The sequence below is a fragment of the Pseudochaenichthys georgianus genome, unplaced genomic scaffold (genome assembly GCF_902827115.2).
Source record: "Pseudochaenichthys georgianus unplaced genomic scaffold, fPseGeo1.2 scaffold_407_arrow_ctg1, whole genome shotgun sequence".
Classification (NCBI taxonomy): Eukaryota; Metazoa; Chordata; class Actinopteri; order Perciformes; family Channichthyidae; genus Pseudochaenichthys; species Pseudochaenichthys georgianus.
The window spans coordinates 17,568-89,656 of NW_027262972.1; positions in this window are offsets into that span (position 1 = coordinate 17,568).

Sequence of the window (72,089 nt, forward strand, 5' to 3'; positions counted from 1 at the left end):
AGAGAATCATTGAATGTAATTGTTCAAGGTTTATGGCTGAAGAGCATTCTAGTTTACTATCTAGTGTAATATTAGAACTTACGTTTCCGGGAGCTGTTGATAACACTATACTGGTCAAAGGCAAGAGGTCATTAATTTTGTTTCTAAGAGTAACAATTTTATCGTTAAAAAAGCACATCAAATCATTACTACTGAGTGCTATGGGAATAGAAGGCTCAATGGAGCTGTGGCTCTCTGTCAGCCTAGTGCTGAAAAGAAATCTTGCATTATTCTTATTCTCATCTATTAATGAAGAGTAGTAGGCTGCTCTCGCTTTACGCAGTGCTTTCTTATATTCATTGAGAGTAATATGCCAAATTAAACGAGATTCTTCAAGTTTAGTGGAACGCCATATCCTTTCAAGCTGTCTAGACTTTTGCTTTATTTTGCGGGTTTCGGCATTATGCCATGGAGCTAATCTATGTTGTTTTATTTTCTTCTTTTTCAAAGGAGCAACAGAGTCTAATTTTATTCGCAGCGCATCTATAGCACTATCAACAACATGATCAATTTGGGGTGGTGTACATTTTGTATAAGTTTCCTCCCCTACATGCAGACATGCTATCGAGTTAAGTATTGGTGGAATCTCTTCCTTAAATGTGGCTATAGCACTAACAGATAGGTTTCTGCTGCAAGAGCTTTTGACTAATGCTTTGTAGTCTCGTAACAGCACTTCAAAAGTTACTAAGAAATGGTCGGATAAAGCAGGATTATGCGGTTCGACTAATAGTTGCTCAATTTCAATACCATAAGTCAGAACAAGGTCGAGAGTGTGATTATAGCAGTGGGTTGGTTTATTTACACTCTGACAGAAACCAAAATAATCTAATATAGAGTTAAATGCAACAGTAAGGCTAGTTTTATCATTGTCAACATGAATATTAAAGTCACCTACGATAATTACTTTGTCTGTTTTAAGAACCAAAGTTGATAAAAACTCAGAGAATTCTGATAAGAATTCTGAATAAGGACCTGGTGCACGATACACTGTAACAAATAAGATTGGCTGCAAAGTTTTCCAGGTCGGATGCGTAAGACTAAAAATGAGGCTTTCAAAGGAGGTATAATTTAATTTTGGTTTAGTATTGATAAGTAAACTTGAGTCAAAGATTGCTGTATGACACCTCTATTAGGTTTTACCTTAAATTGTCCTTGGGCAGACACACACACCGCTAATATTGGGTATTTTATTGGGTTCGGGATTCCTATGGATGACTGCCTAGGAGAGAGCGCAGAGAAGCGTGTAAGACTGCGACTCCGCCTCCTGGTCTCAACTCGTTTGTCATGGATTAAGTCCACAAAGCCCTGAAATGTTTGCCGAAATGAGATCTGCACCTTCCAAAGTAGGATGAATGCCGTCTCTCTTAATCAGACCAGGTTTTCCCCAGAAGGCTGTCCAATTATTTACGAAACCCACATTGTTTGCTGGGCACCACCAAGACAACCAGCGCTGAAATGATGACATGCGGCTATACATGTCATCATTGATCAGATTGGGGAGGGGACCAGAGAAGATTACGGTGTCCGACATTGTTTTAGCATAACTACACACCGACTTGTAGTGGAAATTTGTATTATATCCGTATATACTTAAACCAAATGCTTCTCATTTCCTGAGATGTGTTTTCTTTCTTCCTTCCTACTCTCCTTTGGGTTTATTCCCAGGCGCTTCAAGGCCACAGAGCTGCTTTGGCTACTGGGAGACTCACACACAGTCACACAAGAACTTCCCTACTCTGAGAACCATTATGCTATCTACCGCTCAAGGACAGGTGTCTAATAACAATGTGACTGTGTGAAGACAGATTTCTCACGTTCCCACTCATTTCCTATATAACCTTCGCTTTTACATTGTACTGCGCACACTCTCGCAGACTATTCTATGCTCTGTGAGACTTGTGTCTATTTTATATTGTATGTATTTGAAGCTTCAAATAAATAACCACAAAGACAGCTCTGTTTGATTCACCATTTATTTGTTTTGATCACTCTGACTTGTACTCTCCACAGTGTTGGGTCCTAGATTTCCATAACAAGTGGCGTTGTCGGCAGGATCTCTGCAAGTTCGATTGGGGACACCTCCGGACGCTGGTGGTCGCTCCAGGATTCTCGGATCCTCCTCTACCTCGACAGAAACCGTACGGGACGAGAGGACCAGCGCGGGGTGGAACCGATTGACTTCACGAGATCCAACGAACTCAAAGGGCTTTCAATACTCGGTGAGATGTACAGAGTCTAAATTGTTTAAAGTTAAACGTAATTAAACTCGACATGACATTTATGAGAGGGACTGCTCGAAAGTAGGATATTTGGGATATCTGTATCATCGACGGATGAAAAAATAGTGTTTTGGTAACACGGGGTGTTTTGGTAACACTTAAAGACTTTGTTATGGAAGCAAAGCAGAGTAGGGGGTTTGTACACCCTCCTGAGGGTCCGATTGTGGATGTCATGCGAGCAAAATATGGTGAGGACAGTCTGTCTAAATTAAATATATGGATGGAAATGTTCGGATTTCCTAAGGGAGGTTTTTTTGAGTAAATTAAAAATCAAGAACCTAAAGACTAAATTACAAGAACATGAAGATGGAATGAAGGGTAACAAATAAAGTTAAATTAAAAGACTTATAGAAAACTGGACACTCACAGAAAGTGTTTATAATACTGGGGAGTACAAAAAAAGGCAGTTGGCCTTGGGCATTAAAGAAAATATTAAGGTTGAAGATGAATGTGAAGAAAAGAAGGAAAATACATTATTTCCAAAAGACATTTAAACCCCAGACATCTCTGTGTCCTTCCATTGCAGGCCTGAATGACCTCTCCTCGACACTGGGTATCCTTCCCTCCTCCGGCGTACAACCGTGGCAATTCGGTTGGAACACCTCAACCACCTCCACAGCCACTACAAGCCCCAGCCATGCAGTCAGCGTCAACTCCAAGCTCGTCCACCCCCATCAGGCCCAAGTAGATGGGGACAACAGCGGGATAAACAAACCCGATGCCCTAGGAGACCAAGCAGGTGTTTGGGAGACAAACCTCAGTAATGCCTTTCTCAACGGACTCACAGACACAGCGCAAGCTAAGCAAAATGCTGGCCGCTCACAATACCGAGGGAGAGGCAGAGGAGGTTTTCCGAGGCAGAGGACGAGAAGCAAGACCTTCATTTGACGAAAGATATTTCAAGTGTGGCAGTGTTGAACATTGGATTATGGGACTGCTCACAGAACACTGGCAGTGGAGGCAGAGGGGGACAGCAAAGACGGGGCCACCATTCACAAAGACTGACCTACACCAGATGGGGAGGAAGGGGCCCAATCGAGCGAGACGGAAATTCAGCCAGCAGCATCTAACCAGGGAAGTGACACACACACACACACACACACACACACACACACACACACACACACACACACACACACACACACACACACACACACACACACACACACACACACACACACACACACACACACACACACACACACACACACACACACACACACACACACACACACACACACACACACACACACACGCATCATACATGCTATTGAGAAATTAGAAGAATTAGAGAACATGTCTGTGGCTAAAGAGGGTACATATTTGAAATATGACAGTGAATGTTTGCATTAAGAAATGTCCCACACTGACTTTGGCAGTCATGGGTGTTGATGTTACATTTTTGGTTGATTCTGGGGCTACACATTCTGTGGTAAAAAAAAAAGGCAGATTTGCCTTAATGCAAATTTTGTGATAGATTTATTCACTCAATAGGGTTTTCTGGGTAACTGTAAAGGAGAAGTTTCTGTACCACTTCAGAGTAAAGATAACGGTGATGACAGTCATCCATTCCCACATCAGTAAAAAACAGTTATTTTATCATCTGTTTGCCCAATACATTTACTGGGCAGAGATCTGATTCTCCGGTTCGGCTTGGACCTCATTTTCCCACAAATGAGGGTCTTAAAGTCCGACAGCCATCTCCTACGATGGTTCAAAAAAGTGTCATTTGATGATAAATAACTGGTGAATGTGTATCAATGGGCTGCTGACATATCCTGATTCTCAGGCGTTGTTGCGTTTGACTGATCAACGTGTTTTTCCACCTGCTGTGTGGAGGCTTCTCATTTGCATTGTACTGCTAACGTGGTTGAAGGATCCGTGTAAATGCTATGATGAGAGTTTTTCTGTTAGAATGTGTGAATGATGAGCTCATGTTTAAAACTATGTATTGGAGTTTGCTGGTTCTGTTACACTATCACCCACACAACTCCAAACTGTGTCAAATCCCAGGGGCGGTCCACACATTTCACTAGCCAGGGGGCCCACTTATAGATGGAGGGATTTGGGTCCAATCGTTAAAGATTGGGAGTCAGTCACTGATTGGGCACCTACACACACAGAATATGTCATGTACTCTATGTCACGTGACGTGTATCAAATGAAAATGTGCACGAACGTAGCCGTTCTGCGCACATTGCTGTTGGTTGAGGATGATGAGGTAATTCTCATATCTCTGAGCTTCCTGCCGCGCTTTCAGATGTGCCATACTCACTCTGGGCAGCTCACAGATATGACGTAGGTTTAATGTCCACGTTCCGTCCCGTACCCATTTAAACGTGAAGTTGTTGATGGCATTCGGCCAGTGTTTACCTCTCTGCTTAAACAAGGGGTCATTATTCCGTGTAACGATTCCAGTGTTTCCTGTCAAAAAGACAGAGACAAAACCTCCTGACGAGTGGAGATTTGTCCAGGATTTACGATGTAAATGCAGCTGTGCATGCACGCTCGTCCGGAATCCTTATCTGATTATTTCCAAAGTTGCAGCCTCTGCAACATATTTACTGCCATAGATGTCTCAAATGCATTTTTTTTCAGTGTTCCGGTACACAAAGACAGTCCATTTTTGTTCACATTTGAATATAATGGTAAACCTTACACATTCACACGTTTGTGTTAAGGCTAAATGGTAAAAAAGTCCAATATGTACAAAGAACAGTTACATTTTTGGGTCATGTCATTTCAGGAGAGGGGAAAGCGCTTTCAGATAAGCGTATTGCATCATTGGCTGCTCTGCCAAAACCTGTCACTAAGCGACAGATGATGTCATTCTTGCGTATGTGTTCATAACACACAGCTGTTGTTATGCTTGCTGTGATGTTACATTAGTTCGTTCTCTGCTTGTAATTATGCCGTTACAAGCTTCAAAGTTGTATTTATCATCTGAATTTGCCGAAACAAGTTTAATATTCTGAAAGCCAATACTTTGAAGATGTATAAGTCAGGTGTCTTGAGTAGTCAAAATTACCTACAAATCATTGTACACATTAGTACATATTATTTTCCACTTGTTACCATTGTGAGTCTATTTTTATGCAGCTCTGTGTGATTTTGTAGCTAAAATTCAGACTAATACACTACCAGAAGTGGAATAAGTACTCAGATATTGTACTTGAGTAAAGGAATAAGTACCAGAGTGTTACAGTAACAGTCCTGCATTCAAAAGGTTCCTCAAGTAAAAGTAGAAAAGTATTATCAGAATATAGTGAAAGTAAAGACAGTAAAAGTAGTGATTGTGCAGATTGGTCCATTTCAGAATAATATATATGATATATTTTATAATGATTGATCATGAAAGTGTTCTCAAAGCTGGTGAAGGTGCAGCTAGTTTGAATGGCTTTGTATTCTGCAGGGTAGCTTGTGGATTTACTCCAGGTGGAACTAAAGTCTGATTCAACACTTGATTATATTTCACATCATTCATCCAGATCTGTGAAGTAACTAAAGGTATTACATACATGTAGTAAAGGAAAAGTACACCATTTACCTCTGACTTATGTTCACTTCCAACCTAAAAGTACCTCAAAAATAGTAATCAATAATGTATTGAAAAGTTATTTGCTGATTGGTTTTTATATCGGCTCAGCCAGGTTATATGGGAGGCCCAGTCTACGTACACTCTAAAAACAAATGCCTTGGCTTAACAAAGAAAATCAAGGCAATAGGTTGCATCGATGGTTATTTAGTTAAGACAACTTCTATTGAAATGTTGTTAAAGCAACAAAGTTATTTGAGAAAGGGGAGAAGGCTTTTCCTCTACAATCAGAGGTGTTTTCAATTACCACTTACTTAATAATTGGTAGCATAAACACAAGTTTTTAAGTTAATTACTCCGAAGAAAGTTCCAACTTGTTTTACCGTATAATTTAAATGTAATCTTAAATGGTATGTACTTAATTACCACATGTTGAACATGAACACATGTTTTTTAAGTTGACAACCATTTATAAATTAAGTTGCTCCAAATAATATTGTATTCAATAGGGTTTTTCTCTTAGCTTTTTCATGTTTTTGCCTTTAAAGAAAGAAATTAATTGATTCCACAACCAAAATATTAGGAAATTCACTTTTTATTTTTGAACTGCAGGTGTTTATTTCAACACATGATGTTTCAAAAGGAGAGACTTCATTTAGTTTGAACATTGCCTGAAGACGGTTGACGTACTTTCCATTGTGTGCACACCTAGACCGGACTTAAAAGACGTTCCTCTGACCAACGCTGACCTCATTTTGTATGTTGATGGGTCTGCCTCTCGCGACCAAGGGGGCACTAATCGGGTGGGTTTTTCTGTTGTTTCAGATTCTGCTGTACTCCATTCTGGACCACTTCCATGTCACCTCTCAGCACAAGCAGCAGAGCTCATCGCACTAACTGAAGCCTGCACGTTTGCAGAAGGCAAAACCGTGACTATTTACACTGACTCACGATATGTTTTCGGGGTAGTACACGATTTTGGGGCTATTTGGAAGTGTAGACAATTTCTGAAATCTGATGGGAAACCAGTACTTAACCATGTACTGGTTGTAGGCTTACTAGACGCCATTCTGCTCCCATCTGAGGTTGCAGTCTGTAAATGTGCCGCACACGCAAGCAGTACAGACCCAGTTTCCTAGGAAATGCGCCTGCTGACTCAGCCGCAAAGGCAGCTGCTCTGATTCCTCTCGCACCTCACACACACTCATTTGTTAAAATCCATGTCTCCTCCTTCACTGAAAAAATGTCATCACTGACTTCCATGCAGCAGCTAGCTACGCCAGTTGAGAAGGCTCAATGGAAGGCTGCTGGGGCTGTTTTTGACCCAACCTCCAGCATCTGGGTTGGTCCAAATTCCAATCCATGTCTTCCCAGAAATGTTTTCCCTCATTTCGCTAAGTTGACACATGGGTTGGATCATGTGTCAAAAGGAGGGATGTTAGAGTCTATCAATCAGGAGTGGTTCACAAGGGGGTTCACAGTAACAGCTCAAAAGCACTGTGAAGCATGCCTAATCTGCATTATGCAAAATTCTGGTAGACCAGTAAAGGTTACAGGACCCGGAGCACATCCACCTCCCACCAGGCCATTTGAGCACCTAATGCTGGATTTCATTGAGCTTTGCCCATCAGAGGGTAAGAAGCACTGTCTGGTGGTGGTCGACATGTGGTCCAAATGGGTTGAAGCTTTCCCAGTAAAAGCACAGACAGCAAATGCTGTGGCAAAGGCACTACTGAGGGAAATAATTCCTAGATGGGGACTACCAGACAAGATTTCTAGTGACAACGGTTCACATTTTGCTAATGAGGCCATTACGCAGATAGGAGAATACATGGGCATGGACATCAGAAAGCATTGTGCTTATCATCCACAGAGTGGGGGTGGGGTGGAAAGAGAGAACGGCACAATAAAAAACAAACTAGCAAAATGCTGTGCAGACACAGGTATGTCATGGACACAAGCTCTGCCCATTGTGCTGATGTACATGTGGATGCGGAAAAGAACACGGAGTCAACTCAGCCCATTTGAAATCCTTTTTGGGGCTCCTCCACAGATTGGACTCAAGGCTCCAGGATGTCCTCTTCCCTCCACAACTTTGTGTGAGGATGCTATGTTGTCATATTGTGTTAACCTATCATCCACTTTTGCAGACATCCGACGTCAGGTAGCCGCAGCCTTGCCTACCCCTGCCACTGGTCCGCTTCACCGCCTTCAACCCGGCGATTTCGTGCTGATCAAGGATTTCCGGAGAAAGAGCTGGAAATCCAATCGTTGGCAAGGTCCCTACCAGGTGCTTCTCGTCACCCAGACAGCGGTCAAGGTCGCCGAGAGAGCTACGTGGGTCCACGCCAGCCACTGCAAGGTCGTAGTTACAGGGTAAGTAACCGTTGACGCAACTGTTGACATCCATAGGTACATCTACATTTAATCTATACATAGGCGATAACGACCATAGCAACATTGATGTGGTTCAGACCAGTAATGGGATCACCGGTAACGTCTGGTGGCACACTCTGAGATCATTCTTGCAGGCCGCAGGACAAAATGGGTCATGTTATGCATGCACCCTTTTCCCCCAGGACTCATCAATGTCCGTGCCAGTTCGTCCACGCTCTCTGACCCAGGTTGAACACCTCTGCGCATTTATGGCTCTGACAAGGCCCATCAAGGGTGAAGACAGCGTAACCGAGTGGCGTTATGCTAGGCAGCTTCCCCCACCATGCAGTAATCGGTCTAACTCCCCTTTGCGTGCATCCACGTTTGATACCACATACGCAAAGTACCAACCCGTCAGCCATGTGCACCCCAGTCATTTGAGAGGGATGAAACACAGCCTCTGCATCCAGAGAGTGTACCACAAAACGTCTCTTACACCACCTTATTTTTCCTTCGGAACTACTACTGGTTGTACTCGTATCCTACGGAACACGTGCAGTTACGGTGCTTACAAAATCTCGTATTGTCGCATATCCGTTGCCCCTGAAAGCCCAGTGATGCTGGGTTTAGCACACCACAAGATTACGTTTTGGTTGTGCGACGACAAGCTCTATCAAGTTCTGGCTCCCCTCTGGATAGGTACATGCACTCTAGTGGATTTGAATCCAGCAGTCACTGTACTCACGTCCTTAATGTACACGACACATCATTACCAAGAGTTCCAACCCCCCCGACCACCACAAGGTAAAAAGAGATCTGACGTCCGCTGGAGCTAAATTCATGGGTGGCCTGTTCCCATGGTGGGGTACAGTAAACAATGCCCATACAATAGATACCTTACACGTCCGGCTAGAGAACCTCACTTACGAGACGACGCAAGGCTTCCAGGCATTGCCCCCATTCATAATAGCCTCTAGGAACATGCTCATGCAGCACCAATTTGCTCTTGACCTTTTGTTCGCCTCAAAGGGTGGCCTGTGTCATGTGATCGGTGACTCCTGTTGCACTTACATTCCCGACGCCACCAAGAACATCACTGATACCGTGCTGCATCTCAACGACCTGTTAGCCGACATGAAAGCGATCATTTTTGGCCTATTAATCAGTTGTACCTGTTTGATTATCCCAATACTGAATAAATGCGTTTCCAGCATGGTATCCTCAGCTTTCGTTCAGTATACTGCTATTCCATTACACGACAATCCTTTGTGCCACAGTGAGATAGACCAGCTAGAATCAGAAGAGTCTGATTCCGACACTACAATATAATCATGTGTACCCTCCTCTCTTATGCTTACATTATATTGGAGTCTGTCCTCCACAAAAACAGCCAGTTTTCTATGATATATTTGTGATGTGTTTACTTAAACCAGCGATGGAGTGTATTCATTGATGTGTTATATCAGTCTATCCTGTCATTTGTTTTTGTATTGATCAAGTATGATCAAAAGGGGAGAATGTAGTGGAAATTTGTATTATATCCTTATATACTTAAACCAAATGCTTCTCATTTCCTGAGATGTGTTTTCTTTCTTCCTTCCTACTCTCCTTTGGGTTTATTCCCAGGCGCTTCAAGGCCACAGAGCTGCTTTGGCTACTGGGAGACTCACACACAGTCACACAAGAACTTCCCTACTCTGAGAACCGTTATGCTATCTACCGCTCAAGGACAGGTGTCTAATAACAATGTGACTGTGTGAAGACAGATTTCTCACGTTCCCACTCATTTCCTATATAACCTTCGCTTTTACATTGTACTGCGCACACTCTCGCAGACTATTCTATGCTCTGTGAGACTTGTGTCTATTTTATATTGTATCCTATGTATTTGAAGCTTCAAATAAATAACCACAAAGACAGCTCTGTTCGATTCACCATTTATTTGTTTTGATCACTCTGACTTGTACTCTCCACAGTGTTGGGTCGTAGATTTCCATAACAGACTCCACATTAAGTTTGGTGCATTCTGATTGGCGTAAACGAACATCATTACCACCGACGTGAATAACAATCCTACCGTATTTATGTTTATTTTTAGCCAGCAGTTTAAGATGCGCCTCAACGTCGCCCGCTCTGGCCCCCGGAATGCATGTGACTGTGGAGGCTTCGGTCTCTAAATTCACGTGTCTCATAATAGAGCTACCAATAACCAGAGTTGGCTTCTCAGCGGGTGTCTCGCTGAGTGGGGAATATCTGTTAGATACGTGAACGGGTTGGTGGGGACCTGCGGGTTTCGTGTTATGCCCCTTCAGAACAGTCATCCAGTCTCCCTGCTGCTCGGGAGTTGCCGGGGGACGGCTAAGAGGAGCTACCTTTTGCCGGTCCGCACATGCTAACATGGGCTTTACTTTAGCTGAGTTATTTTCTAAGATGCGGAGCCGGGCTTCTATGGCTATGATTCCCGCCTCCAACCTAATAACTATACTACATTTAACACATGTATCCTTACCAGTAAAGGAGGCCGGGAAGTAACCAAACATGAGACAGGAAGAGCAGGAAATAGCACCAGAGGGTGGGGAAAGAGCCATGGCTAGCTATCAAGCTAAAGTAGCTACCGTTAGCAAACCCGAAAAGAGTGTAGGCAACTGTGGAGTTACAGTTACAGTCGCTAAGTTGCCTTGCCTTGCCTACATATTTATATACACCTAGGCTAGGCTAGCCTAGCCTATGTGTATATAAATATGTAATTTACAACATCTGTAAGATGCTTGAAAAGCTGGAAAATGCACCTTGAAAATGCTTGAAAAGTGCTTGAATTTGACTTTGGAAAAGGTGTAAGAACCCTGAGTTTGTTTGATTGTTTAAATCATAGTTAACATTTGAAGAGCCTATTTTTTATGTTCTTTTAACTAATTAAATAAAATGCATATGTAACTCTCAAAATGTCAAACTATTCTTTTAAGGTCATTGTAGCCACTCTTGAGGTTTGCTGTTACAAAGTGAAGTTGCTTAAACAATCTTCATTTGGCTTATGTGGATGTAAAAGCTCAGGACATTACTGTTGGTTGCAAAACACATGTGAGTGTGTGTCTAAGTGAGATAGGTGAAGAGGTAGGGTCAGCAGAGACCCTTCACTTCAGAAGCAAAAACCCAAGTGGAAAACAAAACACGTCAACATTTTTACACTGTAGCTTCATCACGTACACACTTCCTTTAGCAATGAACATGTATTCAACTAAGACAATCCCTTATTTTGGCTAAGTTACAGCTCAGTCTGTGGCTGTGACAGTCGAGTATTATAGTATACAGGTGCCCACTATAAGAGATGAGACATATAAAGTACTAACATATTTGAAAACATTATTTCCCATAAATCATTTGATGTGATGTAAGTAACCTCTCAACTTTGTTCAGCTTGAATTTCCTGGACAATGTGAGCTGTTTGTTTATTGTGCAGCCTTAGTTTGTATGTTTTACCAAAATGTATGTTGAGAAATGACAGATGCTTTTGATCACTGCTATTATATATATATATATATAATAAATTCTTGGAAAGGCAAGTTCAAACCGGAGAGACGTGATGTAAGAATTACATATTTATTGTTTACACGTCATATGAATAAAATGATTGCCATGATAATACAACAGGAGAATGTAATGGTGTTTGGCGATTAGGCCCCGGTTTGCAGGATAATCATTCAGGAGGGAAAGCACCGCTCCGATGAAATCCCCAAAACCAGTGAAGTATGAAATACTGAGATGAACTGAGTTGCTTACCTTGTGGGGTGACTGGTGATCTGGGAAGGAAAGATAATAGATTAACACATATATGAGCGACATAGTGCCAGAATCACTGCCGGAGCTTACGGGTCATGCTGAGACTCTGACTGCCAAAATCAGTGCCGGTCTTACCTGAAAACGACCTGCTGGCATGCCTGGCCAGCAGGGCTTGACTACGCCGAGGAGCGAGCGGTTTCGTTTTGTAACGGTGGCCCAACGTCCACGACACCAAGGTGTACGGTGGCCTTCCGCCACGCCTGACTTCGCAGGCTATATATATATATATATATATATCTTTTCTTTACTCTTTTCTCTTTCTTTCTTTCCTTTGTTTTGTAACTGACACCGGAGTGTACGGTGGCCTGAGTCCACGCCTGACTTCACAGGATATCTCTTTCTTTTTCTTCTTTACTCTTTCTTTATTTTCTTTGTTTTGTAACTGCCACGGGGGTGTACGGTGGCCCGAGTCCACGCCTGACTGCAGGAAATACATTTTCAGGGTTCTTACACCTTTTCCAAAGTCAAATTCAAGCACTTTTCAAGCATTTTCAAGGTGCATTTTCCAGCTTTTCAAGCATCTTACAGCTGTTGTAAATTACATATTTATATACACATACTCAAATGATTATTTCCCTACCTCACATTCAATCAGATGTTCTTTATGCTACAAACAACCAAATGTGTGTTTCGTGATAGCATTCTACACGAGGATGAACATTTAAAGAAAAGAAAACTAAGTTTAATATTTCAAAATTAGTGACCTGTACGTAGACTGGGCCTCCCATATAACCTGACTGAGCCGATATAAAACAATCAGCCAAATAACTTTTCAATACATTATTGATTAATTGTTGAGGTACTTTTAGGTTGGTAGTGAACGCAAGTCAGAGGTACATGGTGTACTTCTACTCCACTACAGTTCAGAGGTACATGGTGTACTTCTACTCCACTACAGTTCAGAGGTACATGGTGTACTTCTACTCCACTACATGTATTAATACCTTTAGTTACTTCACAGATGTGGATGAATGATGTGAAATCTAATCAAGTGTTAAATCAACTTTAGTTCCACCTGGAGTAAATCCACCAGCTACCCTGCAGTCTACAAAGTACTTCAGACTAGCTGCACCTTCACCAGCTACCCTGCAGTCTACAAAGTACTTCAGACTAGCTGCACCTTCACCAGCTACCCTGCAGTCTACAAAGTACTTCAGACTAGCTGCACCTTCACCAGCTACCCTGCAGTCTACAAAGTACTTCAGACTAGCTGCACCTCCACCAGCTACCCTGCAGTCTACAAAGTACTTCAGACTAGCTGCACCTTCACCAGCTACCCTGCAGTCTACAAAGTACTTCAGACTAGCTGCACCTTCACCAGCTTTGAGAACACTTTCATGATCAATCATTATAAAACATATCATAGATATTATTCTGAAATGGACCAATCTGCACAACGACTACTTTCACTGTCTTTCACTATATGTTGATGAGAATACTTTTCTACTTTCACTTAAGGAACATTTTGAATGCAGGACTTTCACTGTGACAGAGTATTCCTACACTCTGGTACTTCTACTTTTACTCAAGAACAAGATCTGAGTACTTCTACTTTTACTCAAGTACAATATCTGAGTACTTCTACTTTTACTCAAGTACAAGATCTGAGTACTTCTACTTTTACTCAAGTACAAGATCTGAGTACTTCTACTTTTACTAAGTACAAGATCTGAGTACTTATAATTTCACTACAAGATCTGAGTACTTCTACTTTTACTCAAGTACAATATCTGAGTACTTCTACTTTTACTAAGTACAAGATCTGAGTACTTATAATTTCACTACAAGATCTGAGTACTTCTACTTTTACTCAAGTACAATATCTGAGTACTTCTCCACCTCTGGTAGTGTATTAGCCTGAATTGTAGCCACAAAATCACGCAGAGCTGCATAAAAATAGACTCACAATGGTAACAAGTGGAAAATAATATTTACAAATGTGTACAATGATTGTAGGTAATGTTGACTACTCAAGACACCTGACTTATACATCTTCAAAGGAAGACTATGTTCATTCTACAATTACATGGGATTAAAACAAAATGTAGTTTTACTTGTATAATACTTCAATTTTATATAAAATACAGTTTGTTTTCATCTGTTTTCAAATAAACAAAGTCTTGGCTTTCAGAATATTAAACTTGTTTCGGCAAATTCAGATGATAAATACAACTTTGAAGCTTCGGTATAATTACAAGCGGAGAACGGAGTAATGTAACGTCACAGCAGGCATAGCAACAGCCGGTGTTTCTTGTGTGTTTCCCCGGTACACAAACACAAAAATACACAAACACACTGGCGAGCTTCCCCCAGACCAGTAATACAAACGAAAACGTGTCTTCGGGTCAATGTGACTGATTTCGATAGAGCAAGTCACATTTGGTTTAGGCACGAAACATACAGTAGAAATACATTGCTCTCAAAATCGCTCTGTGTCGAATCAATAGATTATATTTCATGACTATAACATGAAATGCCGTGAGTGCTTCATCCTCTGAACACCACACGATGGCGACTAACGCACATAACATAGGTACGCTCCTCTGAAATGATTGCAATTATTATTATCCCTCATGGAGTTCGCTATTCAGCTAGCTAACGTTAGCTTAAACAAACGTAACATGCAACGTTAGCCTAAAATGCTAAAATGCTAAATGCTAAAATGCTCTACTGCGGCGTACCTTTCATGGCTCGTCAGCGCAGACTCTCCCATCGTTATGTTGCAAACTTTGCAGGAGGCTACTCGTGGGCTTGACCCTCGTTTTAGCCATGGCTTGTATTTGTCTTCTGCTAGCCAACGCTCATTGAAACGGCAACCTCCTGGCACACAGTCATCTATCTCTCATCAGAATGCCCAGGTCACACGTAACACAAACACCTGCAGGTCGCGCGCATAGCGCGGGAAGGCCGCAGCGGAGATGTTTTATGTAGAAGCGAAGCAATTCTTTTCTTTTAATCTAAAAAGCGAACTATTCCAAGATGGCGGCGCGCTAGACAGACGTGTTTCTTTCTCCTCCGCACAATCTCACTAATCCTGATATAAAACCAACAAACTGAACAATATAGTAGCTAAAGAAGACCCTGATGCCCCCAAAAAAATCCGTTAGAGGTCGCGGAAAAGGAAAAGCCCAATCTAAAATAGATTTTGGCCCGCCCATACAGGGTGAAGAACCTACAGTTAATGCTATCACAATGGCAGATGGGAATGCTGGGAACGCCGAAGATGAAATAACTAGAAACTTGCCAATTCTCGAGGCTATCAAAGACCTAAAAACAGACTTCTCCATCAGACAGGATGGAGTATTGGCTGCAATTGCTGGAATGAGGAAGGAGGTTGGAGAATGCATGGAACGTATTGACAATGCGGAGCTGCGCATTTCTGGCACAGAGGACACCATCATCCACCTACAGGCTAAGGTACAGAGTCTCGAGAGTAAAAACAAAGTCATGGAGGACAAAGTTATCGACTTGGAAGCAAGGTCCAGAAGTTCTAACCTAAGGCTGGTAAATATGCCGGAAAAAGCGGAAGGCGACGACGCCTGCTTATTCCTGGAAAAGTGGATCCCGGAGGCCCTTGATATCCCCTCGCTAAACTCGAAGCTAACCCTGGTACGCGCACACAGAATTGGTCAGAGAAGCGATCCAAATGCCCCTCCGAGGACATTGATCGTGAAATTCCTGAATGACAGAGACAAGATGACGGTGATGAAAGCGGTTAGAGCTAAAAAAACAACTATTCCACAAAGACAGGCCGGTCCGGTTCTACCCAGACCTGGCGGCTGGGATACATAAGAAACAGAAGGAATTCGACGCCGTGAGGCAGAAACTTCGCACCATGGGGATTCGATACGGCATGCTTCTTCCTGCCAAATTGCTGGTGACATATAAAGACAAAACTCAAACTTTCGAGACTCCAGCGGACGTAGAGGCCTTTATCAGGCGAACCGAGGAGGAGATACCGGGTCGAACAGGGCTATGAGGCCAAAGAAATGGCTAGCTTGCCAGCATAGCTCCTGTTAGCACGAGCTACAAGGAACGGGGCATTTAAAAATGGCCACCCTCTCTTAGCTGCTACGTTCTGATTTAAGTTGAGCAAGGTAATCGCTAAAATACTGAATATTTCTATATTATTTTTTTACAAACTTGTGCCTTGATATACATGTAATACGGATGTATTGATATGCTATAGTTCATGTGGGAAAGGACACCAGCGGAGCTCCCAGACTGGGGGCTAACGCTACAGATAGCTAAAGGCTAAGCTACTCTGTGATATCTCTTTGTTTTTGCCTCACCTCAATGCAGGTAGCCGTTAGCATATACTTGTGACAACTTGGTGTCCTGTGATTCAGAGTGGCGTTTACATCCCTCGTTACTCTTTGTTCTAAGGCATAAACATGAACACTTATAATTTAGTTTTTTGGACAATCTTAGATGTGCATTGACATCTCTGCTCAATTGTGCAATGTTTTGAATAAAGAAAAAAAAGAAAAGGAAAAGAGTTTGGTTATACCTGAAATACAGGAGGGAAAGATTACACGTTAGGGTGGATGGCGTTGTTAGACTACTCCTCACCAAGTGTGGAGTGGTATCAAGCTATACTGGAGTGTACAGTAAGGAGGGGGGAAGAAGCCTGGGTTATGGGCTTTGGGGTATGTGTTTTGGGGCTGATGCACTTAGAAGCATCCATGTTGTATATGTTGTTATTATTTGTGTTACTGTTGTTTAGGGGTACTCTAATATGTTGCTACATGAAAAGTCCATTTGGAGTGGATAGTTATGACCAGCGGACTACAAATTAAATGTACATCCTGGAATTGTAGAGGGATGCAAAAGATTAAAAAGGTGAAGCAGGTCATGGGAAGGTTAACGGATTTACAATCCAAAATAATTTTTCTCCAAGAAACGCACCTGGTCTTGAATGAAGACATCAGAATAAGGAGGAGATGGCGGGGCGAGGTATTTTCAGCTCCTTTTACTACCCAGGCGAGAGGGGTCATGACTCTTATACATAGGTCCATTCCATTAAATGTCACAAAGGTAATCGCAGATAAAATGGGAAGGTATTTGATAATTCAGGGTACTCTGTACACAGAACGTCTTAATCTGGTTAATATTTATGCACCAAATAAGGACGACACAAATTTTTTCAATGACTTGTTCTTTATCTTGGCATCTCTCGAAGGTCAATACATTATAGCTGGAGACTTTAACTGTACTCTAGACCCTGTTAAGGATAGAGCTTCACATATAGACAAGACTCATAACAAAAGTAGGAAAATTATTCACCAGTCCATTAAAGAGCTACATTTGAGGGACATATGGAGGGACAGATACCCTGGATTGTCAATGTATTCCTGTTTTTCTAATACGCATAAAACATATTCCCGAATTGATTACTTTTTAGTTTCTGCAAGTTTGGTATGCAAAGTTAAAGATTGTATGTATGACAGCATTCTGATTTCGGATCATGCCCCGAATAGTATTGTGTATGTAGACCCAGGGCTGTTGAGGGATCCCCCCAAATGGAAATTCCAGCACAAATGGTTACAGGACTCAGACCTAATAGCATTTCTGGGAAAACAAATTGATCTATACTTTATGCTTAACACCTCTGAAACTTCTGCAAGTACTAGGTGGGAAGCGTTTAAGGCTTATATTAGGGGTCAGATTATTAACTTTACGAGCTCCAAATCTAAAAAAGCCAAACAAAAAATACTATTATTAGAGTCCAAAATTAAAGCCATGGAAAACACCTATTTTAGAAATCCCTGTCCTAAATTACACCAAGAACTGTTACTATTAAGAGCACAATATAATGAAATGTCAGCCTCTAAAGCAGCAGCTAACTTACTGAAGCTTAAACAATCCATCTTCGATCAAGGGGAAAAGTCAGGTAAAATCCTGGCATGGCGTATAAAACAACTTCAAATTGAAAGGACTATCACTGTGCTGAATAATGACAAGGGGGAGACCGTTGCAGACCCTGTGGCAATAAATGGGGCTTTCAGGGATTATTATGAAAGATTATACAGCTCTGAAATAGACGAGGGGACAATGCTCCAGATTCCATTCTTAGATAGCCTCACGATTCCCAAATTATCGGATGAGGAAAGTTTGAAATTAGAGAATGTAGTGTCTTTGGAGGAGATTTCCGAGGCAGTGAAGAGCATGAAATCGGGGAAAGCAGCAGGACCGGATGGCCTGCCCATCGATATCTATAAAAAATGTGAAGCGAAATTAAAGGCACCCCTTTTGGGAATGTTTATTGAATCTATTCAAAATGGAATACTTCCTCCCACCTTGAGAGGGGCGCTGATCACACTTCTGCCAAAACCTGGGAAATCAAATGACAAGTGCGAAAATATGCTCCCTATAAGCCTCCTAAACTCAGACTTGAAGATACTTTGTAAGATCTTGGCAAGGAGACTGGAAGGCCTGCTGCCTGAAATTATAAAAGAGGATCAAAATGGGTTCATGGTTGGCCGTCAGGGATTTCACAATGTGAGACGGGTTTTGAACATTCTACATGACCAAAGGGGGGCGCCGGATACAGCTCTCTTGGCATTAGACACTGAGAAAGCTTTTGACAGGGTGGAATGGTCCTATTTGTTTGAACTTCTTGTCCGCTTTGGCTTTGGGGAGAAGTTTTGTAATTGGGTAAAACTTTTATACAACGACCCGTATGCAGAAATAATTACAAATAATATCATATCAAAGCCGATAAGGATCGGTAGGGGCTGTAGACAAGGTTGTCCTCTATCCCCCCTTCTTTTCTTAATCGCAATTGAACCATTTGCTATTGCTGTGAGAGAGCACACAATGATTTCAGGCATACATGTGAGAGGGTTTGACCATCGAATAGCTCTTTACGCTGATGACGTGATTCTCTTCCTTAGAAATCTGGAGAACTCTATACCGGCTCTTATGGATCTGATTAAAGGGTTCAGCCAAATATCGGGTTACAAAGTAAATAATTCAAAATCCTCCATCATGCTCCTTAACTCGGAGGAAAGGTCTAACCCACCCAAACATGCTGGTCATTTTAGAACAGTAAATACTTTCACTTACTTGGGTATTCAGATTGTCCCCAAATTGGAAGATATTGTGAACTCTAACTATAATCCGATTATAGAGTCTATTTCCAAATCAGTTGATAGATGGTCAAACCTTCCGATCTCTCTAATGGGTAGAATTAATATACTCAAGATGAATGTTCTCCCCAAGCTTTTATATTTATTTCAAAACATCCCCCTGCCACCCCCACCAGATTTTTTTCCGAGAATGAAGAAAATGTTTAGTAATTTTATATGGAATAACAGACGCCCCAGGCTCCGTTTATCTCTTTTGTACTTGCCTTATGATAGAGGAGGATTACAGTTCCCTAACATGTTGTGGTACTACTGGGCAGCTCAGCTGAGGACATTGATGTTTTACTACACAGAGGAGAGGCCTCCGGCATGGAGGGATGTTGAGTCTTGCTCCTTAAAGCTCCCACTTCCTACTTTTTTATACTCTGACAACCCTAAAAACCTTAAAAAAACTACAACTAACCCTATAGTTAAAAATATGATTGATGTTTGGCAGGAGGTTAAAAAATATATGAACGAACCCTCTTCTCTCTCCGGGTTCAGCCCAATATGGGGAAATACTCTTTTTGTGCCAGGGAATGCCGATGGAGGTTTTAGACTATGGGCGGAAAAGGGGGTGGGACAGTTAAAAGACATGTTTGGAAGTGATAATGAGAAGTTTTTATCATTTGAGGAACTTGTCAGTAAACACGAAATTCCTCGTAAACATTTTTTTAAATACTTGCAACTCAGGAGCTTTGTAGGAGCGAACCAGGACCGACTCATGCTGGCCCCTCCTCTGTCCATATTGGAGAAAGTTTTAATTAAAAACCCCTTTGGGAAGGGCATCATATCTGAATTATTTTATCTCCTGCTGGCGTTCTCCTCAGAATCCTCGAACTCTAGACTCAATGCTTGGAAAAATGACTTACAGGAAAATCTAACATTGGAACAGTGGAGCACAGCTTGTAAGGTGACCCAAACACAGACGGGTAATACGCGTCTAAAGCTTCTGCAATACAAGTGGCTAATGAGAGTGTACATTACACCAGAAAAATTGAATAAATGTAACGCTAATATCCCAGACACGTGCACCAGATGTGGGGAAGGAAAAGGCACACTGTTTCATTGTATATGGTTATGTCCAAGAATAAAGGAATTCTGGGAAGAGGTTAGGGTAACAGTACAGAATATGTTGGCGATCAGCTTAAAGCTGGAACCAAAAATGTTCCTACTTGGCCTATATCCGGATGGACATAACATACAACGTTATAAACAAGTTTTTTTAGATATATGTTTACTCCAAGCAAAAAGAGTGATTGCCTTAACATGGAAAAAGCTGGGCAAACCTAGTATTGCACAGTGGTTTAGGGAACTTTCTTTATGTCTGCCTTTAGAAAAAATCACTTACATTCTTAAAGACAAACAAGAACTGTTCCAGAAGGTCTGGGGATGTTTTATAGAGTACACCAAGAACAACGACCTATCTCAATTTCTGAACGAAACTGGGGCAGGATAATGCGATAATTCTATAATGTGCTACAATATGGTAAAATGTAAATGACTGTGATATCCTCTGTAGAAATACGGTCCTATTGCTGGAAAACTCGATGATTGCAGATGTATTAGAGTGCCCTTGTGGTATGTACCAATTTAATTTAGTGTTGCTACTTTTCTTTAATGTAAAGTAGTTGTCCTGTGTATATATGTATTGCTTTTGGCTCTATGTCTTCGTCCTATGTGATTTTTTGTAAACTGAAAATCAATAAACATATTTATAAAAAAAAAAAAGCGAACTATTCAATCAGACAGCAATTTATTGTAAAAGTAAAGCATTTACATTTTCAAGCACTTTATCTCAATTTCAAGCACCATTCCCAAAATTCAAGCACTTTCCCAACCTTGAAAACACCATGTCAAATTTCAAGCATTTTCAAGGATTTCAAGCACCCGTACGAACCCTGCATTTTACACTGATACGTTTGAGCAAGGCCTGGGAATGAAATACCTGTGTGCCGGAGATGAAGCCCGTTACATGTAGTTGCAGCGTGAGACAAGACATTATTCCCTGTGGGCAGGGCCCGCGGAATTAGGACAGGAATGCAGTTTGAATATCAGGTACCTTAGTGAGACATGTATACTTGTGAATGTGTTTATGAGCCACCACCAGTTATATGCATAGATACCATAGTTAGGGTCTGAGAGATCTTTGGGAAGCCAGTACGGCGCTGATGTCCGGGCGAATGTAGGTTGTGAAGGCGGAGGAGGACCACCGTCCTAGTTGTTGTAGGGATGAGGTGGAGAGACCTTGATTAGCAGCAGAGGTGGCTGCACCTATCCTGAAGGAATGTCCCGGGTATGATATAGGTGATAGGCCGGATTTAATGAGAACTTGCTTGAGGTGGAAATTGACAGGGGCCATGACCCTGCGAACCACTCTCCCTGGAAGAAACCCCCAAAACCCACGGATTGGGCGGCATCCGTGAAGAACCTCATTGAGTCAGAGGAACGCACGAGGTCATCGTAAAAGAAAGTAACTCCGTTCCAGTGGGCGAGCAGGAGGGACCAGAAACGTAGGTCTGAGCGGCAGCCATCGTCTAAGAAAACGCAGTCATGGAGTTTGTCGACCGCTGATGCTGCGTCCAGGAGGCGGGAGATGAACGAGCGCCCCTGGGGGATGACGTGCATGGCGAAGTTGAGGTGTCCGAGAAGGGAGAGCAACTGTTGTTTTGTGATAACTTGTTGCTCGCAGTATGACTTGGTGATGTCCCGGATGCGTTGCAATTTGTCGGAGGGGAGAGACGCCTTCATGTCTATGGAGTCGAGGATGATGCCTAAGGACTCTAAGCGTGTGTCGGGACCTAACGTTTTCTCTTTGGAGAGAGGGACACCTAACTCCTGAAGCAGTGTTTAAGCTTGGCCAGTGAGATCCCTGAGCTGTCCTGTGGCGGGTCTATGGGGAGGAGTCGTCCAGTAGGTGAAGGACGGAGGGGATTCTGACGATGTTCAGCAGGATCCAGCAGAGCGCTTCCGAGAAGGAATTGAAGATGCAGGGGCTGCTTCTGCGAACGGCAAAAATAGAGTTTGGACTCCCACTTAATACCGAACGAATTCCACTGAGACGGATGAATGAGGATGATTTTGAAGGCATCGGTAATGTCCGCTTTGGAGAGCCGAGCTCCGTGCCCTGTGAACTTGATCATCTTTATTGCATTATCCACTGAGGCATGGTGAAGGGAGAACTGATCTGGAGGGATGATGCTATTGACGCTGCAGAATGGCCGGAGCGGGGAGCGGACAGATCGAAAATCAGCCTTTTATTTACGTGTGGCTTATTCCGATGGAATTTGAACGGATCACTGAGAAGGGGGAGGAGCTAAAAGGGCCGATTATATATCCTTTGAGAAGTTCTTTGTCGATGAGCTGGGAAACTATGTTGGGTTCTTTAGCGGCTGACTGTAAGTTTCTTGCTACGAAAGTCACTGTGGCAGATGGGAGGACCCCTATCCTGAAGCCTTGGGAGAGCCCTGACAGGAGATAGTCAACAAACACGGAATCTGGGTGAGTAGATAGCGCAGCTGCTAGCTGAGGGATGATAATGGGAGTGGAGGGGTGATATTCCAATTTGTTTTCTTTTTTTTTTTTTTTTCCTCCACGAGGTTTCTGGCGCAGTGCTACTGTGACGGCCCGTCCACACGGTGGCGTGCGTTAAAGCTTCCAACGCTCCTGCCCATTCACTTTGAATAGGGTGACGTCACTTCTAGCAGAACTGTATTTTGGGAAGCGACGTGGAGCGTTGCTAGCGTTGCTAGCGTTGCTAGCGTTGCTCGCGTTGCTCGCTTCAAAAGTTGAGCAATGTTCAATTTTTATTTTTTTTTTTGGCGCCTCGGCAGAAGCGTCAGCCAATGAGATCCCGTTTATGCAAATCTGCCAGTACAAGCGCTAGCCAGTCAAACCGCGTGTATGCTGGGAGAGACTACGCAGGTCATTACCTCATATTCCAAAAAATGGAGACAAAATTCATTATAGCGGTAGTGAATCACCCGGTGCTGAATGATCGGTCTCTGTTCATCTACCGGGATACAAACCAGAGGAGCGAGGCATGGAGGGAGGTGGCAGAGACAGTGGGTGAAACTGGTAGGTTTTTTTTTTTTTTTCAGTTTACTTCGTTTTAACATTGCTATTCCTTTGTATGTCGGGGGCAAGAGATTCATGTGATTGGTTGTTGGTCACGTTGCTCGCAAAAAAAAAAAATCCCCAAGCTTCAGACACGCCGACCGCCAACGTCAACGCACGCTGCTGTGCGGACCAGTAGCGTAGGCAGAAATGTACTTTAGGGTGGGCCTGTAAAAATATAGGGTGGGCCAGATTTTTCTTCTGCGCATCAGAAGCTAACAACAGTCCCCGCCGGTACCAGATTACTTTTAGAATACTTCCTTTCTTCTCTTTCCTCTTCTTTCTTCTTCTTTTCTTCTTTTTTTCTTTTCTTTCCTTCTTCTTCTTTTTTCTTTGGAATACTTTCTTTTCCATAACAGATGGGTATGTTTTGGTGAACGGGAGACAGGTATTTTACTGTTTTAATAGCTTATCAAGAGCACAACACAACATCTTAGTGTCATTCTGGACAGATCTCTCATCTGCACCACACATAAAAACTCACCCATACTGCATTCTTGTACCGTCTTAAAACCTTTCCTTGGAATATGTTATGCATTGTAAGGTGTCCTTGGGTGCTTTGAAAGGCGCCCCTAAATAGAATGAATTATCATTATTATTTATTATCTGAAACGATGTAATAACTTTTTCCAGTCACTTGCCCTATGCATTCAGCAGGCCATTCACTTTGATTTGATCCTGTTATAAATGTCATAATTTCGACAATAAATAAATCCTACATAAACGTTATCTTCCACGTTTTATCTAACCATCTCCGTTTCTACCTTTCAATATATTTTGAAAGAGAACTCTCTCTCTCTCTCATCTGCGTGCGGGGGCGGGGCCTCACAGATACGCTGCATCTCTCGCTCACAGACACGCTGCAGCGCTGTGCAGTGTGCACACGATTCTGCCGTTAATGAATATTACATTTTGTGAGGAAACTTTTCAACCAATAATTCCAATAAGTATTCACTTCAGGTTTACGAAAGTAACTGACTCAGATTACTCGTTTTTCAAATGTAACGCCCACTGAATATACTTGATTTTTTGTATTTCTGATTACGTCACGCCGTTACATGTATTCCGTTACAACCCAACCCTGTGTAAGGGTGAGTGCAAACATTTTCGTTAACACTAGTACCTGACCTGAGTGCCACGGAAGTCGAAGCTTCTTTGACGGAGTCTTCCAGGGCCTGGAGGCGAGCATCGATAGCTATCATGGAGCTAGCCAGGGATTGCAGGGAGCCGGCCACGCTACTCTTCATGAGGGGTGTGTTAGTGACGCTCCCGGACTGGCGAGCCTGGGAAGGGGTGGATTTTGGAGGTGGACGGGATCCTGGAGGGCTCGACTTCCTGCCCTTTTTTTTTGATTACCTCCGCGGCTGCGGCCGCGTCCTCGCCCTGCTCTCTGGAGACCTGATCCGAGAGCTCTTGGAGCTGCGAGAGAGTGAGGCCTGGGGCTGTAGGGATGCCCTGCTGCAGGAGCCGGGCGATGAGGATGTCTGCCTCTGGTGATAGGCCGCTGTGGGGAGCCGAACCGGGCTCGAATAATTCCATACCAGGTTCGTGATCTGAATTGTCCGAGTTGGACATCTTGAGCTAGTTTTTCTTGTGCTTTATTTTTTTCTTTATTTTTTTCTCACGAGGAGGAGTATTGTAGTACTGCTACTGTTTGCGGTCATCTGCAAATGACAACTGACAGGGAGGAAGAGCAGGCATTTAAGGAATTTAGCATGTGCAGCTATTGGCTGCTGAGGGGTGACGCCCTCATATTTAATGAGGGGGGAAGGGAGCCATCGAGTGACGTGTAAGTGACTCGTGTTCATTTCATTTAATTTCAAACCTTTATTTATACAGATAAAATCCCATTGAGATCATTGATCTCTTTTCCAAGGGAGACCTGTTCAAGTAGTTCCAGATGAAACATAAAAGCATAAACAGAACAACAAAAGGACATCATCCAGCATCATTTACATAATTATCCACATAAACAGGTACCAATAGCTTCTGATTGACTAGCATCCAACCGAGCTTTAAAAACATTTAGTGGCACCAGATTGTTCAGTTTCCATTTAATTTGCAGACTATTCCAAGACAGAGGAGCTGCGCATCTAAAAGCTGTCTTCCCTAAGACAGTCCTAGCAGTTGGCACATTTAATAAAACCACAGCATTCGATCTCAGGCAGTAGCCACTTACAATTTTCCGTGAGATCAGGGAGCAGATATAAGATGGAAGTTTCCCTAGCATGGCTTTGTATATAAAAATGTACCAGTGACTGAGCCTCCGTACAGTTAGTGAAAGCAAACCAGCCCTTGCATACAGGGTACAGTGATGGGTTAATGCTTTAGTTTGTCACAAATCTCAGTGCACTGTGATACGCAGCATCTAACTTGACCAGGCAATTGGCAGGTGCATTCATATAGACCAGATCCCCATAGTCCAGCACAGGTAAAAAGGTCCCAGTGACTAGCCTTTTCCTGGCCTCAAGCGAGAAACAGGACTTGTTTCTGAAAAAGAACCCTAGCCTAACCCTCAGTTTTTTTAGCAGGTTATTGACATGAAGTTTAAAAGAGAGACAATCATCAAGCCAGATACCAAGGTATTTGTACTTGTATAGGCAACAACTTCAAGTTTTGTTCCTTGCGTAGTTACAATATCTAAAACAGGCTCTGGTGTCTTTTTTGCTTTTGAAAAGAGCATTACCTTGGTTTTATCCACATTTAAAAGAAGCTTTAATTCAGAGAACTGAGTCTGAATAGTGTTAAAAACAGCCTGTAATTTAACAACAGCCTCCTTAACGGTGGGACCTGCACAATACATCACAGTATCATCCGCATAAAAATGTAAAGTAGCTTCATCCACATTATCACCTACGCTGTTAATATATATGGAGAATAAAAGTGGTCCTAAAACAGAACCTTGTGGTACACCATTAGAAATGTTTAACCACTCAGAAGACAGTCCATCAAAATGAACACATTGGGACCTTTCAGAGAGGTAGTTCACAAACCACCCCACTGCAAGGCTGGATAGGCCAATACTGAGTAGCCTCTGCTTTAAGATGAGATGATCAACGGTGTCAAACGCTTTAGAAAGGTCAATAAACAGAGCTGCACAACTCTGCTTATTATCTAAAATACTAGTAATGTCATTCACCACTTTCATTGTGGCAGTGATGGTGCTGTGTTTCTTTCTGAATCCTGACTGATGTTTAGACAGGATGTCATTTGTACATAAAAACTCCTTTACCTGTTCACTCACTAGGCGTTCAAGAACCTTAGCCAGAACTGACAATTTAGAGATTGGCCTATAGTTATTTAAAATAGTTGCCTCCCCTCCTTTCAGTAAAGGCAAGACATATGCAGACTTCCATACTTTTGGAATTGTATTTGTGCTGAGGGAGAGGTTAAAAAGAGAAGTGAGAGGTGGAGCAATAAAATCTGCAGCTATCTTTAAAAAGAAAGGTTCTAAGTTGTCCGGGCCAGCTGGTTTCCTAGGATCTAGCTTAGATAAGGCTTCATGAACAACATCAACAGTAAAAGGGGTAAAACTGAAAGGGTTTTCCAGACCACGTTGTTCAGAGTCACAGACTGTGGTGTTTACAGAAGCAGAGTTAGTGACAGAATCAAATAGAGAACCACAGGACACAAAATGCTCATTAAAGCAATTTAGCATAGTGGCCCTGTCCGATATAGAGCCAGATGCTGTGGTAAGGCACGGAGGTAGCTCATTACGGTTCTATTTCGTCCCTACTGACCGCCAGAGGCGGTGCTCGAGTACCAATAACAACAAAGTCACCCACGTGACACCGGCTATATCAGCCGGTATTGTCAGAGGATCTGTTCCCTTTCATCTTCTCGCTGCGCGAGGGTACCGTGGCTACGTTTTCGTAGCCTACAGCGTTCAGGTTTGAACGTTTGATCTGAGGGATTTCTCTGCAAACAGCTGGCCGCGTGAAGCTTCGCGACTGACAGTCGGGGCTACGGGTCGTTAGACGCGTCCTCCAGGAGCTGCGCCGGCTGTGCAGAGCCTCGACAGACAGGTTTGTGTCAGCTTGTTGCTGGTGATGGCTGTGTTTCCACACTCGCTCCCAGCCAAGTTGTCCTGATTACCGTCTTATTGTTTGGGGCTTAGACTTTCTGGTGACGACAGTGGTCCCGCTTCCTCTCCCATAAAGTTGCCCTTATGCTCTTTTGAAAGTTCTGCTTGTGGCGTTGTGCCCGAGCTATCATTAGCATTTGAGTCCCAGCTTTGGCTGCGTCCCTCATTCAATTTAGTATGGAAAGCCAAGAGTGTCATACTTTAAACCCGTTTTTTCGTTTAGATACAGAAAGTAAGGTAAGTACTTTCTATTTCTTAGAAGCTATTATCTGGTCTTAACATTTGTGTTCTGACTTGGTCGCTTGATTGTTAGCAGCAGCCGCTTGGCTAACACCTTGCTGTTGAGCTTAACTATTAACTCAGGGCAGTGCTCCTGCTCCCTGTAGCATAGGGTTTGATTGCAGTAGCGCTAGATCGTTGTATTACTGCTCCTAGTACTAGACTCCTAGCACTAGGATGATATGCAGAGAACATCTTCACGGCGGGTGCTGTGTGCTCGGCATGTGCGGTTACTACTGTAACCAGACACGGTTCTATGGGGGCTGCTCTTTCTTAGAAGCTAATTATCTGGTCTTAACATTGTGTTCTGACTGGTTGCTTGATTGTTAGCAGCAGCCGCTTGGCTAACACCTTGCATGTACGGTTAAGCTTCATTATTTAACTCAGCCGGTGAGGGCAGTGCTCTCGCTGCTGCTCCCGGTAAACGCATGGTATGGTTGCAGTAGCGCTATATCGTTGTATTTACTGCTCCTAGTACTAGACTCCTAGCACTAGGACGATATGCAGAGAACAATCTTCACTGTGTGTGCCGTGTGCTCTGCATGTATGGCCATTAAGGAGGATTTCATCCTCCCAATATTATATTGTCTAGTGGGCAGCCGTTGGCTGACACTTTTAGGCACCGGCCACTGTTACTATTGTAACTAAGGTTCTAAGCCGTAAGTACTGGCCATAATTACTACTGTAACTACGGTTCCAAGCTGTGTAAGTATTGGCCATAGTTAATACTGTAACTACGGGGTTAAGCCGTAAGTACTGGCCATAGTTACTACTGTAACTACGGTTCCAAGCCGTGCACGTACTGGCCATAGGCAATACCGTAACTACGGCTCTATGCTGTGTAAGTACTGGCCATAGTTACTACTGTAACTACGGTTCTAAACCAGGTAAGTACTGGCCATAGTTACTACTGTAACTACGGTTCCAAGCCGTGCAAATACTGGCCAGAGTTACTACTGTAACAACGGCTCTATGCTGTGTAAGTATCCAAGCCGTGCAAGTACTGGCCAGAGTTACGACTGTAACTACGGTTCTAAGCCGTGTAAGTACTGGCCATAGTTACTACTGTAACTACGGTTAGATGCCGTGTGAGCCCTGGCCATGGTTACTGCTGTAACTACGGCTCTGTGCTATTCTATTCTCTAGAAGCTGGTTATCTGGTCTTAAACATGTGTGTTATTTGACTTGATCTCGCTTGATCGTTAGCAGCAGCCGCTCGGCTAACGTCTTGCGTATACTGTTAAGCTTCTTTATTTTACCCAGCTAGGTGAAGGCAGTGCTCTCGCTCCCGCTCCCTCTACCGGTAATACGGATGTAGCTACATCCCTTTTTTCTGTTCGGCGAGTAGTAGCACCGCTCTACTCTTCCCGTTCAGCAGGTAGCCGGTGAAGGCTGTGTTCCCGCACCCGCTCCCGGTTACACTGCATCTGGCGTTCGACTCTAACTTAACCAGTGAAGGCAGTTCTCGCTCCCACTCCTGGTAGACGCCAAACGGCCTCGTTTTTCCCATTAAGCAGGTAGCCGGTGAAGGCTGTGTTCCCGCACCCTCTCCCGGTTACACTGCATCTGGCATTCGTCTCTAACTCAACCAGTGAAGGCAGTTCTCGCCCCCGCTCCTGGTAGACGCCAAACTGCCTTGTTTTTTCTGTTAAGCAGGTAGCTGGTGAAGGCTGTGTTCCCGCACCCGCTCCCGGTTACACTGCATCTGGCGTTCGACTCTAACTTAACCAGTGAAGGCAGTTCTCGCCCCCACTCCTGGTAGACGCCAAACGGCCTCGTTTTTCCGTTAAGCAGGTAGCCGGTGAAGGCTGTGTTCCCGCACCCGCTCCCGGTTACACTGCATCTGGCATTCGTCTCTAACTCAACCAGTGAAGGCAGTTCTCGCCCCCGCTCCTGGTAGACGCCAAACTGCCTTGTTTTTTCTGTTAAGCAGGTAGCTGATGAAGGCTGTGTTCCCGCACCCGCTCCCGGTAACGCTGCATCTGGCATTCGCCTCTAGCTCAGCCAGTGAAGGCAGTGTTCTCGCCCCCGCTCTTGGTAAACTGCCTTATTTACTAATCCAGCTAGGTGAAGGCAGTGATCTCGCTCCCGCTCCCTCTGCCGGTAACGTGGGGGTAATTACATCCCTATTTCTGTTGGGCGAGTAGCGGCGCGGCTCTACTCTTTCTGTTAAGCAGGTAGCTGGTGAAGGCTGTGTTCCCGCACCCGCTCCCGGTTATGCTGCATCTGGCATTCGTCTCTAACTCAACCAGTGAAGGTAGTGTTCTCGCCTCCGCTCCTGGTAGACGCGGAACTGCCCTGTTTTTCCATTAAGCAGGTAGCGGGTGAAGGCTGTGTTCCCGCACCCGCTCCCGGTTATGCTGCATCTGGCATTCGTCTCTAACTCAGCCGGCAGTGTTCTCGCCCCCGCTCCTGGTAGACGCTGAACTGCCGTGTTTATTAATCCAGCCAGGTGAAGGCAGTGCTCTCGCTCCCGCTCCCTCTGCCGGTGACGTGGGTGTAATGACATCCCTCTTTCTGTTCGGTGAGTAGCAGCAACGCTCTACTCTTTCCATTAAGCAGGTAGCTGGTGAAGGCTGTGTTCCCGCACCCGCTCCCGGCTACGCTGCATCTGGCTACCTACAGAATGGTTCATTCATGTAGCGCCTGTATGGCTTCTGTCAAGGAGAGACTCTGAGGCATGAACTCAATTGCACGACTCAGATAGTGTTTTCAAAAATAAAGACTTTACTGGAATTTAGCACAGTAATCAAAACAAGGAAAACAAATATACTCTTTCGAGGAAAACTAGCAAGTGATCACTGAGGTAGATCCGTGGGAAGTCCGTGAGGTAATCAGGAACGTGGGTCATAGTAAGACAACGAACTGACAATGAACAGGAGGAAGCTACCACAATATATACACAGGTAAAGGGGACACAGGTGGAAACAATCAGGGCGGGGAAACAATCAAGGACGCAGGAGACAGAAAGGGGCGGGGAGCGTGGAGGCCTGAAATGAGAGGGATGATTAATTAAGGGAATAAACATAAAGCACAGGGCAAAGGGACATGACAAAACTAACATAAAGAATAAACTTTCACTATTAGTTTCCTAGACATGACAGCTTCTCTTGAGCCCGAGGACGGCCACGACCGCTGCTCCTCCTGCCTCGGCCGCTTCTGGCGGTCAGTGGGGACGAAATTTGAGCATCTGAGGGAGGTTCTCACGGTAAACGCCTGCATGAGCTGTAGCTGCATGCCTCGGGTGCTCAGAGTGGCTCGAATCACTGAGGTGGAACGTCTGGCAGCAGCCAACAGACACCTCTCCTTGTCACGTCCTCCTCCAGATCAATTCGGCCGTTCCCGGCGACTTGAGGGAGCGAGGGCTGTGTGCTCCCCCCAATAGAAGGACTAGAAACAGGCTGTCCTCTAAAGTGGATCGGCTAGCTGCCGATAGGGGCATGATGAAGTCGCCTCTTCAGCCTGGGCCCGGTGTAGGGCCCAGGCCCGGTGTAGGCCCCCCCCCCCCTCCTTCGGTTGGGGGGTGAGCTGTTTAGATCAGCTGCCCTGGAGGCACTGGAGCGTGCCGCCCAAGCTAGGCAGACCAGGCAGCAGCACTCGGGTCCTCGCAGACCTGTGCCCACTCCCAGCAGGCCCAGGGGCCGCTCTAGCAGCCGCCGGATTACAGGGGTGGTCTGCAGAGGTCTTAGCGGCCCACTCAACCGCCTCCCAATATGACTTTCGTGCCCCATGTCGCCCGCCTTCCAGGCGGCCTCGTGCCCCAGAGCCTTACCGGAACCTCCCAGGAGGCTCCAGGGTCCGGGGGGCTGGGCTCTGAAATCCCGGGGGTGGTCGGCGGCTGCTTTCCCAGCAGCAGCTCAGTTTCTGGGCAGTCTGTACTTCCGTCCCTTGGGTGGTTTTCACCTTAACCCAGGGGTACGGACCGCAGCTCCGGCCCCTAGCCTTCGGCTGGGTCTAATTGACAGTCGTCAGCGATCCGGCAGGGGCCCTACCTCTGGTCTAAGAGTTGTCCGTCCTTTTGTCCAAGGACGCAATCAACCCAGTAAGACCCTCTGCTTAGCCAGGGGGTTCTACTCGGCATACTTTCTCGTGAGCAAGAAAGTCGGCGGATTTCGCCCGATCTTGGACCTCAGAGGAATCAACAGATTCCTGAGGGTGCTGCCATTCGATATGCTGACTACTGCATACGCACAGGTGGAGTGGTTCCCAACCGAGGGATGCCTACTTCCACATGGGCCGGGCAAGAGGGTGCCTTATATTCAGTTCCTCCGGCCCTTGGGCAGACTGGCAGCTGCCTCGGCCGCTGGGCCCGTAGGCCCGCTGTCGTTGCGCCCCATGCAGATGTGGCTGAACAGCCTTCACTTGGACGCCAAGTGGCACAGGCACAGTGAAGTCAGGGTGTCGCAGCATTGCTCCACTCTCCATCACGCTGGAGGGGCAGGGCCTATCTCCTGGTAGGCGTGCCCATGGGCGCCATCCCATCCCGCCGGGAGACCATCACCATAGGTGCATGTCTCTCAGGGTGGGGTGCAGTGCGGCAGGGCAGGACCGTTCAGGGTCAGTGGTCTGCCCAGCAGAGTGCGCGCCGGGTCAACGTGCTAGACCTTCGGGCCGTGCAGCTTGCACTCACGCACTTTCTACCCCAACCGGGGGGCAAGAATGTGCGTGTTCCTTGGGGCATTGTTGCTTAGACAACAGTCCCTTCTAGATAGTGGACGTTCTCACTCCACTCTGAATTTATGTGGCTGCGATTCTGCCCGACATGTTCGGGTCGACGGCGCCACGGCGGGGTGCCACAGGTCGGTGTTCCTCTTTATGAGAGGGGCTTTAAGGCAGCGTCCCCCTTGCACCCCGAGGGCTCCGGCTTGGGACCTGCCCTTGCTGCCGGATGCCCTATCGTCTCCTCCCTTCGAGCCCCTGGCCAGGTGGGGCTTAGGTGGCTGCCCACGAAGGCAGCATTTCTGCTTGCCATAGCCTCAGGGAAGTGAGTCGGGGAGTTGCATGTCCTCTCCATAAACAATACATGCCCGAGGTGAGACTCTCAGGCGTTGCCCTTTGGGCAAATGTGGCATTCCCGCCCGGGGTCCTTCCACAAACTCACTTCGATCAGCCTGCCCAGCTGGCACGCTTTGACATTCAGGAGTACGGCACATCAAAGTTGCTGTGCCCGGGGGGTGCCCAAAGGGCGTATATCAAGGCTACTGCCTGTATACGGCAGGAGGAGCAACTCTTGAGTTTGCCCTGGCGGCACTAAAGGAGGTTAGGCCCTCTAACCAGTGGCTTCCCCACTGGGTTGTCGATACCATCTCACAGGCTTACGGGGCCAGGGGCCGCCCCCTGCCATCAGGCTGAGATGCCACTCTACAAGGAGCATCTCAACATATTGGGCTGCCCTGAAAGGGGTGCCCCTGGAGACCATCTGCGCCGCGGCGTCGTGGGCGTCTTCTGGCACATTCTCCAGTTGTCATCAGGTCAATGTCGCCACTCCCCATTCTTTGGGCGTGGTCCTTTTGCCGAGCTCCGCTGCTTCCAGTGGTCAGCAAGGGCTTGGATTCTTCATGACATTGTTGGTATAGGTCATCCAGTGCTAAAGCACCGCCTCTGGCGGTCAGTAGGGACGAAATAGAACGATAGTTACGGCTGTAACTACGGTTCTATGAGTCCCGGATGACCGCCAGAGTTCCCTGTCACTCAGAATTCTTGTGTGCTCGCGAGAAGATTCGGGGAACAGATCCTCTGACAATACCGGCTGATATAGCCGGTGTCACGTGGGTCACAGGTGACTTTGTTGTTATTGGTACTCGAGCTGCGCATGCGCGCGATGGACATATCCAGTGCTAAAGCACCGCCTCTGGCGGTCATCCGGGCTCATCCGGGCTTCAACTTTTAATACAGTGGCTCTTGAGGTTTATCTAGCTTTGCATTTTTTATTTTAAGTGCTTAATCTGTGTACCCTGGATTACATTCTTCACATTTCTGGTAATAGTCAAACATATATATATATATATATATATATATACGAAGGCAGTGTAGTTTAAATTAAATCTTTCAATCTGACTAATGTATAGAAAAAACATTTTTTTTCCACTGAGCAATAATCCTTACAGGCGGTTTTATACTATATATTTGAGATTGATATTCATAGAACAGTTTTTTCTGCATTTTAATTGTAATAAATACGTTTTACAGAAAATTTAAATTGCAGTATTTAGATGTTGCTTTCACCGTAAAACACAGCATTACACTGTTGCTTTTACAGTTAAACAGTGTTATTTGTTTGGTACGTTTATGTAAAATTGAATGGGATTCAATACAATATACAACATCTGCATGTAAATCTTACTGAAATAATCAGTTTAATAGCGACGTGATCATGCTAATTCAGCAGAAAAGGGCTGTTGAAATTACAGATTTAAAATGTAAATTACAACAGTTTTAAACTAAAATATACACGTTGTTCTGTAAAGTTGTTTACAGTTTACCGTATGTTTTACATCATTATTCTGGCAACAAAGCTGCCAGGTTTTTACTGTAAAAACAACAGGTTTTTTTTTACAGTGTAGGTAAGAATGGAGAAACCAGCTCGAGTGAACTAGAATTTGAAAGTACACAACTGAAAAAAATCTGCCCCTCCCTTCAGACTTCCTTACAGATCCCCTCCTCCAACACACATGAACGTGCACATGACCAATGAGGGCACGAGATAGGTTTGTGCACGAGATGGAAGGCAGATAATTGGACTTGCTTTTTACAGCGCCACGGCTTCCACAGATGAAATATTTGTAGGCCTATATATTTATTGTCAAAGCATTTAATTTATTCATTGCTATCGGGATGTTAAGAGCATTCCATGGAATATAACAAAAAGTGTTTCTGAAGTGAATTACCTACCCTACCTTTAAGATTGCCTATTTTGAGACTCAAACCTTTTTCGTTAAAGTCTATGTTCTGTTTTACATTTATTTATGTGGTGACATAACTGTAGGCCTATACAAATGTTAGGAACTTTGTTCAAACTTAATCATTTGAAATTGGGTTTCATATTTTGTATATTTACATTTAAAGTATACATTTATAAACGTCAATAAACTACAGTTCTACAAGTAGTGCATTGCTACATTTCTTTCATTCTTTGTGCTCCTTTCAAGTGCAGTATACTTGGATCAGTATGCTCTCCACAACACATGTGGCATGTGAAGGCTGTCACAGTCATTCTGCACTTTACAATTTATACTGAAGCACACTTTTTTCATTTGTCATTGAATCAGATCAGCATTCAGTAGGGTTGGGTATCGTTTGAATTTCCACGATTCTGATTCCGATTCTACTTTTCGATTCCGGTTCTTAACGGTTCTCAATTCCGATTCTTTGAGGGGCAGGGTAAAAAAATGATACATGCTTCTTCCACCAAAAAAAATTACATTTATTCGAGAAACTGTTACACAGGTTAGTTTAGGGTAATATTCACATTAATCAGTCTGTTTATATTCACTGCTATGTAACTGTAACCTGAGAACCACTGAAGCTGCAACAGTCCAACTTTTAAAGGAACCCCCCCCCCCCCCTTTTAAAAACAGTTCTTGTTGAGAAAAACAAGCATATCTGCCTTCTCAGGCATACCGGGAAGAACTGTTTGAACATTTTAAAGTAAAATGCTTCAATCTGGTGCACTTTAAGCAGAATTACTAGAGACTAGATCTAGGGGGTATAACTCTAAACACCCATATGAAAAAGATCGGTTTACATTTTAATAATTAAATAAGTATGTGAACATAACCAATAACCTACCATAGCCAATAACAAATACATGTAACGTATTTTAGTTTTGTTGTTCATTCATATCTTATTTTACTATTTTATTCATGCATATTTTTTTATCTCCAGTTTAAAACGATATGTCTGGTTTACTAGTGTCCTATAGTATACATTGGAATGATTTCAAACCTGTTTTATCCCAATAATTATAAAGGAGTGCCTTGGAAATATGTGTTTCATAAATTGTAATCAAACCATTTGAGACCCACTGAGATAACTTAGACTAAAGTGAACTATCTAAACACTCAGAATCCTTTACCTCACTGGGCTGTAGTTATCAGCCACTCAGTCTGACTGGAGAGGACTCTCCCTCCACATCATTGTAGAAACATCTTCTAATATCCGTTAGAGCCGCTAGCACCAGATGCTAATAACAACAGCGCGTACCGGTGCACAGTCCCTTTCTCCCTCGCTCGCTCCCACGCTCACTTTGGCTGTGAGCTGCGGTTGCCAGATAAGCCAACATCCCCCATTTTCATCACTTACATCGCCCATCGTACAGGGCAAATGAAAAGTATAACCGGGTGAAAAGGGTGTCACATTTACTTAATTATGAATGTTGTTACATCAAGGCCGAACATTAAGATGAGCACCAACGGTCAAAACGTTTTTTTTGTTTTCCAGAGCTGTCAGCGCAGCCCCTCCCCAGATCTGGCGCCCTAGGCGAACATCTATAACGCCAGTGCGACGGGCTGGCCCTGGGCTGCAGTCGGATAGTTTAAAAATCAGCTCCTAAATTCTAACCATATCGTCTATTCCTTCACCTCTGAGTGAAACGTCACGGGGTTAAGGGATAGTGGATAGGAGAATTAAAAAGGACTTAGGAGAAGAGACTGTGGCACTTTAGAGAATCCGAATGCACTTTCACTATCCGACGTGTTTATGATGCAGCCGCGGACGTCATTGTGTGCGTCTGCTGCTGTGGGGAAACTATGGAAACCACAGTTTTCTATACAGCGGACTACAACATGGATGTTTAATAAGAACGAGGGACGACTGTAAACTCATCTAGAGATTCTGCACCGTGCTCTGATGCTGCTGCTTTGCTTTATGAACGTGGACAACAGAGAAACATATTCTTCAGGACCAAAGTTGGAATTGAAATAAAAAAGGAAAGTGAAACTTATGCTCGTCACCCTCTCCCTCCGGTCCACATTAATACCAATGATCCCAATACGTATGATTGTATGAACTAAAGATCTTAAAATCAATACAGATGTATTTATTATAAACGTTAGTCCTTAACATCTATCACTGTGTATATCACCATTCAAACATCTTTTAAAAGTTGAACAAACTCCACACAGCTCAGTGAAGACTGAAATGTTGACTTTATTTGATCATTTCAGTAAAAACTAACGTTCATATTTCTCTCTTTGATTATAATACTGATGAACGTTCAAAACAAAGCACTTTGGCAACTTACCACCTATGTTTTAAAAAGCTTAATAAGCACCGTAACTTTCATGATATCATTTCTCGGTCATAATCGGTTGTTTCCGTGAACGGCCGACTGTTGAGTGACGGCAAATGCTGCGGCTGCAAGGCATTGTGGGGCAGCATTTTCGCTTCTCCTGTCAGTTAGGGAGGTCCAGTGGTTCCTAAGCTAAAGGAGGCTATAAAGGAAGTTTGAAACCTCCTTTCCTTTCACTCTCATCATTCTAGAGAATTCGAACGGCACTTATCATGGCTGCCACTGAGGGACTTCCGGGTCATTTCACTCCTTTAGGAAGGTTCCTAAGCTAAATGGACTATTCGACTTCAGCCCTGGTCTCAGGTTACGCTGTAGGAAGTGTAGGTACAACCAGGGGCGGAGCTTCCTACAGGCGATATAGGTGGTTGCCTAGAGCGCCTCCCAGAGGGGGGCGCCAAAAATTTGACCATTATTATCTGCAACCATTATTCTTACATACAAAAACAATATTCTAACATAAGGGGAAATGAGCCAAAAATCTAAAACGGTCGGTCTAAGAGCCTCGGCTTTTGGTGTTCACAGTCAGAACATGCTTGAGCGCTGTGCATTGATGGGTATCGGTCAAGTGTTTATAAAATTAAGCGTTGAGGAAAGAAAGACTAACGTTAGAGAACTATGAAGAGGCAAAAGCCATCCGGGGCGCAGTATAAAAACAGAAGAAAAGAAGAAGAGAAACGTGCCAAGGTGAAAGGTTTTGTATTTATTTGTTTGTTTATTTAGCATATTATATTTTGATTATTTGATATGTGTAACATATTTTACATTTCTTCTTAATTTTCTTTGAAAGCAAATTTGCACATTCTTTTATTGTTTGTTATTGTTGTTGTTATTATTATTGTTTGTTAGCTAAGTTGTTTGTTTTAATTCTTTAGTGTGCACTTTACATTTATTATTAGCTCTTGTTCTTGCTTTTAATAAATAAAGGTGCAGTACTGTCACAGCAGGATTTGGAAAAACTTGTCCATGCTTTTATCTTCAGTAGACTGGACTACTGTAATGGTGTCTTTGCAGGTCTCACTAAAAAATCTATTAGAAAGCTGCAGCTAATTCAGAACGCCGCTGCTCGAGTCCTCACTAACACTAAGAAAGTGGATCACATCACTCCTGTTCTGAAGTCTTTACACTGGCTTCCAACAAAATAAGAAATTACATTTCTGACCTCCTGCTAAATTATGAACCATCCAGAACTCTCAAGTCGTCAGGGACTGGTCAGCTTCCTGTCCCCAGAGTCAGAACTAAACCTGGAGAAGCAGCGTTCAGTTATTATGCTCCAAGTATCTGGAACAAACTCCCAGAAACCTGCAGGTCCGCTGCAACTCTGACTACTTTTAAATCCAGCAAGAAGACTTTTCTTTTTGTCGCTGCTTTTAATTGAACTATTCATATCTTAGACTGCACTGTAACTTTTATCCATGTATTTGTTCTTAATGTCTTTCATTTTTTGTTTTTCTTTTAATGTTTCTTTTATTATCTTTTACTGTTTTTAAATGCCTTTATCTGAATGTCTTTCATTTTTGTAAAGCACCTTGAATTGCCTGGTGCTGAAAGGTGCTATATAAATAAACTTGCCTTGCCTTGCCTTCCTGTGTGTCAAAGAATAGATTTCAAAATACTGCTGCTGGTTTATAAAGCATTGAATGGTTTAGGCCCAAAATACATGTCTGACCTCCTGCTAAATTATGAACCATCCAGATCTCTCAGGTCTTCAGGGACTGGTCAGCTTTCTGTCCCCAGAGACAGAACTAAACATGGTAAAGCAGCGTTTAGTTATTATGCTCCAATTATCTGTAACAAACTCCCAGAAACCTGCAGGTCCGCTGCAACTCTGACTACTTTTAAATCCAGGCTGAAGACTTTTCTTTTTGTCGCTGCTTTTAATTGATTCACATCTTAAACTGCACTGTAACCTTTATCTTTTAATGTTTCTTTTATTATCTTTTCTTTTTAATGATTGATTTTAAATGCCATTTTCTTAATGTCTTTCGTTTTTTGTAAAGCACTTTGAATTGCCTTGTGTTGAAAGGTGCTATATAAATAAACTTGCCTTGCCTTGCCTTGCCTTACTTTACTGTATAACTGTTAAGATGTTTTGATTTTTTTGGGGGGGGGGGGGCGCAGTGGTGAAGCTCGCCTAGGGCACCAAATGTGCTAGGTCCGCCCCTGGGTACAACCATAGATATATAAACTAGGGCTGTCAGTCGATTAAAATATTTAATCGCGATTAATCGCATGATTGTCCATAGTTAATCGCAAATTAATCGCACATTTTTTATCTGTTCTAAATGTACCTTAGAGGGATATTTTTCAAGTTTTTAATACTCTTATCAACATATGAGTGGACAAATATGCTTTATATGTGTGTTTATTATCATTTGAACAATGACAAATATTCTCATGAATATTAAACACAACAACCTCTGAACATTACAAATATTCGCCTCAATTCAACCTGGAACCTCTCATACAATAATACAAGTGTGTGTGGTGTGTGTGTGTGTGTGTGTGTGTGTGCGTGCGTGCGTGCGTGCGTGCGTGTGTGTGTGTGTGTGTGTGTGTGTGTGTGTGTGTGTGTGTGTGTGTGTGTGTGGACACTGTGACGGGAGCTGCCTGGACACTGCAATCATGTTGCGCGCACTATCTTTGCTTAGTGTGCTGACTTTTCGTACACTGTCTGGCTACCTGCATAAAGTGAAGTGCTCGGCAAAATGTCGCTCCTGTTTTCATTGAAACAGCTCCTTATATCCGTTAGCGCAGCTAGCTAGCACCAGATGCTAACAACAGCAATACACGTAAGGTATGCCTCGCTCGCTCGTGCCACACATACACACACCCTCCCGGTCCTCCCGATGGCCAGTCGGTGCCTGCCGGTGAGCGTGGAAGTGTGGTCTGCCGGGTCTGCCACAAGCGGGTAGCAGGAGCGGGGCTGTCAGCATCAGCTTGTAGAATGTATTTTAAACTTGATGCTCTCTGAAACTAGGGGGCGGCCGAGGACAAAAAATACACATGCGTTAATCGCGTTAAAATAATTAGTGGCGTTAATTTTGTTATTAACGCGTTAACTTGACAGCCCTAATATAAACACGTGTTTATATATATCTATGGGTACAACGCTACATTTCCCACCCCTTCGCAGTCATACAGTAGCCAGTAGGCTACGGAGAGCGGCGAGAAACATTTCCTCAGGCATCGAAAAGCGGAACCGAAATTCACATTTCTAAATGATGCCGTTGGAATCGAAATGTTGGAACAGGTTCCGAACCGGAACCGGTTCTCGGTACCCAACCCTAGCATTCAGCCTCAGTGACTGAGATGTTGCTTCTTGTGCTGGAGTAACGGCCCGTCTACACTACAGCGTCGACAGCGTCGAAAGCTCCAATCTGCTCCAATCTGCCCATTCACTTTCAATGGGGTGACGTCACGTAGCCGCGCTTTTTCGCCGAACTGAATTGTGGGTAGCAGAGCGAGGCGTCTCAGGCGTCTCAGGCGACAGAAGTTGAACAATGTTCAACTTCTGTCGCCTGAGACGCCGGAGTAGCCAGCGCCAGCCAATCAAATCCCGTTTCCCAAAATCTGACAGCTGAAGCCGTAGCCAATCAAACCGCGTCTAAGCTGGGAGAGATATCCCGCCGTTCATTTCTATATTTCAAAAAAAGTCGGAGGAGAAACTAACTATCGCCGTAGCAAATCTCCCGGTTTTGTATGACCAGACCCTCTTCACCTACCGGGATACAAACCGGAGGAACCAGGCATGGAGGGAGGTGGCAGAGACAGTGGGGGAAACTGGTAGGTTTTCGCCTGTTTGGGGAGTTTATATATATATTGCTCGCATAAAATCCCCGGGGGTTTTTGCTTTGTATGTCGGGGGCGGGAGATTCATGTGATTGGTTGTTGGTCATGTTGCTTGAATAAAATCCCCAAGCTCCAGACACGCCCAGCTCCAAGCTATTTTTGGAGCTGTAGTGTGGACGCTCCGTAAGTGCAATATAGCTGAATAGCCCCTTTTTATATACTGGGGCGTAGCACAGGCACCACTTTATGCTAATTTGTTATATCTGGTGTTTGTAGTCCTATCAAGCACACCGGGCCTCCTCCCTCTGCGCACTGTTACTCTATAACAATGTTTCACTACTTCCTTCATTGCTTCCTACATTATTTACCATGGCGGCTGAAGGACTTTGCTATTTTAGAGAAAAAAGCTTTATAATTGGAACATATTGTTTTTTGGCATTTTCCCCAATAACCAATAGAGAAGAAGTGAAGGAGTGTTTTCTTAAGCCCTATAAACTCTCAAGCTAAGGGAGATAACAGGCTCAGAGTCTATCTTGTTGAATGCACTGTAGTGTTTACATTTCTCATTCAGATTGAAGTGCTCACATGCCTCAGGGAAAGGTCTGACAGAGATTCAGATCTTGCTGTTATATTGCTTGAGGTGAAATGCATTCTGCCTCCTACCTTCCTCCAAAGTGGCAGACAAAGTGTGGTTAGAGGCACAAAATGTATAGTAAAAGGACACGACATGGCTGGCAGCTGCCAGTCCCATTATGCCTGAAGTGGAGTAGCAGTAAAGTCTGTGAGGCCTCCCGCTGTGGTGCGACACTGACACGCATAGGTTTCCCACGCAGTCAGCTGATCAAAGCACCTATTAACTTATTTTCTGCTGTGTGTCAAAGCAGCGTTCTGGTGTTGTAGTTGATCATCATCTTGGGATAATTGTGAGTCTTTTGTTGACTAAATGTTTTGGACAGTGACCAGATCAGTCCAAAAAAATGCATTTAAATAATTAAAATGGTCCTCTTCTGTCTATATTTCTGACCTGTTTTAGCCTCAGTCCTTTTGCAAGAGCCAGCCTGATCCGACAGGTCATGAGACTATTCTTGGGTTAATTTTGGGTCTCCAGAGAGTCTAGACAAGTGGGCCCCCACTAACACAATTTTGATACAACTGCAACCACCACGAAGATGAGATGATTCATGGGAACGTTTTGGAGTTATTTTTAAACATGTTTTATATCTTTTTTAAACCTTGCTTTCTTTTTTTTAACACAACAACCCCAGGGCTGAAAATAATAACAATGTACAAGAAGGTAATCACATAGATAGCAGATCAGCTCATCCCCTTCTCCGTCCAACAAAGCATATTTTTCCTGTGAAGTTATTTTGCAATTTCATCAAAGAACATTTGATTCTCTTGAAGTGTAAGTTACACTGAATCTAAAAACATGATCATGTCTGTGTTTGACATACACATCAGGGAGGAGTGCAATCTTTGATGTATCAGATCTGAACAGTAGGCACCTGTCCCATTCACCTCATGCAGTATCTCTCTTCCTCATGCCTCTCCCTCCTTGCAACACAGTTTAAAAACATGTAGTCTAGACCAAAAGTGTTTGCACACACATGTACACGTCACATGTATGTGTGTTAAAGAAAGATGTGTTTGTAATTGTAACATTAAAAAATGTTGGTGCTAGATAACCGGTACATTATAAATGAATTTAGCAGTCTATGAAACATATATAAACAAGCTTCATTTGTATTATCAAGATAATCCCAATCAGTGGGAGTGTTGTATGAAAGCATCAGCTTTATGTAATGAAATAACGTGTGTGTGTGTGTGTGTGTGTGTGTGTGTGTGTGTGTGTGTGCGTGTGTGTGTGTGTGTTAACGCGTTATTAACGCGTTAACTTGACAGCCCTAATATATTTAAGCAATAGCTCACGACAGGCCGTGGTATATGCTCATTATATCACAGCTAAGGGGCGTGGTTCGGCCCGACGCGAAGCGGAGGGTCGACAAACTGCAGGCAGTTTGCTTTTCAGCCCAACGGTATACTGTTTTTCGCAGACGCGGAGGGATACTGACTTGTTGTGAAAAGTAACTTACAATTCTACCCGTGGTATACGCTCAGTATATCACGGCTAAGAACCAATCAGATTGCTTGATTTGACTTGTCCGTTTTATAAATATATATATATAACTGTGTGTATTTGTATGTACTGTATAACAAAAAATGCATGTGCATGTATATAATAACGAGTGTAAAACTGAATTTCAATAAAGATCTTTCTTCGTCATCATGTTCCTGTGTTCCTTATATTATTCAGGGGTGGGATCAGGGACATCGAAATCTGGATAAGGCATTTATATTTCATGCTGCAAGTATATTTAGGTAGTGGGTATTTAACAGTTTGATAGATGCTGTTTGAATAAAGAAGATGTTAATGAAAAGAATGAGTCTGTGTGTAGTCCTCATTTTGAATCTTACAACTAGCTAAGAGTTCTACGAGCAACAAGCATCAGCGTTTGATGAAGCTGAGGTGCGTCTACAACATGTTTCTCAAAATTGTCCTAAATACTAGATTATAAAACTACAACATTTGTAGCTGATCAAATCTAACATTATCAAAGTAGTATAAAAGGAGGTCCCTTAGTTTCCAAAATCACAGAAAATGATATCTTTATTCTGGAAATTAGGTCTGTATTTAAATGTTTGGACCATCATTTTAAGACATACACTGAACAAAAATATAAACGCAACACTTTTGTTTTTGCTCCCATTTTTCATGAGATGAACTCAAAGATCTAAAACATTTTCTATATACACAAAATAACCATTTCTCTCAAATATTGTTCACAAATCTGAAAAAATCTGTGATAGTGAGCACTTCTCCTTGGCCGAGATAATCCATCCCACCTCACAGGTGTGGCATATCAAGATGCTGATTAGACAGCATGATTATTGCACAGGGGTGCCTTAGGCTGGCCACAATAAAAGGCCACTCTGAAACGTGCATTTTTGCTTTATTGGGGGGGTCCGAAAACCAGTCAGTATCTGGTGTGAGGGGTAGGGTTAGGGTTGGGTAATGTTGTGAATCGAGTGGCCCATGGTGGTGGTGGGGTTATAGTATGGGCAGGCGTGTGTTATGGACGACGAACACAGGCCACTCGATTCACAACATTACCCTAACCCTACGCCTACCCCTCACACCTGTGTTATTTCAGCCCTTTAGTCTTTTTTAAGTAAAAATTACATTTAAATATACTTGTTTTGCAGTGTGATATGTAATGGGATTTTTAATAAAAAGCACAGATGTAAATAATACAGTTATTGTGCATGCTGACTCATAGTCACACTGTGGCTTACTGGGATATTTGAATATAGCGGAGCCATTGTTGATGTAATTGGTAACCTGCTTCTCCTGCTTTGACAAGTCCAAATGTCTGGTGTACAATTTCCTTAGAAACATGTTTTACTCTCTCTCTCTGACGGAGCGTCCACACAGCAGCGTGCGTTGACGCTTGGTGGTGGGCGTATCTGAAGCTTGGGGATTTTTTGCGAGCAACGCGACCAACAACCAATCACATGAATCTCCCGCACCCGACATACAAAGCAATAGCAATGTTAAAACGAAGTAAACTGGATATAAAATCCCCAAACAGGCGAAAACCTACCAGTTTCATCCACTGTCTCTGCCACACCCCTCCATGCCTGGCTCCTCCGGTTTGTATCCCGGTAGATGAACAGAGACTGATCATACAGCACCGGGTGATTCACTACCGCTATAATGAATTTTCCCTCCATTTTTTGGAATATGAGGAAATGACCTGCGTAGTCTCTCCCAGCATACAAGCGGTTTGATTGGCTAGCGCTTGTACTGGCAGATTTGCATAAACGGGATTTCATTGGCTGACGCCTCCGTTGAGGCGTCAAAAGTTGAACATTGCTCAACTTTTGAAGCCAGCAACGCTCCACGTCGCTTCCCAAAATGCAGTTCGGCTAAAAGCTTCAACGCATGCCGCTGTGTGGATGGGCCGTTAGGCCGTATCCTGCTGCTTCCCCATCGCTAGGAGGTTTTGTGTCCAAAAGGAGTCCTACACAGTGGCGGCTGGTGGAAAATATTTTTGGTGGGGCTGTTGATATAGTGAGTAAAAAAAAAATGTTGGGACAAATATGACACCTTAAATTAGGACTTCTGGTGATGTAATGACGCGTTTCCACTGCAGCGCAGAGCTCGCTTTAAGCGTGCCGAGCCGTGCGGGGCCCGTTTTTGGTTGCGTTTCCACTTGGCCTAGTACCGGCTAGCGGGTCGTAATTCACAGTTTTTCTAGCCCCATAAAATCGTGGTTCTAGGGCCAGGAACAACCAGGATGAGTCGGGCTGAGTATGCTAAACTAGACAGAGAATCGCTGGCAAGGGGGCTACAACTACAACAAGATGAACATATTTGACCGTGATTTAATTGTAATACACGTTTCAAAATGATGCCGAAGTAACAACATACTGATACCGGTTAGTAAAAACCATGAATTAATGCTTTGACAAGTCTGCAGACAGACGGCAGGCGAAAAACCTTTTAAAATGCGTGTTTTCTAAATGGAGATTGGCTAAGCTAACGTTGTAAATGCTCCAACCGTCCACACTCACAACAACGGCCTATACAGACATAAATAAACCAGCGACTGTATTCGCCATGACACAGACAGTCTGTGGTTTGTACTTGGTTAACTTTTGTCTAGTTTCTGAACAGATCGTATCTGTCCCCGGCTGTTTGAAGAGCAAGCATGGGAAACAAAAGACAGCATTTACCTGTTTGCATCCAGCTAGCCATGCCTTTCTGGTGTACCAGCTACGTGAGAAGCCTCGTTGATACGTTTGGTCTTTTTCACGAGCTTGCTGCGATATATACAAATCGGGTTGGTCCGGTCCAAGGTCTTTAAGCAACAGTTTATCTCCCAAACTTCTCCTTTCGAAAGGATTGGAGATTAGCTCTTGAACGGAATTGGGCGGGGACCGAGGTCCGGAGACTCCACCTGCACATGAAGCCATCCTCATCAACTACTGCCGTACTGCGTCACCCCACCGGATACGAGTCACTAGTGTCCAAACTACTCACAGACTGGACCGGGCGCTGACATTGGCGCCAGGTGATCATCAGGTTTGACGACGCTGATTGGCTGAAATTATGTTTCGGCATCATAGTTTATAGATAGCAACAGTCAGCTGCTAGTGGCTGCTGCTGGACTGGTTGAGGGCTCCTTTCTTACCGCCCAGACGAGAGAGGGTAATGACCATAGACTGTGTATATATAAAGCTAATGACACATGGGCAAGGCCAGGCAGGAAACATGTGACTTATCAGTAACTTTAGACATCGTCGTAACACAATTTTAAACGAGATTTTATTTTAGATTATACATTTTACTAATACCAATTATATAATATTTACCTTGTTTATTAAAAATAAAAATAAAATAAAAAAGTATTTTTTTAAATATATTTTTTATTATTATTTTGTATGTGGGAAGAGTTGCCCCTAGTGCCCCTATGGGCCTGCCGCCACTGGTCCTACACCTCATTGGACCAGCTCACCTGCAGTGTACTTGCTGAGCATGACCGCCAGTCATACAAGGCTGCCTCTGTATGGCTGGCCAATAATTTTATTTCATTTTTATTTGTCCCGCTCATGGTACACAAAACCCAATGTACAATAATTGCCAACAAAACATGTCTCTACCAAAACACCATTGAACGAAAAGGAGCAGGGAGAAGAAAACAATCTTATATGACCTGCCCCTTTCTAAAAAAAATAATAAATAGAAATAGATGGTCTGCCCTTCATAATCATTTTTTTTCACAGCCAAACTTAACTGTATCTTAGGATACTCAGAGAAACACAACAATACTTATTTCCCACTTGACGGTTAACGGAAAGAAACCAATAATGATTCTGAGCTGAGTCTCTTTACCTGGAACAAATACAGGTCTGAGGTCGCGTTAACCCAGGGGTCGGCAACCCACTGCTCTCGAGCCGCATGCGGCCCTTTAAGCCCTCTGCTCTGGCTCCCTTGAGCTTAGACAAAAATAAGAAGGAAATAAAATAAAAGTATTTGTAGGACTATTTATATTTTGTTGCATGGTTGAAAATGTTTCGTATCTTGTATTTTGAGGTGATACTGTGACACATAAATAAAAAACAAAACGGTTTTAATTAGGTCAACTAAAATATGCGTCACATCCTGCTATGGTCTCGCGCTCGCGCCCTTTCTTGCAGGAAAATAACCTGACCCCCAGCTCGATGAGCGAACTATGGATAAATCAAAGAAAAGTACCGGAGGAACACAGGATGTTGGACAGAGTTATATGCTTTCACAGCAAACGATGCTGGTTTACCGGTATGTTTGATATGTAGAGAGAAGTTGCCAACGGTGGTGCAGCCTTTACGTATCGAGGAAAGGAAGAGGAAGACAGCTGACGATCTTCAGTCATAATTCAATGAGGTATGTAATTTATTTCAGAAAACACTTTTTATTATATTCCATGGAATGCTCTTAACTTCCCGATAGCAATGAATATATTAAAAGCTTTGACAATAAATACATAAAAAAATTAATCTCTGGAAGCCGTAGCGCTGTAAAAAGCACGACCAATCATCTGAGCCAGGCCGGCTAAAATAAATGGATGGCCTACCTGCCTTCCATCTGTGCACAAACTTATCTCGTGCCTTCATTGGTCATGTGCGCGTTCGTGCGTGTTGGAGGAGGGGCTCTGTAAGGAAGTCTGAAGGAAGAGGCAGATTTTTTCCGGTTGTGTATTTTCAAATTCTAGTGCACTCGAGCTGGTTTCTCCATTCTTACCTACCCTACCTTTAACTCTTTTTAGGGTGCAGCTATATGTTTTATTTATTTCAAAGTGGGCCCATTTTAATTATATTTTTCTTCCTTCAGAGGACTCCCCAAGTGCTGTTTAATTTATTTTAAAGTAGGCCTGTGTATTATTTTTAATTCTCCTTATGAGTTCTTTGTTTCTTACTTAAAGGTGGGGTAGGTAAGTTTGAGAAACCGGCTCGAGATACACTTTTTGTTATATTCCATGGAATGCTCTTAACATCCCGATAGCAATGAATGAATGAAATGCTGTGACAAAAAATCCATAAAAAAATGGAAGCCGTAGTGCTGTAAAAAGCACGACCAATCATCTGAGCCGGCCCGGCTAAAATAACTGGACCCCTGCGTTAACTGAATATTTTCAATCTATGACGGATTTTGTTTAACAATGACGGACAAATCTGAAAGCAGTCCGTCATTTTGACAGATTAGAACAAACTCGGAACAGCGCCAAAGTTTCCCCGCAGCGAGGCTCCAGTGTTATGCATGCCCTCCAAAAAGGAAATCATACCGTTTCCAAACCTAACTGTGCTGTACAAATCATTGAAATGTCTGTTTTGGCTTTACGCTGTGCACGCTCCCGCGAGGTGCAGCAGCCATGCATAACACGGCGCATGTGAACTGTCCCAGATAGAGATTCCAATAAAGTAATATTGCAAAAAATATATAATAATATTGACACTTAATGCAGTCAATATAGTTTGAACAGGCCTATTGATTTGTAAACAGTCATAACAACAATAAAAACTAGAATTATAATTAAAAATGACTTATTGATCAGGGCATTCAATTTACAGTTTGCCTGCAGCTATGTCTGTGTGTGTAATGCTTACATTGACTGATTGTGTGTTTGTGTCCGGACTGTTTATTATTGCAGCCATGTCTAATTTATAGATGTTATTCTCCTGTAAGTATTTCAAAAGCAACAGTGTTTACCACAGTGTTTGCATCTGGGTAAGCTTCTGAATGCAGTTTCATGTTCACACAAGACTGCAATTTCTCAGCTCAAACCAAGTTGCTGGATTAAACACCAAGCTGGTAAAATGTTCAAAACCCACCAAGGGAGCGGAGATGTAAAGAGTTAAAAACAAACAAAGCCTGATGCGACACCATCAGTTATCTCACCTTTTAGAAAGGTTCATCAAGACAGCTGCAAACTACTACAAACACATTTAAAACTGCATTACTGTTTGCCAAGTCTCATCTGCATCTATTAAATGGTTCAATCAAAAATAAAGGTGAGATGTAAAATAATCACCTGCTATATCCCAGGTGTTTGGTAGGCTACAGTTTGTTTGTTGGAAAAAGTTAGTTATATCCCAACAGAATGAATTGTGAAGTTATAACTTACATATGCTTGATGAATTAAAGCAAGGGTTCTCAAAGTTTTGATGAGTGAGGGCCAATTTAGGTACCCAATATTGGATTGAGGGCCGCCCAAGAAAAAACGGAACACAAAATAATTCCAAAACAAATCCTTTCTTTATTGTACTAACCAATTACCGCAACTCGCGAGATGCCTAGTTGCCATGCAACCAGTAGTCTAGCAAACTTTCATTCATAATTTAGGAATGACAACCCAGGGGGCGCAGTTTTACCATTCTTAACCCTCTGGAGTCTAAGGGTATTTTCTCGATTTTTAGATGTTTTCTTAAATCACCTTTTAAATGTATTTCTTCTAACATGGCACCCCGTGTGTTACATATCAAAATGTTCAGGACAATCTCTGGTCTTGCTATATATGCATATTGCTCACCTTAGAGCACTGTTTGATGAGATAAGTAGCTCAAAAGCTTAAAATGTGAAATCCGATTTTTGGAAAATCTTCAAAACTCTTGTGAAAACACAAATTTACTCATGTGATCGAATTGTTTTGGTGTTTTAGATTTGGTTACCAAAGTCCTAGGATCACAAAAGCAGTGAAATATTTGAATTACACTGTATATAAATGTGTTATTCATGTCTAAAATGAAAAACATTAAATTCAAATTTGGAGTAAAATAGGTGTTTATCACACTTTCACCATATTCATATTACATACTAAGGTTCATGTGATGTGTACAAATACAAATTGAGCATTCAACCTTTTTTTCAACCAACAATTTATTATAAATATGTTTTATTCAACCAACTATTTATATAAATATAAGAAACTGGAAAATCTCACTATTTACAATATTGAACATCAGAACTTTCAATCAACTATTCATTATAAATGTCAAGACAGTGTCAAGGTCTTTGTCTGTCTTCCAAGACAGTGGGTCTGGCTGCTGTGAAGATGGGGGTGATGGTGCATGGGCTGCTGTGTAGGTGGGGTGTACAAGTGCTATACGAGACCTCCACGAGACCTCCACGAGACCTCCTTGCTGGCTGGGTTGAAGGTGATGACTGTGGTGGAGCCTTTGTGCTGAGGTGTATCTTGACCTGGTGGCAGCCGCAGATGGAGGTGGAGGCGGAGGCAGCTGTAGTGATGCTGGTCATCTGGTCCTTGGTGGTGATGGCTCTGGTGAAGGCCCTTGAGCCACAGTAGATCTTGACCTGGGGGCCGGCACAGATGGATGTTGTGGCTGCTGGATAAACGCCGCCTGTGTAGGACAATAATTACAACTAATTTCATTGAAATAAAGTTCAAGTAAAATGTTGCTCAAGCACAAATAACAATGCACACATAAAAATAAAGTTTGGGAGGTTGCAGAAGGAGTCTCTCTCGATCTCTCTCTCTCTCACACACTCTCACACACACACACACACACACACACACACACACACACACACACACACACACACACACACACACACACACACACACACACACACACACACACACACACACACACACACACACACACATACCATGTATACATCACTTCAGGGGACATTACATTGACTTACATGCATTTCCTGGAGACTTATCCTAACCTTAACCAACACATGCCTAACCCTAACCCTTACCCTTAACCTTACCCTAATCCTAAACCTTAACCTAAAAGTCTTCACCCTAAAATTAATGATTCCCCTCATGGGGACCTCCAATTTGTCCCCAGAAGGGAAGCCAGTCCCCACACGTGACTATGTAAACAGATTTAGATTTAGGATTTAAGTATAGTAATGCTAGACCACACACACACACACACACACACACACACACACACACACACACACACACACACACACACACACACACACACACACACACACACACACACACACACACACACACACACACACACACACACACACACACACACACACACACACACACACACACACACACACACACACCTATTGTTCATTTTCGCGGTATTCCCCACACATTGCCAGTACACTATTACTGTAATATTTACACTTACCCATGTCCAAATGGATCCTTGTTGTTGTCTTTGTGTTCTTCTTCTTCAGAAGAGTCGAAGACTTCAGGTTCTGAGGCTCTATCTTGTGGAAATTGATGTAAACTATTATGACAAAAAGTTTAATACAGCGTAATTCTGGTATATTCATTTTTATGTCACCTGATATATGGGATGTTAAGTGTTGGTTAATGATAGAAATGTATGTGCGTTCATTTCAAGACTCCTAAAGAGCAGGAGACGATTGGGTCACACACAATTAGAGAGGGCCTGGGGGTATGAGGACAGTTAAGCTCTGTTGGTTAGCTGGTCCTGAGGAGGTCATGAGATGATGACTGGTAAATTCCCAACAAGTATGGCTTTCATAAAGAAAAACATATGACTATTGTGTGATAAGCTACATGATAAGATGTGTTTTGCTTCAAACTGAAACTGTTTGGTTCTCTGCTGGCATGCGCTGATTCACGTTTGCATCTCCCAATGAGATGACCTGAAAAGATGACCAGCTGACCCAACCCCTCCTGTTTGTTTTGGTATGAAAGCCTGTTCGGCCTTGGGTTCGCTCTCTCTTCTCGGGCTGCCAAGACCGAAGGGTCTAAGCAGCACGTGAACCAGGGCAGGAGTACTCCAGACATTACTTTATATGATATTGTATGGTAATGTATTATATTGTATTGCATTATTACCTTTTATAATTAAAACAGATTATTGTTTAACCCTCGTCCTGGTTGTTTTGAGTGTTCCTTCTTTTAAAGCAAACTCATAGGATCGGCGCGGAGAAGAGATATCTACTCCAACAGAATGGTGACGCCGACGTGATGACGTCACGACGTGGTGACGTGAGGACGTGCCGACGTGACGTCATGAGTGGGTTTTTTAGAGGAGAGCACTGGCAGCCAGCGGACGGAGGGAGATGCCTGGAATAATCTCTGACAACTATGGATCCAACTGAAAGGTAAAACGGACGCCTGTTTCTATCGAAGGCCTGTGATTGGCTCAAGCTAAATTTTAGAGTTGTCAAAGATATTTCCAGGTGTCATTTACGGTAAAGAATGCAATGCATATTTTAGCATAGGTAGGTAACAAACTAACTAATAAGATTAATAAAGCAACGGTTAGAAACCTCGTGGATTTTTCAGAATCACACGACTGACTCGTTAGCTACACGTGAAGCGATGAGGAATGTAAGACGAAGGTGAAAGGCCCCATGGGTTTTTTCAGAAATCAATACGGCTAGCCCATCGGGGAAGTTCAGTGGTTTCCTAAAAGATTCCATCCAGAACAAAACAGAATAATGCTTTCCAGTCTCATAGGAAGCTGCAGTTGCATTATAAGTACAAATCCAAGGGGAGATACGCAAATTTCAAAAAGCTATTTTGAAACGAACGGAATCTCGTTCTCTTGTTCTGTGGGGTTAATCTAGAAGGCTAAACGTGACGATAAAGGATTCTGTTGACCTGGGTTTCGGCTCCATGAGAATACCACATCGCTGAAAAGCCGTGTCGAAGCGCGTTCTAAGCTAGATAGACATCGCACCATAAAAGCTAGATAGACTGTACGGGGAATAATTTTCTGTGAATAATTACTAATAGATAAGGGAGAAAAGTCAGATAAAGAAATGCGAAGTCATACTGGAAGGATACCATGGGTTCGAGAAAGCCCCCCTTTTTCTTCACAGCTTTCCTCTAATTGCTGTGCAGCAGCCCGGAGTGTGACTGCTTGCGCTTCTTCTCAAAATGCCTAGAAAATGGCTGCTGAGCGTTGAAAAAAAAAGGAGTGAATAACATTGAAAATTAATAGATCAATGTGTCGTAGATATTTAAATAAATAAGAAACATTGCATTGTGAATTTCGTGGTATTCGTCATTTACTGAATATTACTTAATTATATTTCAGAGGAACTTAATTGCATTCAGTAACGTTGAGGGAAAGTAAGAATAGGTTTTGCTGAGTATATGAAGTACATGCAGGTTAAAGTTTGATTCAAATTGAACATAATAGTGGATTATTCCACCTAGATTGGACATGGAGAGATGGGAATTTGTTGGGCATTGGATGGCGAGCTCACTGTGAGAAATATATATTGTAATGTTATTTAGGAGTTGTGTTGATCATGCAACAGTGAGGTTCAACTCTAACTGTTATGAACTGGCCTTGGCTGGTTACATTTTTTATTGAAGCCAGACTACAAGTCGTATGGTTTAATTGTTATTGAACTCAGTCTCCAAGCAGTGTGGTGAATATCTGCACGTGTTGAGTGTTGCCCTCCCCTTCCCCCACTCACATGAGGCCAGTGCTATACTGCTAAGCTATTTGACCAGCAAGTTGGCATACTGATGGTGGAATAGTGGGAGTAAAGATGTACACGAACAATGAGAGTAGATTAAGTTGTTTTGTCTTTCATGCTTTTCACCAAGGCTCATTTGAGTGGTTATTGTGTTAATGTAGTGTTGTTTTATGTTATAGGCTATTGTGTAAAATATAATGTACCCACACGCATGTGGTTTATTTGTCACAGTAAATTTTAAAGTCAGCCACCTCATGGCTAGATCTCATCTCTGAGAGTCCATTGGGTTAATGAGTAAGAGGTCCTTTTGTTCTTCAGGCCACATGTTCAAGTTATTTGACCCCATGAGGTCAGGAGTCATTATGTTAGACCACAATCTTGTGTAAGACAAATCATTGTTCTTTTGTCACATTTTGAATTACATAACATTTCATTTTGCTAAATCAATTTATCTATACAGATGTAGCGCTTCGTTTCAGACGCCTACCCGTGCGGGTCCGTGATCGGCACGGGGTGGGCCCCTGCTGAGAAGGAAAACCCCCCCGCAGGACTTGAAACGCCCCCTTGATAAATACATTTAATTATAATGAAACCAGCTGCAATGGATCATGGATCCACCAGGGGGAGCCGTGAAAAGCTGCCACACTGGAACTCATGTGAAATAAACAGCTGATCTACAGGTATCTGATATAGCGGATATTTGTTAAGATCCATATGTCACGGATAGGATCATATGCTGTGCTAAATAAGAGACATGTAATCATTTACTAAACATCACCATGTTTTTATTTAACAAAATAATGTTTAATTCCCGTTGGCGTAAGTACAAAACCATCGCTATGTTTTTAGATCAGGAAATGCATCCAGACTCAAACAAACGATTTTCAATCATCATCCTCACAATTATGTAATGTATCATATGTTCGCGGGTTGAAATGAATGCACTAAATTTAATCCACCTGAGTTTACAACAACAAAAATAATCGCTTTGTTTTTATATCACATCCGACCGGAGGAAAATGCAGCGGCTCTCACTACCGATCATCCTAATCCCACGGGCAAACAATAATATGTACAGTGTTCATAGTTTATTGTATTATTAGTGTCTAATATTACTGGGGATTTCGGAATGCTACTGGATTTTGATTTATTGTATCGGCTTCATATCGCAATATATTCCCGAAGTCTGAAATACAAAAATGTCCCACATTAGGGCAATTCACCCTACATTTAATCATTCAAACAACATCATATTTCGTTTCTTTTTAACGAAATAAATGTGGTTTAATCCACATAATTGACTGTGTTAATTGTGTACTGTAGTATTGTGCACATTACTTTTCGCTGCTTGTTGCACCTGGTTAGAAGCTAAACTGCATTTCGTTGTCTCAGTACCTGCAATATGTGCAATAACAATAAAGTTGAATCTAATCTTGAGCAGGAACAAATGTATTTAGGCTACTTAGTACATATCTGACATAAACGATTAAACACATTTGTGCATTCTTTAAACCGAGTCAAGCCGAGTCCGGAGGTGGCGGCACATTAAAGCACCTGATTGTTTAACTTTAAGGTGCCTGATGACATTTAATTACAAACAAAATCATATTTCGTTTATTTTTAATGAAATAAATGTGGTTTAATCCACATAATTTAGGCCTACTGTGTTAATTGTTTACTGTAGTATTGTTTAACTTGAAGGTGCCTGATGCAGAGTCCTGCACGGGTCTGATTTTCAAGACCCGCTCACGCCCCGCGACGTGCAATACTGAACCCGCCCCGCTACCTGCACATATTGCCAATTAGTTCCGCAACCCGACCCGACCCGTCGGCACAAGATCCGCGACCCGACCCGAACCCGCATAGCCTAGCCTATATATGAGTAGTGAAAATGTGCAATTATTAACACATGCAGTTGCATATTTGTCTCAAAAAGTGTGGGATGTTGGTTATTTCCTCCATCTAGGAACCAAAAGCCTCCCAGACGTTGGATTTAGCTCTTGAGGAAGTGTTATTGAAAATGCTGTATTCTCCGTAGAGAGCATCACCTCAGCCATTTCGAATGTGGCGTGCACAGCAGCAGATTGATGCGCTGCAGAGGTTATGATTATGCACGGTCCCGCGGGGGAGAAGTCTGAGGATTTAAACATTAAACTAAATTATTATTATTTTAATATATTTATTATGCAATACCCACGACCCAACCCGCATCATCTTTGTTTTACCCAGAACCGAACCCGGAAAAAAGCGTTTGAAAAAATACCACCCGCGAATCACCTTTTTTGCGGGTCACCCGATGCAGGACTTTGGCCTGATGTGAACATTTCCAGAAGAACTCTAGCTTGAATGGCCTTTGTATGTATACAGTAGGCCTACAGTACAGCCCAACCATGTACACCTTCCTTTTTTCCCGTCCAAAGTTTGAATTGGATAAAGGTAATGGTTATCGATGGTGCTTTTATAGCCTATTGTTTAATAACTGTGTGATTTATATTGCTTTTCAAATGCATATGGCCACCCATTTACACGGCTCTTTCCGTCAAGAATATGAATAGAACTTAGTTAGATAATCATACACGTCTCCCCGTCCCGAAAATGATAAATAAAATAAAAAGAGGAAACAATTTTCAAGTTCAGTTTTCAACATTTTATTTAAAATAACTGACATAACAGACACCATAGATATTTCGGGATCTGTTTTTCGGGGGCTCCTCAGTCTCTCATTTACCCGGCTCCTGATCTTATGCCACTGGTCAATGTTCAGATTTGGGAACCAATTGGAAACATAGGACTCAATCTTTTTCAACTTCTTGATGGGAAAAAAGGAAGGTGTACATGTTTGAATGATGAATAAATAGTGAGGAGGGGTACAGTATGAAATGAATACACTAGATATACACAGCAGCCAAGCCTGTGAGCAGTATGAACACCAATGAGCGCTCAGCTCGAGATACCAGCGAGTCGAGAGAGAGAATGATATCTGCATTTTCTCTTTTGGTTTGATTAGGACACATCCTGGGGATTGTGTTTACAAACTACCAGACCGTTCAACAGCCCCCACCCCCGATGTTGCCTATGCTGTCCTGTGTTGCGAACTCTTCGTTTAAAACGAATTGGCCATCGGAATGTGTGGAGGAAGGGTCACATTCCACAGCTCTCCCCCCCCCCCCCCCCCCCCCACTCTGTAGGTTTTTCTTTGCATATTTCTATGCCGTAATTCATACTGGTACTCTCACGCACATACATTCTCCTTACAGTATACATATAGGCTATATGAGTCCGTGTATCTACGGACCATTTGTTTTTCTTTATTAAAAAAGTAAACGGAAGAGCGTCTGAGAGGCGTTTTTGCCCTTTTGCCTTACTAAATGGTCTAATGGTCAGTGGAGCGAGGGGGGGGGCCGCGAAACTCGCGGAAGTGATTTCAAAACAAAAAGCACTCGTTTGCTTGGAACAAAGCAAACGACCAAGGGGAAACGGCCAAGACACACATTGAGTCCAGAAAATGAATGTTATTAAAGGCTGTAAATATAATAAGCCTGTGTCTAAAATTGACAACAGGCTTATTATATTTACAGCCCTTAAGATACACTTTTGTGTTTAACAGCTGACCACCATGACATACTTTGTTTTAGTAGATTTCCCACCGTCCCTCTTCGTCTATTTTCGTATCACTCCATTTACCTGATTACCTCACCCCCTCCCTGGTAAATACATCCTGTTGAGTAAAATCTACAGTTTCCAGTATTTTCCGTTTCGTAAAATGATAAAATACGGTGAAGATATTAAAATATGTGCTTCCATTATTCATACTTCTGAAATATATCTGTATTAACTTTATATCATCGTATGTCCGTGTTTATTGGGTATTTTTGCATGAAACAAAGACTGGCATATAGTTTCAAACCAGTGCTTTCGACAGAAATACACATATACATCCTGTTGAGCAGGATCTACAGTTTCCAGTATTTTCCGTTTTGTAAAATGATCAAATACGGCGAAGATATTCAAATATGTGCTTCCATTTTTCACACTTTTAAAATGTATTAACTTTATATCATCGTATCTCCGTGTTTACTGGTTATTTTTGCATGAAACAAAGACTGGGATATAGTTTCAAGCCAGTACTTTCGATAGAAACGCACTGCAATGTTGTCCGGACTGTTGTTTTTATGCGGCACCGGCTTGAACAGGTCATGTGATCTGATCACGCCGGCGTGACGGTCGACTCCAAAGGGTTAATATTAAATACATATAAATATTTTTACAACTTGTATTTAGAAATACTCCGTTGTAATTATTGATGCATACATGTGTTCATCCATTCAATGTGGCATCTGCTATAATGGGGTTAATGTATGATATTACTTAATAATACAATAATATATGATATGATAATTACAATTTAGTTTTATTCATTTCTTATTTCATAGTTTCTCATTATTATTATTTGTATCGCTCATCTTATTTTTGATTTTATTAATCTGTGTGAATCTGTGCTGTCCTGTTTTTCACTCTCACCCTGTTGCTGTTTGAACTACTGAATTTCCCCACGGGATTAATAAAGGTCCATCTTATCTTAATGTATAAGTTGATTTACTTCAATCTACTGTACTGTGTAAAAACACCCCAACAATATTACAAGAAATATACTGCATAAAGCAAACTATATACTTTATTTGATCTAAAATATTGATGTTTCTACAACACCCAGTTGTCCTTGTGTATTTTGTGAATGAAGTGCCATCTCATGGTTAAATCCTGTAATTGAACAAATGGGGAAATTGGGCAACGCCCTCTAGCAATTTGACAACACCCCCAGCCACTGGCATCCGCTGGGCTTTTGACTGGGACACACCCATGTGAGTCCTATCTGGGGTGCTACATCTGTAAATGTTGTAGTTGGTGTTTGGTGTTTGCTAACATTTTTAGGAACGACATGGTCCTACACTTGGGTCAAATTACATTACTGTGATCTGATTGGTGTGCTCTGCAGGTTTACTATTGTTCTGACCAAGCAGTGGGATTTTTAAGTACAGGGAGGTTCTTTCATAGTGTGTGAAATATGCGATGCTGGAAACATGTAGGTGTTGAAAAACTTAGTTTGGGTAAATATGTCACAATGGATGAAACGATTATTAGAGGGAGTTTTTGTAATATCATTAGTAGACATTAATTGTGTTTTTAAGTTTATGAAGAAAGAGTAGAAAGTAAACAGGAGGTTTTTATAAGTTTGTCAGTCAGAAGGAATCTGTTAAATAGTTAAGCATGACAGAGGTGCTGCACAAACGAGGTTTGCTCCAGCCATCTCACACTGTTGGATAACACATGGAGGTGATTGATGAGAGAAGCTTGTGCAGGAGCAGGCAGCTGCAGGGCACAGTGAGGAAAGAGAGAGAGAGACAAGAGAAGTAGATGTTTTGAAGAGTAACATTTGTATAAAGTTAACTGCTATTCTGAATAATGTCATATTGTTTTGTGAGTAAACATGAAATAAAAATATATTTACTAGATATAAGAACAACATGCTTATCTAGGTTGACAGAAAACTGCTATTAACCAGTTTCAGCACCTACTGTCCTATCTTTGTTCTAAAGAGAACATACGTTGCATTTACAATTCATATTAGGAAAGTTCACAATTGATACCATTAAAGACCATTTTGGATTAATACGGCGTGTCTGTCAAACACTAGTGCTCAGATGGAATAAAGTGTTGAGATGTTCTCAAGAGTGGGAGTTTTCAAAACGCTTTTTAGTTTGTATTGAAACAATTAAGTGATCAGGACAGAAAAACTGTTCCGTGATGATTTCTTTAGGTTTTAGCTTTAGTAATGGAGATTACATTTTGTGAGGAAACCTTTCCACCAATAATAAGTGTTCAAAAATATATATTCATTAACTGTAATCAGATTACTTGTTTTTCAAATATAGCGCTAAATACAGTTAGTTTTGTATTTTGTTACAAATCTAACCTGCTTGTAACACAATTTAGATAAACAATTTCAAAAATAATAGAATAAGCAAGTGGTTAAAGGGGGTTTCCTGTTTGGCTCATTTGATTTAGAACTGAAGTAACGAAGAATAGTGTTTTATGAGAACTGTCATTCCTCATGGTTTTTAAAGATAAATCATCAGTTTGTATGGACTTTGATGTAGAAATAGGATCATGGTGGAGAAGGAAGACCTTTTTTGGTTTCAAATTAAAGAAGATTTTAAAGATGACGTTTATTATATTTTATTTTTCTGACTAGAATTTTAGAAGCAGGACTTCAACTAGACAAAAGAGATTTTACAATGTGGTTTTACTGCTTTTAATGAAGTAAAGAATCTGTGTAGACTACTGCCATTGGTTTGTTTTAACATTCACATGTTTCAGCATTCCTGACCATATAGACACTCAGCCGTTTTATTTTATTATTATTTATAACCCTTTGGGGGAGAGATTTAAATTGAGTTTTTCTCCAGTTGTTGATTTACTGTGATTACAGCGGCACTGGATAGTTGTGCACCACCTTTGGGTTGTACTCTGAATCAGTGTGTTGGTGAAGAGTTGCTCACTACAGAAACAGAAGAACTGTGCAAAGAACGCATCTCTGAGGAGGGTTTGACATTTAGCTTGTACCTCGTTGCCAAGGCAACAGTGGTGTGAAGAGGAACTGCAGTTTTTCGGGATTCCTGCTGTGTAGAGGACAACGTGTGTCTGCTGATTGTACCACATTGGTCCAGAGGTTCCTTCCCCCTCAGGACATCAAAACAAGAGTTTCATTGATCCAATTGACTACAGCTACAGAAGACAACGCATCACTGACTGTTCACATTATGACAAGATCTTGAGACAGGCTTGTCTCAGATTGTTCAGACTCTGAAGAAATTATGCTATGATTTGACAGCATAACTGGGCAAGAGTTTTCCAGAGGGTGGTGTACAACAATAGGTTTAGTGTTTGAGAAGGGAGGCTGATTGTTTAAACGATGGTCTGGAATACTGAAAAGATTAAAGTTTAATATCCTTGTTTAGCAAACAAGACATCTGATTATTAGGTCACACATAATAACCTTGACATATAAACTAACTATGAGTAAAAATATGAATGGATTTCATATCCTAGAGAGGGTTAGTTATGTTGCGAATACTCCACAAGGTGTTTGCTAATGTATTTTGAAGAACAAATAACAAGGACACAAGTCCAATTTTGTTTTGTTTTTAGATTAATTTGTCCATTACCAAAACTGTTCACCTTATGTCTAGATTTGGACTTTGATGGTAAGGGAGTATTTAGGCTTATTTTTATACATCTGATGTTTTAAAATATGTTGGCTATTCACTAGATAGACATTGGTTAAGAACTGTTCTGAAGATTGAATATTTGTTCCATTTCTAAATATTCCTATTTAAAAAGTAATTTTAGAGTAAAGAAGGCTGATGCTGAAATGGGAAATAATGTGGGGCCTTCAATCACCCATTGTAATGGTGCATATTATTGACGACCAATAGGGAGGAGGGGTCACTCGACCCACCCTGCAGTGGTTTTTAAAATCTTACTTGCAGCTTCACAGGAAGCGCACGGCACCAGATTATGAGTTTAGAAGACTAGCGTCACCACCTCCTAATGGACATTCATTTAGTTAGTAACTAACTGACATTTAGAGATGTTAAAAAGTAAAAACATACCTACCATAAGTGATAATTCCTAAATTCAGCTACAAACCATTGATGAAATGACTTCTATTTTTTAAATCCTTGATAAAGGAAGGAGTGATTGTTACATGTTCGGACACCCAAGGTTCCACGCACGGTTAAAGAGGTTAACATTGTTTTTTAGGTAGACCAGAATTGAAGATACATGAGTATAATGACCGATGAAAAGCTACACAGGTCCTAGTAATGGTTTGACTCAAGATAATAATTATGTGCACAGGTTTCTGAAATAGATCTATTAGACATTTTAATATGGATTAGGTGTTAATAAACTGCAGTAGTAGTACAATAAGGAAGTGAAATTGTTTGGCTAAACACTTTTCAGGGAATATGGGAAAACAGCTGTCCCAATGAAAAGTTAGAGATATCTTGAACATTATAGTTGTAATTGTGAATTAATAAATGATGGCGCACCATATATACATATTTTTGTAGACAAAGGATACTGGCCTATGCTGACATATCAAAGTCTCTGCAGAGCACGACACATGGCCAAAAAGACTGAGACCAACTGACCTTTGACCCTGACCGACAGTGTAACTTGACAAGGCACTGTCAATGACTGACTCTGGGGTGAACCTGACCAAACTTGACTTTACAACCTGACAGTGTGAATGTGAGTGTATGTCTGCATGTGATCAGTGCAACTGCATGATTTAAAACAATGACTAATCAAACATGTTTTTGGACTAACACATTATTCTAGGGCTCTGTGGGCAACGAGAGGTTCTGAAAGGAACCTGCTGCCCCAACTCGATTGTTCAATCTGACCATTGATTGACAGTTTTAGAATTGACCTGCTCCATATCTAGGGATAAGATACTGTTTGATGAATGTTGACATGTCTCTAATATTGATTGAGTTATAGCAGGTAACACAGATGCAGAATCAGTGGCCAAGGGGCTACTGTGAGAGATGTAATTCCAGAATGGAATACTGAAGAAGTTGACCTGTGAGTAATGTTTCAACTAATGTTTCAACAGGTATACAAGTAACTGAGGTTTGAAATGTAGAAAGAACATATTTACAGTTAAAGCTAAAACATAGTAATGTAATGAGACATAATTTAATTTAGACAACATCATGTAACTAGCCTGGTAAAGAAGTAAAAGCCATATACTTTATTGTTTAGGTCATTATGGGGATATACATTTCATCTACATTTATAATAGAAAGACATTTGATGATGTTGGAATTCTGTATTCATTTTTTCAGCGGGATAATATCTAAGCACTGTCAGGTAAAAGCAGAATCCCCAGGAAGCCATTCACTTTATTAGTATTGTGATTATATCGGGCGGGCTGATGATTCACCACCAGGAGACTGCTTCTTAGCACTCAGCTGCCCCCTCATGGTTCACTGCCATGGAAAGAGGTGTTCTGTTCCCAAAGATTTCAAGTACTTTGGGTCTCAGCTTCGGATGGATTTATACAATGTTTGGGGGACGGACACAGTGGAGAAGAATGACAGTGGTGTGTTTCGGGTGGCTTGTGTAGGTTGGTCTCTTTTGAAGGAGACCAAAAGGGGGAATTGTGGAAATTGATGTAAAGTATTATGGCAAAAAGTTTAATACAGCGTAATTCTGGTATATTCATTTTTATGTCACCTGATATATGGGATGTTAAGTGTTGGTTAATGAGAGAAATGTATGTGCGTTCATTTCAAGACTCCTAAAGAGCAGGAGACGATTGGGTCACACACAATTAGAGAGGGCCTGGGGGTATGAGGACAATTAAGCTCTGTTGGTTAGCTGGTCCTGAGGAGGTCATGAGATGATGACTGGTAAATTCCCAACAAGTATGGCTTTCATAAAGAAAAACATATGACTATTGTGTGATAAGCTACATGATAAGATGTGTTTTGCTTCAAACTGAAACTGTTTGGTTCTCTGCTGGCACGCGCTGATTCACGTTTGTATCTCCCAATGAGATGACCTGAAAAGATGACCAGCTGACCCAACCCCTCCTGTTTGTTTTGGTATGAAAGCCTGTTCGGCCTTGGGTTCGCTCTCTCTTCTCGGGCTGCCAAGACCGAAGGGTCTAAGCAGCACGTGAACCAGGGCAGGAGTACTCCTTACATTACGTTATATTATTGTATATTGTATGGTAATGTATTATATTGTATTGCATTATTACCTTTTATAATTAAAACAGATTATTGTTTAACCCTCTGGAGTCGGTGGACGCGCCGGCGCGTCCAGGTGCGCATCATTTTCCGTAATTAATCATATATTTTCGATTATAAGGAGTAGAAACATGATTCAGATATCTGCGGAATCGCTGGAAGGGTAGCTTTCCAGCAGTATCTCCTGTGAGACTGTAACCAGGGCACAGCAGCCAATATGGCCGCTCAAAGCAGCTTGACTTTACACTGTGTGGGATTGGTGGATTCGTGTGTCCGTCAAGGAAATCTCAGCCGGCAGACATCATGGTCTGAAATGACCAATGGACATCGAGAAATCACTAAGGACCTACCCACCAAGTAAAAAAAACATAAACCACATGTCTCCCATCAGTTTACGTCAGTGTGGAGAGAGAGAGAGAGACAGAGAAAATGGCTAAAAAAAGTTGCCGACTTCGCTAGAGATTTTTTTCGCTAGCAAGTGAAGATAGAGCCTCAGATGTTCAGAACCTGAAGTCTTCGACTCTTCTGAAGAAGAAGAACACAAAGACAACAACAAGGATCCATTTGGACATGGGTAAGTGTAAATATTACAGTAATAGTGTACTGGCAATGTGTGGGGAATACCGCGAAAATGAACAAAAGGTTTATTGATATATATTTGTTATCGATAGTCATGAACTTTTTCTTGGTACAAAATAGACTCCATTAGCAAACGTTTACTCTGTGTTAATGTTATTTTGGTGTGTAAAAGTGAGATTACATGTGTAGATGATTAAATTAATCATTTATTCGTCCCACAACGGAGACATTTACAGTGACATGTTTTTGCCATCGATTATTGTATCATACTGTTCTGTACAGATGAGACCGTCATAGATTTATTTATGTGTGCCTGTTATTATTTTACCGTCCTGTACAGATGAGACTTTGTAATCAGATGTAGCCTATGTATATGTGTGTCTGTGATTGTATACTGAAGTAAAGTAACTGGAAATACCTGTGTGTGTGTGTGTGTGTGTGTGTGTGTGTGTGTGTGTGTGTGTGTGTGTGTGTGTGTGTGTGTGTGTGTGTGTGTGTGTGTGTGTGTGTGTGTGTGTGTGTGTGTGTGTGTGTGTGTGTGTGCGTGCGTGTGTGTGTGAGAGAGAGATATCGAGGGAGATTCCTTTTCCAACCTCCCAAACTTTCTTTTTATGTGTGCATTGTTATTTGTGCTTGAGCAACATTTTACTTGAACTTTATTTCAATGAAATTAGTTGTAATTATTGTCCTACATTTTTATTTGTTTTACAGAGATGTTTCCCAGCTGTCTGGGCCTAGTGGCCCACAGGCGGCGTTTATCCAGCAGCCACAACATCCATCTGTGCCGGCCCCCAGGTCAAGATCTACTGTGGCTCAAGGGCCTTCACTAGAGCCATCACCACCAAGGACCAGCAGACCAGCATCACTACAGCTGCCTCCACCTCCATCTGCGGCTGCCACCAGGTCAAGATACACCTCAGCACAAAGGCTCCACCACAGCCATCACCTTCAACCCAGCCAGCAAGGAGGTCTCGTGGAGGTCTCGTATGTACCCCCCACCTACACAGCAGCCCATGCACCATCACCCCCACCTACACAGCAGCCAGACCCACTGTCTTGGAAGACAGACAAAGACCTTGACACTGTCTTGACATTTATAATGAATAGTTGGTTGAAAGTTCTGATGTTCAATATTGTAAATAGTTAGATTTTCCAGTTTCTTATATTTATATAAATAGTTGGTTGAAAAAAACATATTTATAATAAATTGTTGGTTGAAAAAAAAAAGGTTGAATGCTCAATTTGTATTTGTACACATCACATGAACCTTGGTATGTAATATGAAGTCATTATTCAGTCCTAATGTATCTCAGTCCCTGCTGTGGTGAAAGTAGAGTGATAAACACTTGTTTTACTCAAAATTCGAATTCAATTTTTTTCATTTTAGACATGAATTACACATTTATACACAGTGTAATTCAAATATTTCACTGCTTTTGTGATCCTAAGACTTTGGTAACCAAATCTAAAACACCAAAACATTTCGATCACATGAGTAAATTTGTGTTTTCACAAGAGTTTTGAAGATTTTCCGAAAATCGGATGTAACATTTAAAGCTTTTGAGCTACTTATCTCATCAAACAGTGCTCTAAGGCGAGTAATTTGCATATATAGCAATACCAGAGATTGTCCTGAACATTTTGATATTTAACACATGGGGTGCCATGTTAGAAGAAATACATTTAAAAGGGGATTTAAGAAAACATCAAAAATTCGAGAAAATACCCTTAGACTCCAGAGGGTTAACCCTCGTCCTGGTTGTTTTGAGTGTTCCTTCTTTTAAAGCAAACTCATAGGATCGGCGCGGAGAAGAGATATCTACTCCAACAATCTTCACTGCTGATAGCGAAAAAAATTCGAGCGAAGTCGGCAACTGTAACGTTTTTTTTAGCCATTTTCTCTGTCTCTCTCTCTCTCTCTCTCTCTCTCTCTCCTCACAGACGTAAACTGATGGGAGACACGTGGTTTATGTTTTTTTTACTTGGTGGGTAGGCCCTTAGTGATTTCTCGATGTCCATTGGTCATTTCAGACCATGATGGCTGCCGGCCGAGATTTCCTTGACGGACACACAAATCCACCAATCCCACACAGTGTAAAGTCAAGCTGCTTTGAGCAGCCATATTGGCTGCTGTGCCCTGGTTACAGTCTCACAGGAGATACCGCTCATTCTAATTCTTACTAGATACAACCATGGAGGATTAAAATATAACGCATGCATTTCAGCGTGTCACATTAACTATCGCGGTCCGCCAGAAACATTCCCGAGGGCCGCCATTGGCCCGCGGGCCGCACTTTGAGAACCCCTGAATTAAAGGATAAAACAACATTTAGTGTCTCAGTAAGAGGTTCTATCACAATAAGCCAATTTTAAATGTAAAATACATGAATATACCTGCATACATACATTGAAAGGCAAAACGTTGGCCTTTACTTATTCCTCCTTTACTTGATGATAATGATCATGTTTGACGGGTTAAATGAAGAGTTAATTATTTGTTTCACTACATTTATTTTGCCCATGTTCTTTCTATTTTAATTTCTAGTAAGCACTGATTGGTACACATTTAAGCAATTCTGGATGGTGAGGAAATACACACGGATAACATTCCTTAAGTTAAGCAACACTACATGTTTGTATTAAACATTCTACACAATTGAAATTAATAATAACCAAGTTATCTGACTGTGGGTGATTGTATCCTCCTAAATGTCAGTTGTTGATGGAATAAGATACTGTTATTTTCTGGAAGATTTCAGCTGAAGCGATTTCAAATAATATATTGACTCTTGATCTTACACTTTAGATTAACATCTTGTCCAAGAAGGAATCATTGTAAAATATGTAAGAAATGCTTCTGGTGTAAGAGATCCAGGTGACCATTGATCTGTTTTCATGCTACATGACTCCAGATATAAGTCCAACTGGAGTCCCACATCCTGGCATATCCCTCCTCCTCCTGCCTATACCTGTCATGCTTTTCTCACTCGACCACACTATTTCCTGGCTACCCTTACTCTTTTGCTCACTCTCCCTTATATCGTTCTCTTCCCATCTCGGCCCCTTTCGCTGTCACAGCATGTCCCACTCTCTGTCCACACATCTGTCCGCTCAGCCTTTCTTAGCTCTTTTGCTGACTGCTTCCATTGATCTTCATATCCTCCCAGTTCCCCCGTTGTCTCAGATCCCGTCTTACCCACCATTTTCCTTAAATCACATTTCCACTCTGCATTTCATCCTTCTCATCATTTTTCCTCAGTTCATTTCATCAATCTCTCTCGCACTTCTCAAAATCAAACCACTAGTCTCGCTCTGCCTATAGATTCATACACACACACACACACACACACACACACACACACACACACACACACACACACACACACACACACACACACACACACACACACACACACACACACACACACACACACACACACACACACACACACACACACACACACACACACACACACACACACACACACACACACACACACACACACACACACACACACACACACACCTACCTACTCTGGCTCTTGTGTTCACACACACTGATCCCCTAACACTTCAAGGCTTTACACTCTGGTGTGTCCCAGAGGGGAGGACTAACATAGCACATATTTCTCCCCTAGCACTTACATAACATACATCTTATATAACCAATTACAAACATTTATTTTTCCTTTAGAAAAAACTGTCACCATAATTAGTGTAATGTTCAAAAGATCAAAACCTCTATCTGCCTGTGCCACTGTGTGCAATTAAGAGAGTGCCTAAATGAATGTATTGACAATATGGCTGATTCCATATTCTATAAGGTTTTTTTCATGATATATGTGACTTCTTCCCTAGATCATTGGTAGAAATTCCCCTAACTGAGCTGAGGAAAAGGGGGAATTGAACACGAATTGTATAGATATTAATCTTCCTGTCATACACCACCATATATACTGTATACATTGTGTTTGCGCACATAGGCAGACACATGGGCATATGTTTTTTTATACCAGTGCAACAAATCTAAAAATGTAATCAGATTCAACCTCCTGGAACGAAACCACCCACTGCATCTTGATGCAAAAAATGTGTTGCCTTTTCTCTTTCTGAGCAGTGAGCTTTGGGGTGATGAAGTGCATTAAGGGAGATGAGCTGATCACAGAGCCTGTCAAACAGAACAGGAGATCAATATGTCAGCAAGAATTATAAAAAGAGGAAAGAAGAAGGTGCCTGTGTGCTTGTTTCTGTGCGCTTTTGCAGGTTTGCACCTGCATGTATTTTTGTTGTGACAGCATAAATAAAAAATGTTCGAAGTTCTGTTCTACTTTTCAAGGGCCTTGTTTTTTTGCCTTTTAAAGCAGCTTTTTATCCCAAAACTTTTGTCAGTTCAAGCATCATGTCCCCATGCTCTTAGTTGTTATGCTGCCTTAAAGTGGACACTGAAATGAAGGCAACAATGGGGTGAAAGGTAAATGAGCTGCTTTACATTTTACAATCCTTCCAAGGAGGATTTCATTTTCATTCTGCCAGAGTTCAAGGGTTAGTGTGCAATTTAAAATATACTCCAAGTATAAATCTGACAGTGAATGGAGGTAAATCCAAGTTTGAATCCCAGTGACCAATAGCAGTGTGACATTGACATTCTCTAATTTCATTGGTCCAGCCTCTAATCTACACAGAACTACTGAAGTGACTTGCCCTAAACGGGAGGCACGGTAAGTGTTTTATCATCAACAAAAAAATCCAGTATAGTTTCATTCTTGTGTTTAGGATTAGGGGAATCCCTTCTCACCCACACCCACACAGTCACAAACACACACTGTCACAAACACACACCCACACCAGCATCTTTATGACGTCATGTGGTTGACACCCTTATGTAAGCTTGGTTACAAATATATGTAATCAGTACACAAACCAAAATGTACTGAAAAAATATACTTATATAACTAAAGGAAAGAAAAAATGTATTCGACATTATGACATTAAAAGGGGCCACCTATACAGTGGTATTTGTCAAATGTAAGCAACTGTAGGTTTTTATTTTCTTTATTGATAGCGCAAATACTGTACATAAGTTGAACAAGCTGTTTTGCTCTGAAGTACAGTGTGCTATTTAAGAGAAAGAAGAGCAAGAAGAGCGTCCTAACACACCGGCCAGAGCTGAGAATGGCAGTAAAATTGTATTAATACAGCGTAAACCTGATTATTTTCTCCCTAATGTATTTTGAATAACTAATGACCCTTAAAGTGAAAACAAATAATTAGATTAGGTTTAGAAATTAAAAACGAATCTTAGTAATTATCTTATGCAAACATTATACGTTTGCATAATGCAAACCGCTATGCATATTTAACTATATTTAAGCCAATATTAATAATTTATGAAATGTAACTTCTACTTTAGATGGACCCAATCTAATAACAGCGTCACGGTCATTCCCAGGGAAAAAATGCAGCCAGAGTTTGGAATACAGTACAAGATGCTACAGGCAGCCACAACATCTCAAGGAAGGACCCTGGAGCGCCGCCAATAGAGAGTTAGACTAGTTACGTCCAAATGAATGAATAAGAGATTATCAGGAAAAGTTTCTGATAGAGAAAACATTTAAATGAGAATGTTATTTACCAAAAACTTGGAGGATTCATTTGTGGCTATAATTATGGTAAATAGTTTATCCTTTTCACACAATCCACTGTTAGCACAATGCACTCCTCTTTTGATATCAAATCACACATAGAACATTGCGTATGTACTACCCAAATAAAAGGTATTGACAACACAAAGAAATATGACAAAGCGCATATGTAAAGAGTTGTTGTTGTGGAAGGGTTTTTTCCTTCTCCCACTCCCACTAGATGAAGTCATCTTTACAGTTATTGGAGAAAATAGGGTTTACATAGATCAGATGGTGTTGCAGACATTTTATTCTAGCAGCCGCATCTCTTCTCAAAAACCTGCGGTGACGGCAATGTCAGCAGTTTGAATTCAAATCCCCCCCGTTTCATACATCACTATAATGTAATATAACACTGTTGGCCAGAGACGTGCACACATAGACTCTAGGTAGTGCTTGAGCACCTGCCCGTGTTGCCCTCTGGACAGCATTGTGCCCTTTTGAAAGTTCGTTTTTTACAGTTTTAAAAATAAATAAATTACAGTGTACTGTATGTGGCTCATGGTAACATCGATCAATTCTGGATTAAAAGCTTTTAATATATACAACAATGCCCCAAATGCGCGTTGTAATTTTGTCAGACATCCCCACACGTGCCTCGCGGCACTCCCGTACGTGCCCTGGCTGCAGCCCCTCCCTTCCCTGCTCTCAACGTGAACGTGCAGCGCGCAGAGCTGACAGTCAGTCACTCAGTCAGACAGGCCACGGCGGGTGTGTGGTGCAGCAGCACGATTAAAAGTGCCCTAGTGACGACCAAGTAAGTAACCACCAGGTAACAAATACAACGAGTGTATTGTTTAATCCCCTAAATCAGATGCCAAACTAAACTATACAGGCTTCGTACGGTCATTGAAATCTGGAAAAGTCATGGAAATTCAAAATGCAAATTCCAGGCCCTGGAAAAGTTATGGAAAACAATATTTTTCCCAAAGTTTTGGAAAAGTCATGGAAATGTAACTAAAATTGCGTTAAATATAATTTACATTTTATCTAATCGCCGAAATAATCTGCGGTCGCGAGCTGTTATGTGCCATGACGCGCATGGTTTTATTTTTTAATATATGAAGCGCGAGCTGTGTGCTCGAGTCTTCTTGCCTGTCGGGCCGGCTGAACTCTGCTGCTCCGGGATGAGGGGGGACTTCTTGGAGGAATTAGATAATCTCCTCTCACACATCCCTGAAACTGGCCCTCCCGCTGTACTTCTCGGAGATTTCAACCTCCAGACAGCGAAGATAGACGAACTAACATCTCTGTTAACCGCCTTTGCTTTCTCACTGTCTCCATCCCCACCAACTCATAAAGCTGGCAATGTCCTTGATCTCATATTCTCAAGGAACTGCACTCCTTCTAACCTCTCTGTAAACCTGCTCCACACCTCCGATCACTTCTTCATTTCATTCTCTCTACCCCTTTCCAAACATAACGAACTAATCTCTTCTCATCTTGCACCTGTCCGCCGTAACCTTTGTTCCCTCTCCCCCTCTACCTTTGCCTCATCGGTGCTCTCAGCCCTCCCTTCCTCTGACTCGTTCCAACTCCTACCTCCAAACTCTGCTGCAGAAACTCTCCTCTCTACTCTCTCATCCTCTCTGGACTCTCTCTGTCCTCTCACATCTCGGCAGGCTCGTCAGTCCCCTCCTGCTCCCTGGCTAAATGATGCACTGCGTGCTAATAGAACCGTCCTTCGGGCAGCAGAGCGGAAACGGTGGAAATCCAAACACCATGACGACCTCCTAACCTATCAGGCTCTCCTCTCCTCTTTCTCTGCTTCGATCTCTCAGGCAAAAAGCACTTTCTTTTAAGATAAGATCCAATCTTCCTATTCCAATCCTAAAAAACAATTTTCCATCTTCTCCACCCTCTTGGACCCCCCCAAAGCCCCTTCCCCCTCCTCCCTTCTGTCAAGCGACTTTGTTAACCACTTTGAAAAAAAGGTTGATGATATTCGCTCTTCTTTTTCTGACTCACCGCTGGGTCACCAGACCCTCCTTTCCCCCTCTCTCTCCAAGTGAGGTTTTTACCCTCATTACCTCTGCCCGCCCTACCACCTGTCCTCTGGACCCTATCCCTTCAAACCTCCTTCAGACTATCGCTCCTGATATTCTACTGTTTCTCACCCATTTCATCAACACTTCTCTAACTTCTGGTCACTTTCCAAACAGTCTCAAGGAGGCAAGAGTAAACCCTCTCCTAAAGAAACCCACTCTCAACCCCTCTGATGTTATAAACTACAGGCCTGTCTCTCTCCTCCCGTTCCTGTCTAAAACACTTGAATGCGCTGTCTTTAAACAACTCTCCTGTTATCTCCATCAGAACAACCTTCTGGATCCGCACCAGTCTGGTTTCAAGGCAGGTCACTCCACAGAAACTGCCCTCCTTGCTGTCACTGAGGAACTGCACACGGCTAAAGCAGCCTCCCTCTCCTCTGTCATCATCCTGTTGGACCTGTCTGCTGCATTCGACACGGTGAACCATCAGATCCTCCTTCACACTCTTCAAGAACTTGGAGTTTCAGGCTCTGCACTTTCCCTCCTCACCTCATACCTCAAAGACCGCACCTACAGGGTTACTTGGAGAGGGTCCGAGTCCGACCCTTGTCAATTAACTACAGGGGTCCCTCAGGGCTCTGTTCTTGGTCCCCTCCTCTTCTCCTTGTACACAAACTCGCTCGGATCAGTCATTAGCCCGCATGGTTTTTCATACCACTGCTACACTGACGACACCCAATTAATTCTGTCCTTTCCCCG